The sequence below is a fragment of the Ursus arctos genome, unplaced genomic scaffold (assembly GCF_023065955.2).
Source record: "Ursus arctos isolate Adak ecotype North America unplaced genomic scaffold, UrsArc2.0 scaffold_2, whole genome shotgun sequence".
Classification (NCBI taxonomy): domain Eukaryota; kingdom Metazoa; phylum Chordata; class Mammalia; order Carnivora; family Ursidae; genus Ursus; species Ursus arctos.
In genome coordinates this window covers 70,557,694-70,629,782 of record NW_026622874.1, presented here as the reverse complement: position 1 = coordinate 70,629,782, position 72,089 = coordinate 70,557,694, and positions in this window count along the sequence as shown.

The following is a 72,089-nucleotide window of genomic DNA, read 5'->3' as shown; positions in this document are numbered from 1 at the left end:
GTTCCAGTCACAAAACCTTGAGGTCTAGACTCCAACACCCCCATTCCTATAGTTACTTATTCAATTTTGTAGGCCAACACAAAAATCTCCCCAACTCCATTATACAATATATTCTATGATCATTTGGGTTTTGTTTTGTTTTTTTAGCTCCATTTTGTTAGAAGTGGTATGAATTGTGTTTCCATTACTTGCAATCAAAATATTCTAATAATACAGATACCAAAAATATGAGTATGGACATGGACCTCTAAGAAAGCTAAAATTTTTAAGCAAAAGAAGAGTTAGCAAGGAGATAGGTCAAGGTGAATATTTTTGTTTAAATAAGCATTTCAGTGGGCTTGAGAGAGCTTAAAATTTTGATATGAAAACAAGCAAGAGATGCCCTACATCCCAAGAGATCCTGTTGAAAGAAGGACATGCCCATGGAAAGGCATCATGGTGTAGTGGCTTTGGCATCAGTAAATGATGGTTCAAATGGCAGTTCCACTGCTGAGTAGCTCTAAGTACTTGGTCAGGTCACTTCAGCTCTCTGAGCTTCTATTTACTCCTCCATGAAATAGTTCTGATTCTGATACTTCTCAGAGTTGTTAGGAGAGCCATCAACAGTGTACATAAGGCAGACAGAAAGTTACTAATAAATAGTGAATATTAAGTGTGTGTGCAGGGCAATAAAGAGATCCAACTAAAAAGCTGATAGGTGTTAGGCTGAAGACTGTGGTATCCCTAGAGGTAGAAAGTATGCTTTCATTGTCTTGGGTCTGCTGTCAGCTGGCCCAGGGTCTGGACTCTTTGAAGTGCTTAATAAAAGTCAATGAACAGATAAATGAAAAATGAAATCACTGATGCATGTACATAGCCTTAGAGGGATCTTATCCATAAAAAGCCATTATCAATGTCCTCAAGGAAAATGTATCTGGCAAGGTATTTAGTGCCAGATTGCATTAAAAGAATCCTCATGACAGCTGTCAAAAAAAAAAAAAATTTTTTTTTGCAAGAGTGAAAACCTACAAGATAGTACAAAAAAGAAAAAAAGTAAAGCAATCATTTCTGTATATATTCATGAACCCAAAAAAAGTTCATCATTCATTCAATAATTCATTTATTTGTGACTTTATTCATATACATTAGCTCCTTCTCTGATTCAGCAATGTCACATGCCCCAGGGACCCAAAAATGAAGACGCAGTTGCCGCCAAAAAACCCTCAAACAAGGGTATGAGGAAGATATATGAATGATTACCTCTGATCAAATGTAATAAACATCATACTGTCAGAGATAGTAAAGGTTTCAGAACTCCTAAAAACACAGCACTCACTTTACCAGAGGAGATAGGGATGTGCCAAGACAGACTGGGAAGAAATGCAGTCCCTGAAGGAGGAAACAGCATAACAAAGTTATGAAGATACCGGCCATCTTGCGGGGAGAGAGTGGATTCTCTGATCTCCTTAGAACAAAGACTGCATGAGCTGAGTGCAAGCACCGAACTTGAAGGCTGGGTTAACCAGATACCTGTAGGCCTTAAATACCAAACTAAAACATAAAGATTTCATTTTGCAGAAAATGACAGACCACCAACATTTTTTGATAGAGGGAGGGACATAACCAAATAAGAATTTTGTAAAACAACTTTGAATGTAGAGAGGGTAGATCAGGAAGGATGGTGAGGTAACAGATTTTTTTATATTAAAAACTCAAAAATTTTCTAAGGATTTTAAGTGCAGATGACTAGATATATGGAAACACTGCTAAGTGTATGATAGAAGGTTGTCAGGCCTCCCAAAGAGCAAGTACAAGAAAACCTAACTCAAACTGCATTGGCAGGGTGGGGAGTGAAGGCATTTACTGGCTTATACAACTGAAACATCCAGTTATATAGAGACAAGCTCAAACACAGGTGTTTGTACAGTGTCGCCCAGGCTTGATCTCCCTCCGTCTCTTGGATCTGCTTTCCTCTGTATTGTCTCTTATCTTCAGCAATATCTTCCCCTATTCCAAGCTCCCAGGCTCACAACTCCTAACCAGGTGAATCAAGGTGCAATTTCCCCCAGCAATTTCTAAATCGAGTTTCACAGGCCTGCTCTGGACCAGCTACTCATCCTTGAGTCATTCACTGATGTCAGTATTGGGGAATTCCTTGACTGGTCAGGCCTGGGTTATGTGCAACTTTTTAATCAAGTGGGTCCACCCACCCAACCCCACAAGGAAAGGAAGGGACAGGCTACTACCTGCTGAAGAAGAGAAGACTGCTGAGCAGCAGACACATAGACACCTTGCTTGGGAGATGGGAAAGGGAGAAAGGTGGGGTGGGAAAGCAAACGCGGTTGTAAACCATAAGCTTAAACAGCAGCCCCCTTATGTAAATGCACCTACAGCCAGTGTTATTGGAAGAACCTTCAAATATGTTTTCCCAGACCTCTAAGAGCACTTGGAATTTTAAGAATCAAAATACTTTTATTGCTCCCAAATCAACTAAAGTCCCCTGAAAGTGTAAAGAACTAAATCTCCTCAAAGATGTGAAGATGTGCAGTGGAAATGAAAGGACAAACAGAACACTTCTAATTCACTTGATATTTTCAAATGGAAGAGCTTCCTCACAGGAAAATAGATATATATTTAATATATATTTATATGTAAATATATAAATTTCTCCAAGCACAGCTACTAATAAGAGTGTCATAAGACCCTTACATAAGTAGGAATATCCAACTTTACCCTCTGCTGACACCAACAGTAACTTTTACAATTCAGACACCCCTTTTGATCGAAAAAAAAAAAAATGAACTTGGATTTTTCTCTGGGGAGAAAACAAAACAAAAACATTTTCCCCAGCATTTCAAGATATACACATTCTTTGAAGTGTATACAATTGTATTATGACTGATAGTTTTAACATCAGTCAAAAACTCAAACTGCAGAACAGTGATTAAAGACGATTGAAGTCAAGATGAAAAGGAGACCTGGGTTCAGAGGAAGAGTCATGTGTTTATTATCTGTGTGACTTCTGGCAAATTGCTTAACCTCTCTGTTCCTCAGTTTCATAGTTTATAAAACAGATATAATACTAATATTTAAATGAGAATTAGATAACATAATACATGTAAAGTGGAAAAGTATGCACCTGTGTGTGTGTACACTTGGAAACTTAGAATACATACCTGGAATCCAAGTATTTTGGCTTTTAAAATCCCAAATAATTCCAACTCTATGTTCAAATATGTGTATATGTATTTGTGTGTGTGTTCAAAAAGCTATAGCTTCCCAAACTGGACATAATCTAAATGCCCTACAAGGGAATGGTTACATAAATGAGAGACTCAGACAATAAAATACCACACAAATGTTAAGCAGAATGCAACAGACCTATACAGACTGATACAGGAAGATCTTCGTGATATATGATTATATACTAAAAACAAGCTACCACATAAGGGGTTACGAATAAATTTTGTATATTTATATATATATGTATATATATATATAAATCATATATAAATATGGTATAAGTCATATATGATTTATGTACTTACAAGTATTACAATATTGATAATTATACAAGCATATAATATAGGTACATAATTAATATACAAATAGAAATGCTTACATAAGGACTTAAACATGAATAGAAATTTATGGAAGATACATAAAAAAACAAAAATGATTGCCTCTGGGAGGTGAATTGGCTGCCTATAATTAGACCTCAAATTTTATTCTATGTCTGAAATTATTTTTTTCACCCCACGCAAAATATTAGTGCTTTTTTTTTTCAAAAATTGACTTTCACTAACCTTTTCCAATCCATCTACTATTGTTTACCCTATCTGTGAAAACGCCCAGCAGAATTTCCATTCCTAATAGTGTCCATGTGTGTACGGACCATTGGGCTTTTTTCAGATCACCATATTTACATGCACGGGCCACTTTGTCGAAAATGATGCTAGCTGATTAAGAGAGTTTGTGAAAAAGTACCCACTGTGATTGAAACACTCATTTAATACATTTTAAGTGCCTGAAATGCTCAGCTTCCTTGATTGGTGTTGATTGTTTGCATTTGATTTATTTCCTCAGTATCAGTGTTCATTAAATTACCTAATGTAATGGCCACCCTAGCTGCAGCCTATCTAATTCCCTGTCTTTGGGAGCATTCTAATTCCCCCGGCTGCTCTCTTAGGAAGCAAGGAGTATAGGTTTCACCATCGAAAAGCTCTGTATGGCTCACAGAAGTTACTTACAAGGAAAATTATCTTTCAAAAGGATCCACAACAGTCATGTCTGATTTTATTTTTTTTTTTTTGCTATTTATAGCTTCTGTTCTTGGCAGCTGTCTTATTATTTTTGACAATTTATTAACTACCACGGGCACACTTGTGAAGTGATGTTCAATGCTCACCACGGTATGTTTGATCTTCCACGTTTTAAAAGTCTGCCACCCATGTGGACAGCAAGACTTGTGCCAGCATTATTCCAGCAGTCCATAGGCTAAATCCACTTTTAAAAAAACAGACATGGCTTCATTAGATATCCTAATAGTACCCAGTCTGAATGGAGATTTCCTTATTTTGCTTGTTTCCTTTTATCTGTCTCAGTGGAGGTGGGGTACTGGGATCTCTCTTCATTAATTGTTTGTATTCAAAGGCTATTGAGATTTGCTTTTGTTTCCCCAGAGGACAAACAGAATAGTATGAAAGGTGTCATGTGCACATTTACATCAATAAACCTCACTGTGGAATGGGAAGTATCGATCAGAGGAGGTAGTCAGAAGGAGCATTTATTGTACTGGAGGGAAAAGCACCAGAGTGAGTTGGAAGCAAAAGAATGTGTGAAGTCACTGAGTACAAAGACCACATAGAGGTCACTGGGATCCTACAGTACAAAAGTAAAATGAGAAAGGAGAAAATGCATATTGTTTGCATGTTTCTGACTGTGAAACTCAGGTTAATCAAGAAAGAGCTGGAGTTTGACCAATTGAATAAAAAGGCCCAAATGAGATTGAGTTGTATGTACCCTGGACCCTGATGCTCTGGGAATGTGAAACTCCTCCCTACTGCAATGGCATTTTTTTTTTAAAGGAAAAAAAATCATAACAAATAAAGTCAATAGCAATTAAGGGCTGCTTCAGGGGGTCTAGCTAAGTTTACCTTGGGGGAAGGTCTAGGGTGAAGTTTTAATAGAAGTTTGTATCCCCAAAGTATGAGATCATGGGAAGTTTGAAAGGTGTGCCAAAGGGTGGGTTTGAGCCTACATGTTTAAGTGAGGGTCTAGAGTGAGGAGGCAAGAAGAGGGAAATTCATTCCAATGTCCTGCATGAAGTGACTTGGAGCTCAGACGGTTCTCCCTACCCCTGGTACCGGCTGGAGCCCAACCAGAGGTGGGAGCCAATGATTCTTTTTTTTTTTTTTCTTTTTTTAGTTTTTACTTAAATTCCCGTTTACATACAGTGTCATTCAACACTGGTGCTCATCACAACAAGCATGCTCCTTAATCCCCATCACCTATTTAACCCATCCCTCACCTTGTCTCTTGGTTTGTCTCCATTTTTTTTCTTTTGTTCATTTGTTTTGTTTCCTGAATTCCACATATGAGTGAAATCATACAGTATTTGTCTTTCTCTGGCTGACTTTTTTTCTGCTTAGCAAAATAGTCTCTAGCTCCATCCACATCATTGCAAATGGCAAGATTCCTTTCTTTTTTATGGCTGAGTAATATTCCTGTGTGTGTGTGATAGCCTAATGACATAGTTTAACTACAAGTAGAAAAATGTTTATCATTCAAATTCACAGAAAGAAAAATTTGTAAGAGTCAGGAGGAAGAGAAGAGTTGTTTATCCTTAACAGGTGAACTCCATAAATCTTTCTGTTATGTGACAGGTATTCACTGTAAATCTTTCACTTACGTGACAGGCATTTACTGAGTGTGTACGCTCCCAAAGGTACTGTGCTAGGCACTGTGGGATCCACAGAAATTACCCTAATACAGACCTCAAGAAGGATCTTAAGTTTACTAGGGTAGATTGAAAATGAAAGCAAAATACAAGGTGAACATTATTTAGTAACCTAGGGGGTTATTCATTCATTCACCCTATTAACTCATTCATTCCAATCCACAAATAAATAATGGGGGTTGAAAGTAGTATACCCTCATATGGCTGAGTGTGGATAGAGGGTGGAGTTTAAGATAAGCTTGATTCAGGGGTGCCTGGGTGGTTTAGTCAGTTGAACATCCAACCCTTGATTTTGTCTTCAGTTGTGATTTCAGGGTTGTGGGATCAAGCCCCTCATGGAGCCTGCTTGAGATTCTCTCTCTCCGTCTGTGCCCCCCCCCCATGATCTCTCTCTTAAAAAAAATAAAAATTAAACTTAAAAAAAAAAGATAAGCTTTATTTACATCAAGGGTTCTCACCCCCAATTACATATTAGAATCACCCACCTGAAGAGCTTTTGAAAAATAAGGCTGAGCATAAAACTCCTGGGACTCTGATTTAATTGGTGCAGAGTGGGGCCAAGTTTTGACAGTTTTTAAAACTCTCCGCACTTGATTCTAATTTGAAGTCAGGGATGAGAACCTCTAATATATACTTAGAAACACTTGATGTGAGTCTTGAAAGCTATGGATAAAAATTGGAAATATGGAGAAATCAAAACAAAGCTCAGTAAAATCTTTTCTTTTATCTTCTGGCGCTTTTCACCATGCCGGGAGGCATCCTGTGAGGTGAGTCACCATTTAAATTCTCCAACATCAGAAAGAAAGGCAATTAACAGTAGTGAAATGTGCTGTTAGGTACTTGTAATATAATGTGGGTTCCTGGATTAACAGCAAGCCAGAAGACAGAGTTTCAAAAGGGATAAATTTAGTTTCCAAGAAAGTTTAAACCTTCATTATAAGACTCTTTGCCATACATATACTACAACTGAAGTTTGGTACAGACCTAATGCCATCACTGTGAGGGCAATATTTTGATGCTTTCTAAGTGTCAGGCACTTTACAGGTATTTCTAATTCCCAACAACCCTATAAAGCAAGTATTTTCATTCTGGGTTTACAACTGATGAAAATGGGCTCAGTGGTCTGCCCCAGGTTACCTAACTAATACTGTAAATAGATGGATCAGGCCTGGCCAAATAAGGACTCAGCATTGCCATGATCTTTCTCACCAACATCTTTCATGGGGGGTAAGTAAGGTGCACTACCATCTCCTAACACCAAAATTTCATGCATTTCGCGTCTCAAAACAACACCCTTCTGTGTTCACAAGATAACAAAGAATCTATAGGAAGATGTGCTTAGCAAAATCTATAGGAAGATGTGCTTATAATAAAAACACCCTTGTCATTAAGATTTTAATGACTGCCATAGTTATGGGTCAAATAGAAAGAAAGTAAATACAAAGCATGGGTTAGACATTTCATGTTGTTGAGGAATTCTCTGGATAAGTCGCTCATTTTGCATTTATAATGCTGGGCCCCCTGCATTTGTTTAGAGATAAAACAATGCTTTGGATGCCACCATCTACTCAGTCACATGGGTTAAAACCAGATTATTCTCTGTATCATTTAGGAAATAGAAACTACCAATCCCACAAATCCATCCCATTTCTCTGGTCCTCCTCTTGATGCCTTTACCCAGATCCCCACTGTCTCTAATCCATTCACTCCAAAGTATTTCTGCATGTTACTATTTATAAGACAATGTACTAAGTGAGAAGGATATGTGACCAGCCAATAAAAATTACACTCACCCTCATGAAACTTAATTTTGCAGGAAAGACAGATGACAATCAAAGATTCATATAAATAAACATAAATTTACAACTGAGATGAATTCTAGAAAGGAAAGAGACCTGGTAAGATGATCGGTAGCAGACAGGAGGGTAGCTGAGCTTCCCCAAGAAGTGGCACGAGCAGGAATGGGGGGCAGTAATTAGCAATTAACCAGGCTAAGTTTATGGTGAAGGCAGTGGGGAGACGAAAGGGTTTAGAAAAGTTCTGTGAGAGCAAACAACATGTAGTGGGTGAGAACAGAGAAAAGAGACAGAAATGAAGGTCAAGGTGGTGGCGAGGTCGGTGCCCATTAAATCTTGCAAGACTGTGCTAGCTACAGTAAGGAATTGTGTCTCCTGCTTGAGAGCAATGCGAACACCTGATCCCTGAGGGGTCTCATATGGGTTGACATGATCGGATTACTCTGGTAGCAATATGGAAGACTCGGGACAATTGGGAGCAGGCATTCATCAGGCACTTACCCTGTCTGCACAAGAGGAGAGGGTGGTTTGGCCCAGGGCGGTGCCAACCATGGAAGTGAGGGAAGTCACCAGAAAGAAGGTTTTATCTCAGAATTTCTTTTGTCTTCCCTCTGGCTTTGGCCTTCACCTATTTACCCTCTAAGCTGTGACTAAAAGGGCCTTTCTTAAACGCCACTAATGTCAGGTGAACTCATTAAGAAATCCAAACTCAGTCATGATACATGACATACTTTGTCACCTAGCATGCATTTCATCTTTCTCTGTCTCCCTCTCTCTCCCGCCTCAGTAAACTATGTGTTGTTCCCTGGTAGGTCTCTATCAGTGTCCCGCATATGCTAAGTAGGCTTCATAGAATTCAATGGGAGTGCCAGGCACCCCTTGGGTTTGTGCAGCATGATTACCCTGACCATATTGAGATTTTCCAAAGCCTGATTCCCAGAAAGGGCATTGATACTGTCCTCAACTCAGAAGAGGTGTGGGTGTCAAATATGCAGGAGTCCTGTCCCATAATTAGCACTGCTAACATCTAACAGGTTGATTCCAGATATTCTGGGGAAGCAACTCTGACCAAGACCCGAAGGTCACTGCATTAATGAACTGTTTTAGAAAAGGAGAGAACAGGCTTGAGGGAAACACAGAAACACACAGACACACAGTAAAACATGACCCTCCAAAGTGTTTTAAGTTAAGGATTCTGATCTCTCTCCTTTGTTCTAGTTTCTAAAGCTAAGACTATAGGTATGGACACCTGTATAACAAGAGAGCTAATCTCAAAGGTAAGATAGAGATGCTTTGAAAGTGGTTACTTAAGAGGCAAGGTGGGGAGAAAACGATCATACAGGCCAGAATTTTATGAAGATGAAATCCAGTTATAAAATCGCCAAAGAGCTATCACATTGGGGAAAAAATGCTGAAACATTCTACTCCCATTCAGTCCCATTATTCAAAAGAACATGCATTTTATAACCCAGGGAAGCCCTCCATTCAGCTGAGAATTAGCCCTTGTCCCCGAGCCCTAATTCCATAAATAGACTTTAAGCATTCTGCATAGTGACACGGTACAGAGATGGGGTCCCTCCTGGCGTGACGTTCCATCCGGCCGCGACTCACACCACATTCTCCTCTCCTTAGGAAGCAAACCGCTTCTCTGATGTTTCCCCACTGTGTCCAATTATGCTGCTGCCCTTGCAAAATGAGCACTTAAGCATTCAGTACATTTTTAAGGAAATGGATCGGCATGATTATTCTGGGAAACACAAAGCTCATGGAGGAATAGGGCAAACTATGAATTTCAGGAAATACTGGTCTTTGTATATTAATCACACTAATAATATTACAAATGAGAGAAGTACAAATCCACTTCCCTCTCATGCACAATTTGCTGTGTTTGAACCCTTTGATGCAAGTGTGCAGAGTACTGTTTTGATGTATTTAGCCCCCTCCTTGATTGTTTTCAATTACTGCTACATTTTTAAATATCAGAACAAAATAACTGGAAAGCTATAAAATTTTCCCAATTAGCTAAAAGCCATAGAAAACGTCGTGATGGAAAATGGAAGGTTCATCAGGAAATGACAACTATACCACATACACAAAACTACTTCCTCATTCCATGGCAGACATCCCTAATCAATTACAGAATTCTTGCCCACAGAGATCATAAAGGGCCTCAAACTCCTCTTCCCACAGAGCACTAACCCACCAGTCAGAATTGACATCACTGTGACCTAGGCGGGCTCACTCTTTTTACAAATGGGGCAACTAAATTCTGGTAGGCAGAATGCCCTTGCCAAGGACACATAGTGAATTAGGGTCAAAGCCAAGATGAGAAGACAAATCTTACTCCCCATCTGCTGCTCTTACACTCCACCTACAATGAGCACCCCTCCTTATCTTTACAGAGCAGCAGCTGGGTAGAACTGCTTCCATGATTATGAGATTCTTTAGGTAACATTTAAAGAAATGAGAAGAGCTACAGGGGAGTCTCATCGCTGAGTATGAACATGGAAACCTGCACCGTAACTTTCATATTTGCACATTTACCTTAGGCTTGCACTAAATACAATATTTGCTGTTTGCAGACACACACACACACACCCCTCCATCCCCACATCTGCCCCCCCCTTTTTGTATGGCAGTATTCTTCTCAACATTCAGATGTCAGCTTCATTATCACCTTTCCAAAATCTCTCTCCAGGCCAACTTATCTAAATAGACCCTCCTCTAATTAGTTTCTATCTTAATACTCTATTTCATGCCTAACATGTACCACAAGTGGTAATTGGTATAAGTATTTACTGGCTCAGAACTTCTTTTCCAAGATTACATGCCCCCAAATGTCAGAGGACCACATCTGCTTATTCTCTACCAACATCCAGCCCTGCTTGGATAGAGGTCAGCACACAATCAAGTCAGTGAATGAATTTTAAACACCACACTTTCTAAGAGTATCTTGCCTTCATGTTTTTATTCCACCTCTTTGTTCTCTGCACATCCACATCTAGGGATGTCCTTGGGTGTCACCTGCCAAAGGTCACAGCTCAGGTGTGCAGTTCTTTCCTTAAGGTGTCACATGAGACATCTGCTCAGTCAAGCAAATAAAGGTTTCCTTGGATTGTTATGAGCGGAGAAATTAAGCTTCTGACCTCAGCTCTGTCATTAGGCCCGCCTGTGCTTCCTCCCACTTCCTCCAGCCAGCTCCTTCCAGTCCAAATTGTTGACCCACAGAATCGTGAGCTGAGTTAATGGCTGTTTTAAGTCTCTAGGTTTTGGGGAAACTTGATGTAGCAGATGCTAACTGATACACTACTAAGTTAAGTGCAAAAGTTCAAGAATCGTGGCCAAAGCTACAATTCTGAGCCTCCATCCAAATGACAGTGCAATCAGAGGCACATTCCTTTAGGCCCCAATTCCTTCTTATGAAAAATGGAAATAATGAGGGTACTTTCTTGACAATGTTGTGATTATTAAATGCATTAATATGCATAAAGTACCAGGTACATGGTGAGTGTTCAATAGATATTAGTGGTTATTGTTATTTTTAAAGAGTTAAAAAGACTCATTCCAATCACTAATTTTTTGAATTCTATCCCTTCTATGCTCCCAGCATCCTGTTTTTGCAAAGGGAAAAGCTGTGTGCACACTACCATAAAGTCTTTTACAAAGAAGACAGGGTAAAACATATTCATTATTATCAACAATTTCCTCTTATTATTTTCATAAGTGTAATCTTGATTTAAAAGGAAATTTATAGTCGAGTACACACTGGATAAAGGGGAATTTTTTGTTGTGCTGAATTACAAAAGGAGAATCAGGTCTTTCATTTTTCTTTAAAATAAGGGATTTGGATCACATTCATAAGAACAAATAATACTCCAAAATGTGCAATACACTACATGCCATGTTCAAACCAAACATAAGCTTCCACTCTTAATTTTAAACACTGTCAAGTTCAAAATATATATATTCTATTTTTAAAACCATTCACTTTTCAATAGTGGAAGGATGGTTTCCATCAGCAGAATTACAAATAAAGAAAATCTTTTTTTTTTCTTTTTTCCTAAAGTCTTGAAAATCTGGAAGGAAACCAATATTTACATTTGGGTTTGTATTTTGCATTAAATTCGTATACATACTGAATTTCTTCTGGCTCCTCTACAGAAAGTACTATTAGCTCATGCTCCCTTTCCTACATGCATAAAAAGCAAATAACAACTTATCTCTTTTTATGAGCTGCTCATAAAGCAAAATCCATTCTTGTGTGTGTGACTTAACCCTTACACGCATCAGTATGAGCTGTTCCCACTCTTGTCTCAAAACACACGGAGCAAAAGGTAGGGTAGAAACAGTAAGACAATACACACGGGGAAGACAAGTAAAGTCCTTGTAGGCTAAATGCCAGGAGAGGTGGAGTCTCTGTCTCGTGTGCATAATAAGTATTTGGGAATCATAGCAGAGCACAGAGACCATCCAAAGTCGTATCTTTTCCTTGGAGAAAGAGCTTAGCTTTTGATTTTTGTTCTTTTTTAATAGCTAAGGCAACTCTGTGAGCTTTACAAATGGCCTTTCAGGCTGTAGAATGACACTGTGGTCTCTAGGGGTAAAAGGTAAGGAGATGTCATTTATCTTAACTACCTCTCAGAGCTTGATGCTCAGCACAACACGGCCTGTCAATACGATGGGCCAAGGAGGCAGCCGTTCTGCATGTCACAGCCACCCACTGCCCTCAGAGAACTTTGGAGCACAGGATGTATACATCATTTAAAATAAATGCCAATCACTCATTTCCTTTTTTCTCTTTTATTAAATAGACAGTCCAAAAGGTTTGTATGTGTGAGAACTAAGTCAGCTGAGAATTGCTATCACTGGTAACCACATAGCCATTTTGTCTCACAAAACAGAAGTTTGGAGGTGAGCACTAAGGGACCAATGCAGCCACTCTAGAACTGATTCGTCAATATTCCTGCTTCCCTACCCAAAAAGGCCTCCTGGTTCATGGTCATAAGATAGCTGCTCCTCTTTCTGACTAGAACACCCCTTCCAGGCTAGAAGAAACATGAAGGGGGAAGAGCAAATAGCAAAAAGGCAGGTGTAAACTGAGCAGCAGTTTCCTGGAATCCCTGCTCTGCAGATGTTATTTCTATGTCACTGGTTCCATGGCCACTGCCAGTTCCAGGAAATCCTGGGAAATCAAAGTCTGTGGCTTGTTGTTTTGTTCTAAATGAAAACATTATCATACCTAACAAAAAGAGAAATATGGAGAATGGGCATGGGCTAGAAACAGTGGTTCTCAAAGTACGGTACTTGAGAACTTTTTAAAAATTCTAATTTTGGGGCCCCATTCACACTCACTGAGTCAAAAATTCTGTGAGCATGTTTTAAGAGAGCCTCCAAGGAATTCTGACTGACACTCAAGTTTGAAGAGAGCTCACGTCAAAAACTGCGTGTGTCTGCAGCAGACAGGTACGTAAGACAGTAATGACATTATTGCTATTTTATCTGTTAAAAATCTCAGAAGGAATATGCTACCATCCCCATTTTAAAGATAAAAAAAGGGAGGGTCAAGGTCCATAGCTGCCAAGTGAACAGAAACTGGCAACTTTCAACTTACACACAAAAGAAAATGCTCTTTGAGACCAATGCTGTCAGTGAGTGATTCTCTGGGTTTTTATACTATCTGTATTGATGAAAGACCCAATTCCTAGGACATGTTTCAGAGATTCTCTGCTCTTAAATTCTAGTAACACTTCAGCATGTGGCCTTGGGCAATGCATGACTCTTCTGAACCTCAGTTTCACTGTCTGTTTAGTGGGAACTTCTCTGCAGCTTGACTCTACATTACTGAAAATCCTTTTGAAATACTAATTTACAAGAAGTTTGTGCTCTTTGGAAAGAAGGAGTTACAGGAATTTAGGTCATATTTTTAATATTCTTAGAGTAATAATAACCAATGATTTTAAGAAATCTAGAAAAAAGATTCTCCTAAGGTCCCAAATGGTTAATTACTCCATTCCATTCCAAAACACACACACACACACACACACACACACACACACACACACAGCCTAAATGTTTCAGTTAAGTCCACAAACCCCTTTACACTAAATCACAAAAATAACGTTTTTTAAAAAACGTGGTACACTGGATTCACACGTCGGCAATGCCTCCTGGGCTAATAGGAACTTTTGCTTTCTGACATTATCCATTTTGTTAAAGCTGGTTATGATTCCCCACACATTACTTGAAAACCAATTTCATTCAAGACAAAAGAGTGTGAGCAGGGTATTACATTTTATGCCTAAATTATGCAAATTTGGTGGAGTTATATTGTATTGTGAGCAATTCCCTTTCTTCCAGTTTTCATTGTAGCATGAGTTAAAGTAAATTTCACTATCCTCATTTGCAAAAGGTGAATACTTTCTATTTTAAACCCTGGAGGAAAGGATTGACTTTTAATGAGTAGTTATCTAATATAAAAATCTCTTACATATATTACTGACATCATCCCAAAGTATTAAATGTACATTCCAGATAGGGTTGATCTTGATTCAATTAATCCTTGGAGAAAGGGCTTCGAATCCAAGCTCTCTGTCTATGTTCCAATGTTCCAAAGACAAACCAGGAGGTGAGACAGAGGATGTGGAAACATTTTTTAGAAGATATCCAAGTTGTATCCAACACTTTGCTGTTGGACATCAAACTCTGCAGCTTTTGATGCTAGCTTTCAGAACAAGGACACTTTATATATCCTATATATAGTATATACTATATATATAACACACTTTCCTGGTTCAGCAGTAGGCAATGAGTTTGTAGCTATTAGCTCTTCGTTTTGAAACATCACCTTCAAACTCTTCCACTGTTCTCTTCTTCTCACGTAGCGCATCACTTCCCAGAAGGGAAGAGGCATGTAGAAGAGACTAGGGACAAGCCAACATTCCACTCATGGGAGACTCTTGATCACTTCTGACCACCTTGCCAATGCTGCTTTCATCTTCATGTACATTTGCTTAGACGGATCTCCACATCTCTTTCTAGAATAAATGGTGTGCATGAAGCAGCAATAAGTGACCTAGCAGGTGAATCAGTTAATAATTCCTTGGGGTGCAAGCAATACCAACTGCAGTGGCTTTTTAAAATAGGGCTTTATTTTCTTACTTAGTAAGTTTAGCACCCCACCATTCCAAGTACGGTCTCTGAACTCGGGCATCAGCACTGCCTGAGACTTTATTAGAAACACGAATTCTTGCATCCCACCTCAGACCTACTGAACCAGAATCTCGGGGATGGGGGCCCAGCAATTTGTGTTTTTTAAAAAACCCTTCAGGTGATTTTTATGGGTGCTAAAGTTAGAGATCCAGAAGAAAGTAGGTGCTGTGGCAGAGCTGATATATCTTGGTTCTTCTCATGATCAGATGTGGTTGCCACAGCTCCAGGCATCACTCGTATGCTCCAGGCAGGGAGAAAAGGGCAAAAGAATAGGCTTGTCTAATCCCTTTTATCATGTTTTTGTCTCAAGGAAGATTCAAGAACATTTAGGATAGAAAAATAATGAAAATCAGGGGCGCCTGGGTGGCACCGCGGTTAAGCGTCTGCCTTCAGCTCAGGGCGTGATCCCGGCGTTCTGGGATCGAGCCCCACATCAGGCTCCTCTGCTGGGAGCCTGCTTCTTCCTCTCCCACTCCCCCTGCTTGTGTTCCCTCTCTCGCTGGCTGTCTCTGTCAAATAAATAAATAAATAAAATCTTTAAAAAAAAAAAAAAAAAAGAAAAATAATGAAAATCAGCAGTTTTGCCACACCAGGGCACCAAGATCTTGGAAGTGTTATTTTATAGCAGTCACGCTGGTATTTTAAAAAATAAATATCTCCCTACTCTAAAACATTCATTCCCATGACGGTAAACATTTGGTTTGCTATTTGGAAACACGTCTTGCTAGATATAAATATGTCTTACATCAGTCCTTGCCTTTTACCATATGCCCTTTGCCTTTTAAATTTGATACCACGTGCATAAATTAGTTATTAGAGAGTGAAAAGAAGGAATATAAAGAAGGATCACAACTTCCCTTATTATAGGGAATAAGGAAAGTAAATCAATTCCCTTGTACTGATTTAATTTAAGATCATATTAGTGAATAATAGAAATTTTTTGGATGATGCATTGGAACACTGACTGATACTGAGGTTATACAATATAATCTCTGAAAACACATATGTGTTGTTTTGTTTAATGCCTACTAGAACTTTTAGTCATGGCTAAGTGTTATCTGGGCAGCTGAACTGTTATAACACAAGGCAGATCTCTATTAGGAAAATGTCCCCAGAGATTAAGTATATAAAAATAACCAACCTCACTGGTAATCAGAGAAATTCAAATTAAACAGCAGTGATATAGTCCCTATTAGCAAAATGTTAAAGTAATTACAATACCCAAGACTGGTGGGGATGTAGAGAAACTAGCATTTATATCCACTGCTGGTGGCTATATAAATTGATATGACCCTTTTGAAAAGCAAGTTGGAAATATATATCAAGAGCCATATAAAATCTTGCCTTTTCCCTGATGCTGTAATTCCATTTCTGGGAGTCTGGCCTAAAGAAATAACCTTAAATAGGGAAAATGAAGCCCATTGGAACATTATTTAGAATAGAAAAGGTAAAATTTAATTCTCCCTAATAGAAAGACAAATATTTTACAGTCTTACACACATACACTCTCTCAATGAAGTATTTAATAGCTATTTAAAATTGTGGTTATAGAAATTAGATTACTAGATACCTATGGGACGATGTTTCATTTCTTTTAAAAATCAAATGTTCATGTTTATTATAATCAAAGCTACATAAATTAAAGAATACATGGCAATGAATATACCACAAACTTAATGCTGATTGTGTTATGATGAATGCTTTCATTTTCTTCATAATTTTCCATTACAGAATTAGTAATAGTGTTATCTTACTTTTTTAAGGAAAAATGCATTTATAATAAAAACACACTGCAAACATTTTGAATCTCTTGGAAGAAATAGCTCTTTAAACATAGTTTATGACTAAAATAAAACAGTCTTTTCAGAATTTTGATTGCATTTTGGTGAACCAAAAGATCTCACTGATTGAAAGGGATAATATTAACATGAATTACAAATTATCAAAGAATCACAAGTCAATATAATCTACCTGACTGAGGGACTCTAGGAGAAAAACCAGCTAAGTCCTCTGTGTCTACTCTCCCTCCGGCATAAGTAGAGTCTTCTAACCCAGCAGATCTCTGTTAACTGATTCTTGAAAAACAAAGAAACAAGACTAATATCTATGTTGGGAGCTGTGGTGGGAAGAGGTAAAACTCCATTTCTCAGAATGATTCTTTTAGTCACATAAAGACAAGAGATGAAAGTGCTCATCAACTTGCACCAAATAATTAGTACTTCAAGAAAGTAAAATAAATGTATGTATTGTGTGTGTGTGTGTATATATAGAGACATATAGAGACAGATGATACATAAACACATTTATATGTATACATGTAGAACCACAGATAGCTGACAGATACATTTATAGATAGATAGATAGATAGATAGATAGATAGATAGATAGATTAACACATACATACAAATATTTACCACTTATTATATGTTCAGGTTTTGTGCTAAGAATTTCCACCCACTATCTCAACTGATTCTTTACAAGGATTAATTTATCCCCATTTTATAAAGAAATAGAGAGGTTAAGTAAATTGTCCAAAATCACTCTATGATTTAATTCCCATTTAAAGAGAGCATCACTCAATCAACAGAACAAAAAGCCCAGCCTTGACCAATGCATATTTTGTAAAGAAAAAGCAACAAAGGCTGGTGCTGGTCGTACCAAAATCATTAACTACAAATTGTGGCTTTTGCTTTTAATTTAACATTTGATTTTTTAGTGCCCTGTCTCAGTGACTCAGTATCACAGCACAAATGTTTATCTGTTCCACAGATGTGGTCCCTCAGTTATCAAATAGCTGTGTAGCATGCCTCAACTTTGACATACATGTAACTGACCTTTTGCCTTCATTTTGAAAATTACAATTAATATCCCATTCATATTTGCACTTATGGAGAAAAAGCATAATTAGTATTTTTTTTCTTTTTGCTTCAACTGGTTCCATTTGTGATTTACTAATAAGCTTAATGGAGATTCTGGCTTTGGTATTAACAGATGAACCATCGGAAGAAGGATCTTGGAAACCCGTGGAAGTGTCAAGGGATGATATTATTTAATTCTATTGACACAAATTATCCATTTGTGTCACAATACCCTGCATGTTGAGAACCAGATGTAACAAAAGTAGATTTTCCTCTTACTAAACACAAACCAAGACAGTTACCTAATTCTATTCATATACTTACCTCAGTGAATGACTCTAGAATTCACCTGGCATGCTGAAGAGGAAGAGATGGGTATTTTTAAATATTCTATTGAAAATGCTTGTGGGTTCAACAAAGAAACTGATAAAAATAATATATACTGGACCCAAACTAATAGCATTCAAGGGAAGGACACATTCTTTCAAAAATTCCTTTTGGCAATGACTATGTAGCTTTTCATTCATACATGCATCCATTCAACATATTGGTCAGGTGCCTATGTAATACTGAAGCACAGAGAGGAGAAAGATAGTTCATGCCCTCAAAGAGACAAGCAGGTTACTCAGATATTGCTAACATGCAGTGTGAAGTGCCATGACAGGGATATGCCCAGAGCCCACACATGCGTGGCCAGCTTGTGGCAAGAAAAGGATGGAAAGGACAGTCAAATTACAAATCAATTCCTTCCTCTTCCCATTATTTCCCTGGCATTTCCCTCATAAAGGCTAATCCTAGGAGTGTCCTATTAATATTGAAATATTTTATTATCACATTTTCTCAGTTCTAAGAAAGCACAGAGACTGTATGAAACATCAACTTTATAAAAGCTTCCCCCACTTCAAAAAAGTTAAAATGTGGAAAATGCTTGCACATTCAAATAAAGGAAATATGATAGTAGTGTTCAGACCGCTTTGGCAACATTTCTGTTCTCCAATATACCTCTAAAAGTGGGACATTCAATAAAATAACACTTGTTTCTAGATTCAGACAAATTCTATTAAAAAAAAAAAGAATACCCCAAATGAATAGACAGAACGCTACCCTCATACACAGAGGTGAACATGACTGAAGCAAAGAGACGTTTTTAGCCAACCCATTAATCCAGCAAAGCTTTGTGTGAAGATGTGGATATATCAGAACAGGTTACCTCAAGAGGGCTTTCTTTTGAACTTGAACTGCCAAAATTCCAAGCAGACACCAAAGGGCTTCAGTTTAAGTGGGCAAAAGGTGAATAGTCAGAAGGAAAGTAGAAAGAACAGAAGACCAGACTGGTTATCAAAGAAGAGCTTCCAAAGGGAGGGGGGGAAAAAGTGAAACAGGGAAGTTTTCAGAAGGTCAATATTCAAGTAAAGCTGCATTTAAAAATATAAATCATTCAGAAGCATAGATGTAGGAGAAAGAAAGAATTTGCTTTTCAGATTTCAAGCATACTAGGTAAAAAAGATAAAGAGGCACAAACAAAAGTTGGATCAGAGACTCCAACCAGAAATGGTATCTGTCTATGCTAGAATAAGAGAAAATAAAATTCCAGTCACCATTTAATGTGTCAGGTATTTGGCTTCTGCTCACTCCAGAGTTTGAAACTGTAGCTCATCAACATCTCCAGCAGAGGCTAATCAGGAGAAAAGAGTAAGCCAAATAAAGCAAGTAGGTCTCTTGACTGCTGCAGCAGCTCAGATAAAGAGATGGTGCAAATAACGTTGGAGAACACTGGAACTATCAAACAGAATCTATTCTTTCAATCAGTATGATCGCTTGTGCCTACTTCTCTCCAGGGAACCATACAGGAGATCCAAATATATGAACCATGTCATCTCTGCCTTCTAGATGCTTAAAATATTTATGCTTTTAAATCTGAGAATTATCTCTACATTTATTCTGCTATGATCATCTTATGGATCCCATCAATGGGTATCACAGCAAGGAGATTCATCTTGAGGTATAAACATAGTCAACTAACTGCCTGGAATAGCTGTGTAGCCCTTTCTACATGCAAGAAAGCACACCAGGTTGAATGAGGCAGAATACCTGCTTTTTTTTTTTTTTTTTTTTTTTTAAGATTTTATTCATTTATTTGAGAGAGAGACAGCACGAGCCGGGGGCGGGGGAGGCGCAGAGCAGAGGGAGGAAGAGTAAAGAGAGAAGAAGACTCCATGCTGAGCAGGGAGCCACTGCAGGGCTCCATTCCAGGACTCCCGGATCATGACCTGAGCCGAACGCAGATGCTGAACCAAATGAGCCACCCAGGCGCCCTGGAATACTTGCTTTCAAAAGAGCTTGTGTGCACCTGGGGAATGAGATGTACCCACACGATCATCATAAGGATCAACAGTCCTAAGGAGGAAAGGACAAAAGTGTGCTAAAAAAAAAAAATCTAGAGGAGGGGGAAAAAAATTCCCTTCCAGCCTAAGGACGAGAACAAGACTTCATGGAGGAGAAGCATCTTTAAACAAAGAAAGAAATGGAATGTTTTCAACTGCTATGTTTATAACTGCTAGCCTCAAACTTTTTTTTTAAGATTTTATTTATTTATTTGACAAAGAGAGAGAGCACAAGCACAGGGAGCAGCAGGCAGATGGAGAGGGAGAGAAGCAGGCTCCCCGCTGAGCAGAGCATCCAATGTGGGGCTCGATCCCAAGACACTGGGATCATGACCTAAGCCAAAGGCAGATGCTTAACCTACTGAGCCACCCAGGCACCCCTAACTGCTAGCCTCAAAAGAGAGGTATCATGTGTGGGAGTTAGGGGAAAGTGCATGGTCAAGTAAATAAATGTAGGAAAGGGGGCGCCTGGGTGGCACAGCGGTTAAGTGTCTGCCTTCGGCTCAGGGCGTGATCCTGGCATTGTGGGATCGAGCCCCACATCAGGCTCCTCCACTATGAGCCTGCTTCTTCCTCTCCCACTCCCCCTGCTTGTGTTCCCTCTCTCACTGGCTGTCTCTACCTCTGTTGAATAAGTAAATAAAATCTTTAAAAATAAATAAATAAATAAATAAATAAATAAATAAATAAAGGAAAGGATGCACTCTTATCACTACCATTTAATCTCAATCATCTATCATTCTATCTCTCATCCTTGTAGATTCCTAACACACATTGGCATATAAAAGTTCCTGAGGAATCGCCCCGTGATGGGGGTGGTGGCTAAGGGAAAGAAAAACATGAGAGAGACAGACAGACAGAGAACAGGACACAAATGTCTCAGTGATGAGGAGGAGTTTGGCCCGTTTGACGAACTAAAAACTACCATGTTACTGGAGTACAAGGAGCAAGTATGGCAGTGGATGGTGGAGCAGTTTGAGAAATGAATGGGACATCTGCTTAGAGCAAGGCTTCTCAACCAGGGATGATTTTGCTTCCCAGGGGCATTTGACAATATCTAGAGACATTTTGGTTGTCACAATCAGAAGAATAGGTGCTATTGGCATCTAGTGGAAAGAAAGCAGAGATACTGCTAAGTATCCTATAATACACAGGACAGCCTCCCCCAATCTCCCCCCAACCTGACAAAGAATTATCCAGACCAATTTACCAATAATGCTGAGGCTGAGAAATTCTGGCTAAGTGAGAGTTGGAGTATGGTGTATGAGCCTCAGCATAAGAAAGTTTAGCTCAGTTGACAAAAGGGTAGGGACAGATCAAAGTTAATGAGATTAACACCCAGACTTGGAAGGACCTCCCATGGTTCTGGTCCTCTCTATGAAGCACAGAAATACTTAAACCATCTGATAGCTCTTCCTTCATCAAGTTGAAATAAGCATAGTCCAATGGCTTCAAGATTCATATATGGTTTATATATGTGTTGTAAGCAGTTGACTTTGTGCAACTTAGTGACAACTTAGAAGTACACAGAGCACAGGCTGGCACCATCATCATCCGGGGTGTTAGAATGTCAAAGCAGCAAGAGTCTACCATGGGAGTTCAAAAGCAGCTGATGAGGCTGCCTAGGAGGTATTCCACAATGCAGTGTTCCCAGAACAGGGCTAAGGGAAGCTTCAGAGATCTCATTTACCCACTGAAGTCACCTATATAATACAGGCAAAACATGAGAGCACTTTACAGGGCCACCTAGAAAGAAGTAATTTGAGGTTCAGGAAAGGGCTGATTAAGCTACCTCCCAAAAAAGATACGATACGTAATAAAAGAGAAAAATCAATATACAAAGTTATAGTATCTAAATGCAAATACATAGTGATAAATAGAAATTACAGTCAGTGACAGGACTTACATTTTGAGGATTTTAAGATGAGGTACATTTTGGCTCATAAGAGGTGACCAAATATTTTAAGGGCTGCAAGGTCACAACTCAGGGATGTCTTCAGTTGACCACAGCAGTGAATATAAAATTAGCATATTTCACTCTTAACAGGCAAGGCCTTTCAGGTCTGCTTCATTATGTAAAATGACTATTCTAAGTAAGTGGCTCTTTAATTCCCCCATTAATAACAGATATATTTCTTTACTATTAGCCTCTTTTTCTTACCCTTTTTTTCAGAGTGAATATATAGTACATGTTTCTTTGGGGAAAAAAAATGTTTTAAAATGTGTCTTCTATGTGGAAATCCTCAATTATAAAAACCTAATAGATTACTCCATTATCATATCAGTGAATATTTACTTTATTCATAAAACTTATTCACATACACACATCTATATTTCTATGTAAGTTTAAATACAGAATAGTGTATATCTTACACATTTTTAGAATGTATGAAATGTTTTATATTCTAGAAGATAGGAAATCTGTACCTAGAAAGGAAATCTGCACCTGTGTCAGTGTGTTTCTGAGAGAGGGAGATCGGTCTATTGCTAAAATCACTGTTGTTCAAGTTTCCTGTTACTTGCAGCTGAAATCATTTCTAACAAATACAGAAGCTCAACCATTGCTAGGATTGAGGCACCAGCAAAAAAGAGGCCCTCGATTCCATGGAAACAGAACAGGGCAAGTTCCCCAAGTGTGCCATTAACCCACGTTCCCTGGAGTGAGAGTCTAGGATCTTCCTTGATCTATAATACAAGCAATTTGTCGAGGTGCCATATATGTCTTTTTCAGTGTCAAAACCAAAGGGATGATCTTCGGTTCACTTGGTTTGGTCTTTTCTATAATAGCAAATTTCTCAAATGTGGAGTTGGAATACATGGTATCTTGAAAGAAACAAAAAAAAGGGCCCTGTGTTATTCCTGAGAGAAGGTCAGAGAGTTCCACTGACCCAGTCCCGTGAGAGCTGTTGCATAATGACAGGGTTCAGGACCCACTGACCCAAAGTAAGGTCCCTTGGCATGCTGAATATTTTCAGCCGGGGGAATTTGAGAAATGGCATGTGCTAGAAAGACTCTCTGACCCTCCCCTGAAGCAGGTCATCAAACTCTCCCATACTTGGAGGAAAGGAGCATCCGTATCTCTGAGGACAGAGGGGCACAGACAGGAATCTGAGCGAACAAGTCTTGCTAAGTTTCCCCCAGTTTACTGTACTTGGCTGACTCCCTTTGTCTTATCATGTCTTCCCATGACTTTTCACTCTTCATCAAACCTAGCATAATAACATTCAGGTTAACCATTTCTCCAGGACTTTATTTCCTTATGAGGGTTCCCACGTCACCTAAAACTTGTATTAAACAAATCTGTATGCTTTTCTCTTGTCAGGCTGTCTATTGTTTTTTTTTTTTTTTTTTTTTTTTTTTTTTTAGGTTCTCGCCAGATATAAAATTTATTCATAGCCTTGATGAAGTTTATCAGTCTGGAATAATTTTTATCATAAGTGATAGTACTTAATATGATGGCTGACATTCCATTTTTACCAGGTTTCCAGGAGAACTGAGCTAGAAAATTAACCCAAGGTCAAATTTGTCAATAGAGAAATATTCATCAAGAAAAAGCAAAGTAGCAATATTACCATTGGGCAGAAGAGAATTTAGGGCAAAAAGCATCAAACAGAACAGTGAGGTTCATGCACCTTTTCTCTCTGTACACTCACCATTCATTCCTTTAATGATCTCATCAGTCCCATGATCCATTAAGCTGTCAACTCCCATATTTATGCCTTCAGCCAAGACCTTTCTCCTAAATTCTAGGCTCATACATCCAACCACCTACTGAACATTTCCACTTAGATGTCTAATAGACATCTCAAAATCAACATGTCCAAAACTCCAAAACTGGATTTATAATCTCTTCCCTAAAATTTGCTCCGTTCCAAAAACTTCCCTACCTTAGTTGATGGTAGTTGATGGTCAGTTTCTCAGACCATAAACCTTTGAATCACCCCCAGTCCCTTTCTTTTTCTCCCTCTATAATTCTCTGCCAAGAAATCCTGTTTAATCTAACTTTATGATATACCCAGAATGCATTTTTGTCACACACACCCCCAACTGTCACCTCCCTGAGTTGAGCCACTGTGGTTTCTTTCCAGGATTACTGTAATAACCCACTGCTGGTCTCCCTGTTTCTACCATTGACCTCCTCAACTCGATTCTCAACACAACAGCCAGACTGAACTTTTAAAAATGTCAGTCAGATCATGTCACTCTTTTGTTCAACACCTATTTCACTCAGAGTAAAAGCCAAAGTCCTTATAATATCCTATGAGGCCCTACTCATAACACTTTCTTTTTTTTTTTTTTTTTTTTTTTTTTTATTTATTTTTTTTTTTTTTAATGATTTTTTATTATATTATGTTAGTCACCGTACAGTACATCCCCGGTTTCCGATGTAAAGTTCGATGATTCATTAGTTCTGTATAACACCCAGTGCACCATGCAATACGTGCCCTCCTTACTACCCATCACCGGTCTATCCCATCCCCCACCCCCCTCCCCTCTGAAGTCCTCAGTTTGTTTCTCATAGTCCATAGTCTCTCATGTTTCATTCCCCCTTCTGATTATCCCCCCTTTCTTTATCCCTTTCTTCCCCTACTGATCATCCTAGTTCTTATGTTCCATAGATGAGAGAAATCATATGATAGTTGTCTTTCTCTGCTTGACTTATTTCACTTAGCATTATCTCCTCCAGTGCTGTCCATGTTGTCAGGCTGTCTATTGTTATAGGAGTCCCAGCTGAGAACTTAGAAGGGTAGAAGAAAGAGATATTTTTCCTCCCTTGCAATACTTAACTTGAGGAATATCCAGTTGAAAAGTCTGTGCCTACATCTTTAAGAATCCAGGATTATTATGAGACCTTTGTAAAGTTTTTAACTTTGTAGTGTTTCTATCCAGAAAAAGGAAATAAAACCCTTTAAATAATACGATTTTTTTTTTTAAAACCCGAAAGGGACAGAAATACAAGGTCTTGCCACCATCAACAGCAGGTGGACTGGCCCTCCTGGGCAGAGTCTAATAGGAACCTGTATGGACCAAGAAAGAAGCAGGCAATAAAACTATTAAGATACTGAGTGCAGACGTTCATACCTCACGTCTATGGACTGCCTTTGCCCTAGTAGGAAGAAGAGCTCAAACAGTCTCAGGCTAGAAGGACCTAACCCTGCCTCTAGGCAAGAGAATAACTAACTACCTATGGCTTGATCCTCCCTTACAATCTCGGTTTCCTTGATAGTTGGGAAGATCTCTGGGGAAAAACTGGGTTGAAACTTAGGGCAGGAGGAAGGTAGAGAACTCAGTATGGGTGGATGCATCCCATACACCCATATAATCAGGGTTTTCAAAGCTTTAATAATGTCTGGCTGTACCAACAAATCGCTTGCTTTGCCTTCCCTCTCATATCAGAAAGATTACATATGCTAGATGAGATGGCATTAGGGTCCACTCAAACTAAGAAAACAGGCCAAGTGACTTGCATTCTGATTTTCTGGTTAAGTTTCTCTACGGGTAAGCCAGGGTTCTGTTGATGCAACAGAAGTCCATAGAGCCCACGGGAACGTAATGCACACCCCAAGTGCTGACTATGGGAGGACAGCTCGTCAATGGCACAAAATGTGGCCCATCTTCATAGGTACTCTGAACTTTTTATTAAGATGCTTTCACAGTCTCTGGGAGCTTTACACCAACCAAACTCTCTATGAGAAGGGGAATTGCTCAGCTCGTAATGCAGATGCTAAGACTTGCCCTATCTCCAGTTTATCCTGCTCTGTGAATGAAGAAACACTTTCTAAGCTGCCTGTACCCCTTCTCAAAAACTTTGGAAATGTTTACAATTTCATACTACAAACTTCTGCAAAATTCCCCTTCAAGGTCATAAGATACATGGGAAAAAAAAAATCTAAATGCCCAAAAGGCCCAGCTGGGTCATAAAAAGGAGGAAAGTGTCTAAATTATACCAGCATATAAACGGCCTGGTGATAAACTAAGCCTTAGTGTAGGGCAGAAAACACTATAGGGACTGGTGGGGACTGACGAAAAAAGAATAGAACAGGCCTCAACTAAAGAAGGCAGTTTTGCCAGAGATTCCAATTTTTCAAGAAAAACCAGAAATACAGACTGTGAAAAGTCTGTGTTCTGTGAAAAGTCTTCGTTCTGTGAAAAGTCCTGATTCTTTAAAACAGTAGCAATTAACCTAAATTTTTAAAAGTGCAGGCAAAGAAAGTATGCCCATCATGGACGACTGTGTGAATACTTCCTCATGACACAGTCATAGTTGTTGACTGATTTATACCGGGCATTTTATGAGATAAAGGGGAGAAAACTGTGTCTGTAAGGGGTCCCTAATCCCAGGATGGGGACAGAGAAGTGGAGGTCTCAGTGGATTTCACCTTCCACCAAATGTCTAGTCAAGTATCAAACACACTGTAGGAGTACAAAATATGTTTGTTAAGTAAATAAATAAACGAAGACACCATTTATGTTCACCTCCACCCCAGAAGTAGCATTCTTTTTAACAATCGTAATCTTTTCTTTCAAAGGAACAGAAACTACTTTTCACACACACACACACAAAAATTAAGCAGAGCACAAGTATAAAAAAGAAAAAAGATTTTAAATATTCCATATCTCATCATCTAGAAATATACATTAGTACTAGTGATTAGAATTTTTTTAAAGTGATTAATTTTATAAAAACAGGATTATACTCTGTATTGTTATAGAAAATAGAAGTCTATATAATAATTACTATATATCATGCTGTATTTTATTACATATTTAGTTTCTATGAGTAGAAACTAAAGGAACTATTACATTTCAGATAAGTATACATAAATATCATAATACATGTTTACAGCAATATCATATAAAAATATATGAATAATATATATTATGTAATATATAAAAATATGTATTTATCCCAAGAGAGATTAAGGACTATGCTATCCCTCTAAAGTTAAGAAAAAAATTATGACGTATCAAGCTAAAAATTCAGACTGAGTTCTAAAAACTTCATCTCCACTGTCATCTTTCTATGATCTACACATCAGATGGGAGGGGCAATATTATTCAATGAAGCAACTAATTACATAAGTATATGGCAATCTACTTCTTAGGGTGATGTACTGCACTGGCCCCAGACGAACACTTTTAGAAAGTAATTTCTCCTTGAATCACCTCTTCTTCTTTAACCCTCTCTTAACGACCTCCCCCCGAAACTGAAAACACACACACACACACCCCAAAAAAACATAAAAAACAAAACAAAATCCTTGATTTTCATCATTCCAGGTAACATCTTCCTGTCAAACGGATTGCCTTCTCTCCCTAATCTTGTCATTTAGCTTCTGAATTATGCGGAGATAAATGAATGCAGCAACCTTTTGGCTGCTAGATAATTTTATCAGCCTCATTTATGGCTTTCTATAGATTGCATTAACTGCCATTTCTTGGGAGATATAAGAAAAAGTGTGCCTTCTGCAGAATGCTCCACTGAACAGCGTGAGCCTTGGAAGCCACTAACAGCATCTGAAGACTGAAGGAAAAGGTGAGGATACTAAATAGTTCATCAGCGGCAGGGTTTGTTTTGATGGGCAACCCAAGCCAGAAGCCTGGCTGGCAGGTGTGTGTTGAGCCGTAGCTAAAATCTGTCCTGGGAAAACTTCCAAGCAACTCCAAACAGAACTTGAGGCAGGAGCTCATTACTGTTTTGTTTTATTTTTTTCTAACCAAACGCACTCACTTAGAAAAAGCAGTTCTCTGATGACATTTCAGTTAAGCATTTTAAGAATTTCAGGAATTAAGTACATTATAATGTGTTCAGCGATAGCTCGTATACAAAAACAAACACACACAAAAGTTCCTATGCTTAAAAAGTTCACATTGTCCTTGAAGGGAATACCAGGGGAGGGGAGAGGAAATTTCTCGGTGTAAAATATAAAATGGCAAAGGATTAGATGAATGAGAGTTGCCTACTAAAATCACCGTCAGCGTAAAAGAAAGGCAGAGGGATGGTGGTGGTCACATGAGTGTGTATGTTGGTCAAAACTCATGGAAATGCACTCCCCAAACAAGTGCCTACTATGGAATGTAAACTGTATCTGAAATTTTTTCTTTTTGTCTTTTACAGAAAAAGGAAGAGAAAGCTGAGGCGTGGTGGCTTCCTGCCATCAATGTTGTCCTGAACTTACTTAAGACATCGCCACGGGGGGGGGGGGGGGCGCCTGGGTGGCACAGCCGTTAAGCGTCTGCCTTCGGCTAAGGGCGTGATCCTGGCGTTATGGGATCGAGCCCCACATCAGGCTCTTCCACTATGAGCCTGCTTCTTCCTCTCCCACTCCCCCTGCTTGTGTTCCCTCTCTCGCTGGCTGTCTCTATCTCTGTCAAATAAATAAATAAAATCTTTAAAAAAAAAAAAAAAAAGACATCGCCACGGGGGAGAGCTAGGTGATGAGCGCAGGGGAAACAGTCTGGATTAATTTTGCAGCTTCTTGTGAGTCTATATTTCAAAATCAAAAGTTGAAAAACGTATTGCAGCTAAAACTGGGGGTACGTTTAATAATGCATTCAGCATAAATATTGAGCATCGAAGACTGCCAGCTCCTGGAGCAGCAAGTAAAACAGATCATACCTCTACCCCATGAAGCCTGTGATCTAGTGAGGAAAGCAGACAAAAAAAAAAAAAAAAGTATGGATACAAGAAGGTAAATTAGTTGTGTATTGTAGCAAGAATCAAGAAAGAAGCAATTAAGCTGAGATGGAGAGTAACTGGGACAGAGAAGAAAGTAATAAGAAAGGACCCTTTGAGGAGACGTTTCACCAGGTTCCTCAAGGATGAGAAGGAACTGGGTTGGCAAAGACTTAAGGAAAGAGCGCTTCTGGCAGCAGGAAGGAGCTTGGCTTGCTTCTGGGACTGAAAGGAAGCCAGAAAAAGGAGTACAGAGAGCCAGACAGAAGAGGTGGAAGTGACTTAGTAAGGAATGGTGGGGCAAAGCAGATTTGACCCGTGCTTTAAAAGAGAAATACCAACTTTTTTTCAATTTCTCAATACTTCCAAGTGTCACCTTTAGTTTTCAAATTAAAGAAAACTGGCCACTTCTATTTTCTGCTGTCCAGATTATCCCAGACTATACTCTCAAGACATGTGAGAGAGAAGCCTGTTACTCTCAGGTGAATTGGTTATCGGAGCCAAGTAATCTGTTTATTCCACGTAGGTTTGCCACGTTGTCAGAGACTAGTATGATCTCTTAGGCACTTCTTCAAAGAGAAATGCAGAGTATTTGTTAATACCGATCCCTGTCTTCCTAAACAAACCGAAACTGGTACGCAGAAAAAACTTAGAAATAACATAACCAGAGCACACTTTTACACAAAGAAGAAGAAAAAAAAAGGAGAGAGAAAGTGCCTATCAACAATGTGTGGTGTCAAAAGAAGCAATATGATTGAAATATGGAAAGTCGCTGCCTTTACCGTCAATGCCAAATCAGAACGGTATACCAAGGGTACCTGGTACTGTTTAATTCAGAGAAACCATAAATCTGGAGCCCGCAAAAACATCTGACAACAGTTAAAGATGTTTTGTAAATGTGCATACATATTTATAAACATGGCAGCAGAAGCAGATGAACGGAATAAGTGTGCTTCCCCTAAAGTCATCTGAAAGTCAAAAAATGCCATTAATTACTTTGTCACGACAACCTTGTTCAATTCCATCTCAGGTGACTTATCAGCTTTGATACAGAACCGAAATTTTAATACCAAATTGCAACCAGCTACAGAGGCAGCATACCTTAAAACACAGACCTTCCCTTTCTTCTAGGCAACATTAAGCTAATCTGCCCTGACAGAAGAGGACTCTTCGGAACTAGCTAGCAAGTCTCCCAAATATGAAGCAGTAACCCAAATGTCAATTACTTTTCCAGTGGTAGACAAATTGCTAGCACACTAATGCAATTTAAGCTCAATAATTAGATAACAGGACTACAGAGAGGGCCTGGTGACAGAGCTTCTGAGATAATAGAATCTAGTGTCCTACTTCTTAAATATTAACATCATTCTGTCTCAGTCAATCGGTTTATGGTAATTTAAAAAAGGGCAAAGCAAATTCCTTTTATTGCTAATAATATTGTGCTACTGCAGAGTTAGCTTTGAAGGTTAACAATCCATGGGGTCAAAACTTAATCATGTGTTATCGTGCATTTATGCATTTTCTTTCATCTCTTTCTTTTGGAATGCCCTCTTTGTGGAAGGTTAAGGGTTTATGAGAAACACACGTGTGCGCATCAACACCCACACATGCATACACACAATGAACTGACAATAGGCATCCATTGTCAAATGAGGCCATCCAACTCAATTAACAATATAAAGAAATCAACCCATTAATATCACATACATTGTAAAACATCTCAACTAGATCATCTTTTCTTCCCCCCATAAATGGCTCATACTCTAAAGACCTTGTAGACATGCCCACAAATTATTTTCTAACGTCATATGCTCCCCCCTTCACTGTAATACACATAATTTTATGCTGATATTCAAATACCTCCAAAGAATATTAGTTCCAGCTTCAATAAAACAGTGATTTGGTCTGTTTTGGGCAGTTGGGTAGATTTTGTTGTTTTTATTGTTATTCAATAGATTTTTTTTTTCAAGTGCCTAATGGGTTGTAAAGCTTCTAGGATCTTCTAGAATAAACTAAAACAAATGTGAATTCCCCAAGACATTTGCTCCCTAGTGTTTTCAGTAATATATCTGAATGGGTAGTCGGAGGGGCCAACACTGATCTGGTCACAACACTGACTTACAAAAATGACTTAATTTAAAACCAAATTCTGTATCGCCATTTTCCCAACTGTATCACGGGAGAAACTAAAGCTTTAAAAACTTTCTTTGAGCAGAATTTTGTATAAAATAAGGTAACAAGTAACTAGATGAAAAAATAAAATCATGCATATTATTTCAGTCAGTTGCCTGTCTGCCATTCATGACAATAAAAGAAATAACAAAGCTGATATCACACTGGAGTTGACTTTTCTGTGTATGTGTATTCACAGGTCAGCTACAGGCTGGTAACACAACAGGTAAAAGAAACTGACCCAGGGGTGCCTGGGTGGCTCAGTCGTTAAGCATCTGCCTTCGGCTCAGGGCGTGATCCCAGAGTCCTGGGATCGAGCCCCACATCAGGCTCCTCCACTGGGAGCCTGCTTCTTCCTCTCCCACTCCCCCTGCCTGTGTTTCCTCTCTCACTGGCTGTCTCTCTCTCTGTCAAATAAATAAATAAAATCTAAAAAAAAAAAAAAAAAAAGAAACAAACAAACAAACAAACTGACCCAATAGGAATTCTGCATGCATTTACTTAAGAAAGCCCTGGAGTTACATTCTGACATATTTGTGAAACTGCCTTTCTCTTACATTCTTGAATAAAGTCCTTTTTCTCTCTAACTCAGTGTCCTCCGTTATAACACAAGGAGGATGGATCAAATAACCTCAAAATTCCTTTAAGGCTGACACAAAGATCACAGGTCCCCATCGATGACAACAAATAATCAAATCACAAGGCAAATCTGTCACTGACCTAATATTCCTAGACAATTTTTGCTTGTTGGAATAAAATGATCTCAGGGATACATAAGATAAGAGAGATCCTCCTATAGAAGTTAGGCTGTGAGTAAATATGTAAAGGGAAAATATCCAATGAAATCAAACATATCCTTTGTTAGGAGGAGGCAAACTTGGAAACATTTTAATGATCGGACACAACCATGTTTTTCCTCCCAACTCAGAACATATTATTTTTTTGCTCAGTTGAGTACAAGACGTGTGGTTGGCTTGCATTTAAGGTCATGGAGAATCATATATATTCTTGGTCACATGCAATACTCTTTGAGATATTCATGGTGGGAACTGAATAACTGAGAGGACCCCCAATATTTACCTCCCATGTCATGCTCACTCTGAGGCATAGTCAGTTCTACCACCATGCTTGTTTTGAAAACACAAACACATTCCAATGAATAGATACAGCAGGGAACAATTTGAGCATAATGTGGATTTCACATTTACTCATGCTTGATTTCATCTGTGAAAAACACTAGGTTAACACAGAAAACTCCACCCAGTTGAAAATGAGCTGCACAGAAATACACAAGCAGACACACAAACATGTACGTCAAACACCTACCTTCCACCTAGCTCACAACATGTGTTATGAGTCAGGCTCACCCGTATCTGGTGCCACAACTTTCTATCTGGTTTCAGACACCTCTCCCTTTCTATCACTTCACAATAACTCGTAAAATGCAACCCTTCCAGTGCCCACTTCCACAAGAAAACTTCTCATCTTCTGCAAGTTAAAGTGCCAGTTCACTATAGCATTTATGCATTTTACTCATTTAACACATGTAAAACTGTGCTGTTTAATTTTTTTTAAGATTTATTGATTTATTTGAGAGAGCGCATGCAAGTGTGGGGGTGGGGCAGAGGGCGAGAGAGAGAGAGAGAATCTCAAGCAGACTCTGCACCCAGGACCGATCCTAATGTGGGGCTCGATTCTCACAACCCTGAGGTAATGACCTGAGCTGAAATCAAGAGTCGTATGCTTAACCAACTGAGCCACCCAGACACCCCTATGCTACCACTTTAATAAAGTTCCTACCTGTTGTTGTTTTTTTAATGTGCCACTGATGAAGTTGCCTGTGATCCTGTTTTCCCCTAAGCCCTGTGGTTTTTACTGCATGACTTTGCACAGAGTGGTGATTTTTAGGAACAGAGAGGACATATTATAGCAAAACTGATGGCACATGCTCTTGCTAAGAGAAAGGGCAGGTGGAGTCACCATATCACTTGGTTTCTCTCTCTCTCTCCCCCTCATATCAGGTAACTCTACTATATTTCAGATTCTTAAAATTGCACTCTCTGGGGGCATACAATGAAAAGGGCTGAGCAGAGGAATGGAAAAAGACCTTCCAACTGCTTGACATTAGGGAGGAATCTGCCAGTTTTAGAGGAAGCAGCTCTGATATAAATACACTGTATTCATCTTTCTAGAAGTGTTAGGTAGGCTCATGCTCTTCTGTCTTTCAAAATCAAGGTGTTCCCTGAGATAACAGAAACAATTTGGCTTCCCTTCAAATGGTGTCCTCCCAGAAGCTCATTGTTAGCACCCTCTGAACATCTTCATTTGTATTTTGTAAATGGTGCCATCTCTGGGCCTGGCCATCTCTGCTGACCCATGCTGTTTGTCCAAGGTCAAAACCCCTGGATGGTTGGGTGTTGGGGAACATTCCAGCTATAGTATATGGCTGTGCTCAAGAATGTTTGCACAGTCTAGGACATAACTTATGTGTTTTTGTTCTAGCCTTGATAACCTTCTGATAGGTAGCTGTGGTTAAGAGTGTTGGCAGAGCAGTGTATAAATTCGTTGTGTTAGCAAGCATCCCACACAGGAAACAAAATGTACAGTGAGTCCTCAAGTCGCTATTGACATATAGTTTTACTTCTTTGCTAGTTTTCACATATTAAACCCATTCACCCTACATCCCTCCCCTGAAAAGTTTGAAATGCACAGGGCCATGTGAATATGTAGACAACTTAAGTGATGTGCATCAGGTGAGCATTATTTAGTTAATTCAAATTATTACAGAGATTAAAGACCTTTTAGTCCAACGTGCTAGAAAAGCAATAAATCTGAATTAGATCTACCATTTTAGTCACTCAGGATTAGACCTTTTGGTGATGTGATCCATTAACGTGCTTTAAATCTATTGATTCATCCTAGAAAGACACAATTTAAACTCAGAAGTCACAAAATGAACTTTCCATTAAGTTTGGGAGACTATGGTCACAGCTCATTTGACTTTTATGAACTAGAAAATGTGATGTAGACCACAATGGCATTCTATTAGGGGAAATCATGCATTTAACCATGTAGCAAAATACTGTAGTCAATTATGTGAACACACACCTATTTTACACATGGCTGGTTCTCTGACTTTAAATTATTAAGGATGTGCATTTAGCTTGTTTTAAGGAGTATTTACTCCCAAGTAAAAGATCCGTGATAAAACTTTGTTCAAAAAGTAAATGAATATTTTTCATTCATATTAATTTTTTTTTCAATAAGAAACTGGAATTGAGCATAGAAACTTTTGCTGTGTTTATTTCTTTGCCTCAGAAGAGAAAACACGTGATTTATTTGCTTTTTATAAATGAAAAAATATATTTTCTATCAGGGAAGGAAGAAAAACTCAATCAGAAGCAGATTTTGAGATTCATCTGCCAGCCTGGAAAACATAATGATAATGTAAAAAGGAGGTGACAATAGGGAGAAAAAAAAAAACTATTTAGATAAGGTTTAGTTTCTCTTTTCTAGAGTTCATCCTGATGGTGTACTCTATAAACATCATTTTCTCTCAATATAATTTTGTTTATATTAGTATTACACTTAAGCCAGACTATATTAATACCAGACTCATTATTATTCTAGATTTCAGCAAAGGTACACTTTAGTTCCAAATATAATTCAGCCCAGTTCTTCATTGAATCCATCAGCACCAACTTTTAACTGTTAAACTTTCCCTCCAAGTTCCTAATCATAAAACTCTGACTACCCAAAAGTCCAAAGTGTTAGATATCACCGAATCCAAACCCTTCATTTGCATAAGACAAGTTAAGTTCCACAGTGGTTAATGGACATGCTCAAGGTCACACTGCTCCACAAAGACAACCCACCCCAAAAGCATTCTCTGTCCACTAGGTCAACCTCTTTAAAGGAGTTGCCCCCTTTATTTTAAAATAAGATCTCCCTTAAAATTAATACATAAAGGCATAGACAAAACATATAATACCCTGAACATGTTTGAAAGTTTGTTCCTATCTACGTTTTCTTCCCTTAAATCTATCCCGTCATCAAGTCTTGCTGATTCTTTCTTCTATTTATCTACCCAAATTAGCTTTTTTTTTCCTTCTGCAAAGTCACACTCTTGTCTTGGTTCTCACCCTTGAATGTCTGAAGCACAATGAAAATCAGTGCTGTAACATCTAGTCCCATAGATCCTCCTGCATCAATCAGGTTGATCCTGCTTCTCTACTGATATTATCTGGTTTTATCTTTGCAGGAAATAGAGAGGTTGGGTCAAGTTCAAGAAATAATACAGAAGTTAATTGATAAGAATTGATCATGAATTTTGCTTAGGTGGAGCAGAGATGATAAAGAGTGTAACTCAGTGCTGGCTTGCAGTCTCCAGCATGGGTAAGCTGAACGCATGTGAGATTTGGCAAGATGGTGGAACCAGTGCAGATTGGGGTAGGTATGCAACAGGGTGGGTGTTGATCTCACTTTCAGACGTAATGAATGAAAGGTGTCCATGGGATATTCATGGCCGGGGGACAACTAGAGATGTGTATGGAGAAATATGAGTCTTAAGCTCAGAAAAAATATTTGGAGTTAGAAATGATATTTTTTGGGGAAAAATAAATTTTTAGAGAGCCATCAAGATATATTTGGGTATTAAAAACATAGATTGAGGGGTGTCTGGGTGGCTCAGTCAGTTAAGCGTCTAACTCTTGATTTCAGCTCAACTCATAATTTCAGGGTTGTGAGACGAAGCACCCCGTGTTAGACTCCATACTGAGTGGTGGCGCTTGCTTAAGTTTCTCTCCCTCTTCCCCACCCTCTCCCCCTCTCTGTCTCTCCCTCTCTAAAAATAAACAAACAAACAAACAAACAAAAACAAAAAGCCATAGATTGAAAGGTATCACCTAGAGAGAGTATAGAGTAAAAAAAAAGAGAGAGAGAGAGAGAGAGAGAGAGAGAGAGACTATGAGTAGTGTCCACATATTTTAACATATATACATATAACTAACACTGTTTCAGAAGCTCCCAACATAAAGGTCTATATTTGTCTTTAAATCACTGGGCAGGTATATATTTTTAACTAACAGATTTAACTTACAGCTGGGGAGAGTAAATATACTTTTTTTCCTCCTTCTCTCCACTCCAGTATATACAGTGCTAAAGAAAGCACATGGTGGATGCTTTAAAAAATGTTGTTGAACAGTGTTAAACATCATTTCAGCTTTTGGAATCCAGTGTAGGTGGTAAACAGAGATGACCTCAATGCAGAAAATGCAATAAAAGACAGGACAGGGTAGGAAATCAATGTCTCCATTTGTAAAGAGAGAGAAAAAAGGATGAACCAGACATTATTAGCATGATATATAAGCACTGCATAGTCCCATTTATATCACTTGTATTAAGGATAAATTGCCTGAATAAATTCTATTATTCTAAGAAATAGCACAAATAACAAGCTGACAGCATCAGGAAAAAAATGAAAATAATAATGTTGATATTGCTAGAATTGTATGTTATTTCTCTATTTCCAGTTTCATGGATCTAGTTAGGCAATAATTCAAATTTGGGGGTAGGTTCAGTTTTTAAAGTCACATTCATGGATCTAAAATAAAATATTTCAGAATGGAAAGCTAATTACTTGTTATTAATAACAGCGTGGACTTATTGTATTCTGTATTCCATGCTACATGCTAAATGCTTTATATAAATTATTTGAGTCACACACACACACACACACACACACAAAACTGAAGGATAGGTATTATCGTGCTGATTTTATAGATTATGGAAATGAGGCCACATTAGGTCATTTATTCAAAATAACACAGCTAGTAACTTAGAAGAGGCAAAAATCTAACATGTGGCTTCCTCTAGTGCAGTGGAATGAAATATGTGCTTTGGAATCCTGGGTGCAAATTCCTGATCTTTTCCTTACACAGCTACATTACCTTACATGGCTTAGTCAATTCCTCTGAGAGTCAGCTTCCTCATCTGAAGATGACCATGATGCCTACTTCATAAAGCTGTTTGGGTGTTAAGTGAGAATATATGCAAAGCATTTGATACAATGCCAGGGCCAAGTAAGTGCTCAACAAATGGTGGCTGGTGGCTATGAGAAAACAGATGGAACAGGAGACAGGTCAGAACCTTGGAGAGCAACTTTCCTTAGGTAAGCACAAAAAGGAGGCATTGAAAAGGCAAAAACAAAACCCACCTAGCCAAAAGAGGTGGGAAGCACACCAGGGAATCAATGGAGGATAGAGCTTTGAGAAGAAAGAAACAATTCGCATTGTCAAACCAGCTAGGATAAAAAAGAAAACATTTCAAACTGCCCAAAGGCAGGGGCTGTTTTAGTGTAAGAGTCAGTAACAACCAGAGAGTGGTTAAGGGTTGAATACAATTCAAAATGTTTTAACACTTACTCTGTTAAAGTCACTGCTCAATGTTTCACCTGCCTCAGCATGTTTATTTCTTCATTTTCTTGAGGTAGCCCCTGTTACTACTCTTGCTTTGCAAATGATGGATTAAGTGACTTGTTCCGGGTCACTAAGCCGGTAAATAGTGATGCCTGTCTTCCCTCCTGATCTTCTGTAGCCCCTTTTCCTAGTGTCCATTTCCTATTATCCTTGTCACTGATTTTTTTTTTTTAAGAGTATGAACACTGGGCTGTGTCAAAATTCTTAACTCCTAGGAAGAGATCATCTGATTGGCCAACCCCACTCATGCCTCCCTCAGTCAAATCAGCTGTTGCCAGTGAGAGGATCTTCAATCTATTGGGACACCTACTGAAGCCTTGGATGAGGTTTCTCTAAGAAAAGATAAGAAGATGGGGTGGACAAACTTCCTCACCAATAGGTGAGGACACTAATGAGTTAGCATTGAAATCATTAAAACCAGGAGAGAATTAGAGATGAATCTTAAGAAGGTAAATAAAAAATGGCTTTAATTATACATTTCCTCATAGAACAAAGATAAACACTCCAAATATTTCAGACCATCAGATAAATGGAACGTTTCCTGGCTACCAGTTCCAATGCACCAAGTTAAGACCTTTAATTCAATTTAAGTAGAAAATATTGTTTAAAGATCGCCAGTCTCTTATGGGATATTAGTTTTAGTCCTGCATCTTATGAGATAGAATTCAATGAAAATGCTTTTATTAACAATGATCAAAGCTTTTAATGCATCAGCCCCTGTGCTAAACAATTCCTATGTATAATCTAAGTTAATCATTCCAGCAACCTTATGAGAAAGATATTATCATTCCCAATTTATATATTACAAAATAGACAGAGTCTAGAGCACATATCCAGAGTTACCCAGTTAGTACATGATAGAGTCAAGATATGAATTTGGTTCTCTATCACCATGTCTCTGTGTTTTGGGTACCAGAGAGTTTCTACCATCAATTATAAGAAAGTATTTAATTACAGCCCTCATTAAACATACCAGTTAATGGATAGGTAAAAATGTGTGTGAATATGCATAAGAAAGAGAAAGAGAGAGAGAAGGAAAGAGAGAAAAGAAGGGAGAGAAGAAGGAAGAAATGAGAGGAGGAAGAGCTGAAATAAAGACAAGAAAGAGAGATGAAACTAGAACTAAGAATGATATTACTCATCTCACTGGCTGTTACTCCAGAGAACAAAATGCCAAGCCCATCCCCAGCCCACCATGACATAGTAAGTGCACACCATCCCATAGTTAACAGAGTAGAATGTTTTCCCAACACCCAAAGACTGGTCCTGAGAAGTGTTCTGGGAAAATCTCACTGTATTACTAGCACTGATATCCTGTAACCTATACTGCATTGGGGAAGGGAACATAGAGGCTGAGTGATTGCTATGGGGGAGGGAATAGGATGCAATGTGGAATTCTTCAGTGCTAAAAAACAAGCCCAGAAGTAATCTAAATGGCATCATCCCATGCCTCTTCTTCAACTCCCTGGATGCTGTTTAATGCCATTCTGTCTTAAAAATCATTTACAGAATTCCAAGTCTGAGACTAATTTCTTTGTTATTATGTCAGCTTAGTGGTGGCTTAATTACAAAAGATGATTCTTCTCTCCTCAAATCATGATCTTTCTGTTAGGAGGTTATATTGATCTAGTGGAAAATTCTCAGAACCAAGAGTCAGGATATCTGCATTCCAGGAAAAGCTCTGTCATGAATTTCCATAAGAATTTTAGTAAGACATGAAAACTATCTGGCATGAGTTTCCACTTTGTTAAACAAAAACATCTTTAAAAACTCTAAAGCACTGTAAAAGGCATCAGAAATTGCATTTTGAACCTTGCAAAATATTACAGATGATTCTTGTTCTCTTACCCATATTTCTAGCGACTATGTCTTTTTCTATACAATATTAGGGTTTTTTTCCTATCCAATAAAGTATGTATTACACCCAGGTACATTCATAACTTTAAAAATATATGGTAATCATAAAGTGGGACATGGTTAATATCTTCTACCATGATATACTTCCTGGGATGCAGGGCTATGTGCCACCCCTAAATTCTCAAGAGTGACTCAAAGTCCAAATCTGGCCTCACTTGCCAGTGAAATATAAATGCCATCCCTTCTCCTCCTCCAGTAACAATTTCCACTGTAATAGAAAACTTGAAACAGTAGGTTATCATAATTACAGGCACCATGGTAGCAAGAGGACAACATTAACAGCCAATTAGCAAGATATTTTCAGGTAAGGCTCCACTTGAAAATCCTGCCTTAGAACTAATATCCAAGTTCACCAATGGAGGTGACTCCAGTTTAACTCATGCTTTTATCAGATGAGAAAACATAGGCACATTATTCAATCCAACCAAGCTGTCTGTTTAGAAGATGGTTCAGGACTGATTAATGACAGAAAGCAAAGAGGAACTGCTCAGACCTTGGCTGTCAAGGTCAAATGCACAAGCCGACAGAACTAGGAGAGCCAGAGATGTTGCCTGATCTGGATTTAGGCTGCTGGCTCAAGTTCTGGCTGGAGCCACTAGTGTGTTGTCATTCCCTCTGGCTTCCAGTCATACCACACACAAGATGGAGAGGCATATGGCGCCTTCTCCCAACTCAGTGTACATGTGGGCTCTAATTTAAGCTTTAAACCTTTTAGAATCCTTGCCAACAAGATAAAATATATAAGCCATGATATTCTGAGCACCATATTTTGTGCAATATGCCTTATGGCACATGGCTGAATAATTTTGAGGGTAGGACCAACACAATCTAAGTCAAGGCACATCTTTGGTAGACAGACAGGTGTGTGTTCCCCAAAAGCAAAATGTTAGGTACACAATAACCCAATGGGGTAGGTCCCTTTATTATCCTAACTTTTTGAAAGAAGCAAAAAAGGCTTAGAAAATTAAACCATTTGCTCCAGGTCTCATGGTCAGGTGTATGGAGCCTGTCAGGACTCCAGGACATGCAAACCTAATGCTACAGTAAACTGTTGATCCCATATACTGTAGAGTATCTACGTTACAGGTATTATATGGTACAGTATATACACTGAACAGTACTCTTCAGTGTTCATTTGGGTATACTAACTTTGTGAACTCAAGGTCACAAAACTGAGACATCGAAGAAAAATAGATTCATTCAAAGACTGTCCGTGCATTCATTTACTCAAACACACACTCAACATCTACAGAATTTGAAGCACAGGAGTATTCATCGAGGATTTCACAAACACATATTTTGGGCCTGGGGTGTAAAGAAAAAACCAGATCTATGCACTAGACTTGCTGTTATGATTTTCACTCCCTCCTTTGAGTATGAGCAAAAAAATAATAAAAGTACACACACACACACAAACACATACATATATAGCAACTCACAAAATATTTCTCTCTTTCATTTCACAGGAAAAAAAGGAGTGTGGTATATATATCAGTTTATTGGTGGAATGTATGAACTCTAGGAGTGAGATTTTCTTAACAACCACCAGAGAGACAAAATCCTGGGGAACAGGGAAACGAAGCCTCCAATAAATGCAACACGCTGGGGCGCCTGGCTGGTTCAGCTGGTAGAGCATGGGACTCTTGATTTCAGGGTTGTTAGTTAGAGCTCCACGTTGGGTGTACAGATTACTTTTTAAAAATTAAAAATTCTTCCCCAAAAATGCAACACATCATCCTTTGTGGCCCATGTCCATTGGTACCAGGTCATGGCTTACAATGTCCCCAACAACTGGAGCAAGGAGGACAATCCCATCCCTAAGCATTTGAGCACCCTGATACCTATGCCACCTCCCAAGTCTGCAGCAAGCGTGGTGGGTGCAGGTAGATTGAGGAGTCCTGGGTGTAAGGTCAGAAGAACCACCAGAACCACCACATGCCTTTCTGCTTGATTTATCCCTCTCCCTTGGGGCCCAAACACACCCTTCTGCTGGTGAGGAGATCACGTATGGTTTGGTAGTGGTTGAGTGAATTGACTGTGCTAACTGTACTTTCTCTGTGGGCAATTCAAAAATAAACAATGGAGGGAGATTAGAGAGCATTCAGAGCTCTCTAAGGCAAGGATTCCTCCAAGTATGGTCTTGTCACAGGGGCATCAGAACACAGGAAGAAGATGATTATTAAATGCTCACGTTCCTAAGCTGCACAGCAGACTCTTGGGCCAGAACAAGGTGAGGAAGGGGCCTGCAATTTAGCACATGCAAAAAGTGGTTTGTTTGCACATGAACATAGGATCATACCTAGCTAATGGATGAGCATAATGCCTCTGAAAAAGCTAAGTCACAATTACTCTGAGCAACCAAAGAGTTCTCTGTAACTGATGGAGTGGGCAACACTGCATGAACAACTGAGAAGTTTATTTTGAGTTGGCAGAATTAGGCACTTGTGAACTAGCACATGAGACACTTCTCAATGCATGGTTTCCTGATGCAGATGAGAAAGCCCCATTTCCAGTCTCTTTGTAGGTGCTGTGTATCCACCTGTGCTATCAGCTTCAATCTGAACAGTTGTTATAGTTGGTTTTATAACATTTGCTATGAAAGCATTCATTATAATACCCATCTGACAGCTGCGGGTAAACAAAACAATTGTATGACAACAGATGGAAAATGGAACCATTCCGTGGTACAGAATGTCACAGGTAGTTTTAGGAGGTCATCAAAAACCACACAGAACATGGAAGACTCTTAGTATGTGTGCCAAGGTCCATGGTGGGTTAAATAAATATGTTGAAATGTTTCAGGATTGGCTAGCTTTGTTTTGCATTGTGCTTGGAGTTTCATTTGATTTTGGTTCACCAAATATCCTCTCAATCTCTTTTATTCCAGATCTCTTAGTAAAAGAAAATCAAATTGCTCTCCTGGCCCAATAATATTTTGGCAATATGAAATTTATATATTTAGCAAAAAAAAAAAAAGTGAATTGTGTTGTGCTTAAAGTCTCAGAATTAGGAAAGTCTGCATACTGATTTGCATTTATGGATAAGAACAATGCAGGCACACCATCATATGACCCTCATATATACTTTTCCACCACTTCATGCAGGATAGTCTCCTTACTTCCAAGATTTCTTTGTTCACAGCTTTATAGTTTTTAATTTAGTTACTGACGTTGATAGCACTCTGGTAGCCGGGAAACAAGGAGTTAGCAGAAAATATATGCAGGGACAGAATATATTGATCTTTGTTTTCCTCACAGCTGAAGGTTTTTGGGATCATACACCTCTTTTCTTTGTCTGAAACAGACAATAACATCAGGGAAGGAATTGCCAGCAAGGTTTATAAAGACTGTATTTTGTGTTTAGCCATCTTTTTTTGTTAAAACAAAATCAATAGTGGCAGATACATTTCTTCTCAAACCTTTGTTTCTTGGTCTTAGGAAGGAAAAACTTTTTTTCTCATGGTAGAAAATTAGACAAATAGAGGGAAGCATAAAAAATAAATCGCCCACAGCCTGCATCCTTGAGATAACCACTGTTAATGTTTCGGTGTATTTTATTCCAGATGTGTGTTTGTGAGTATGTGTGAGATACAAGTACAAATATATCTATATATTATAAGCACATGTGTTGGAAGATTCTTTATGGCATAATGAGAATAGATCAAATTCAACACACACACACACACACACACACACACACACACACACCCCTCTTAATACTAGTAACATTCTAAGAAGTACCAGTTCCCGAGAGGGAAGCTGACTTCCATGCGCCCGCCAAACATTTGTTAATGTTATCTAGACTTCCCCTCTCCATCCTCCCTCCACTGTTGCCCACTTTGCCATCATACCCACAGCAGTCACCAAGCAAGGTATATTTTACTTCCTAAATACGAATTAAACCCATCTTTTTCTCAGTTCCCACTGGCACCACCTGTGCCCTGATCTCTACCCTGGATTCATATAAACATCTTCTAATTGGTACATTTGGTTCCCATTTGGTCTCCTCCAACCTGTTTTCCACAATGCAGCAGAGGGATCTTAAAATGCATGTGGGATCAAGTTATCCCTTTGTTGACAATTATTCCCAAAGTTCCCACCATTTAGATGGTGGAGGAGATGCTGGGCGGTGTGACTGCTGCCTTTCGCTTCTCCGCCTACACCCCTTTCATACCCGTATGGGCCCTTGTCCAGTGTCTCTGCTTGCTCACACGTGGGCCTCTGCTCAAGCCAGCACCTTAGCCCACTCCACTGTTCTACTCTTCCTTCCTCCTCATACTGCCTGAACCAACTCTTCTCTCCACTAAAATTCCTACTCTCATCCTGACTTACTTTCTCAGGAAGGCAGAATGCTTTTCTTGACCTCCTATAGGTTGTCCCATGGCATCCTATGTTTTCCCCATCCAGGCACTCAGGGCAAAGCATGAGAATGGCTTTTTATTGTCACTCTATCATAAAGGGGTTTCTCTGGTGTACCACTGCATCCCCTCTAACTGGTCCACAAAAACTGATGCTCAAAACCATGCCAGATGGATATTGAGTCAATATAGCTCCCTTGTGTTACCTAATAAATGAGAAACTAGAGCTGCAAAAACATTCAATGACTAGCTTGGATTGTGAATCATTTCAGTATTAAAGACGAGATTTCCCCAACTCAGGGCCTGCTGCACACCAGCGCTGCCCTCACATTCATTGGGGTACTGTGCTGTAACCTAAGATCAAGCACTCAGAAAACTGACCTATTCCCCCATCTCCCTTTCACTCCTCATCGGCACCAACAGCGCCATGTTCATTGCCCTGCTTCTCTAGACCAGGTCAGCAACACCGCCAGACACAGCCATTACTATGTCAGCTTCCATCATGCTTTCTGACTTCAGTCTCTCCTGTCACTGATTCATAACCCATCCAAATGTAGCCTATGACATGGTCCACAATAAGCCTCATCTCTCCAAGCTCCAATTCTACTCCTGGACCTCACAATCCTCTACTCATTCCCTCCACCACAATCTTCTCCATTCTCAGTATCTCCTTGTATAGTCTTCTCTTTAATCAAGTAAGTATCTTTACGCCCCCTATGGACAACGGCTTTGTTCTTGCATCCATGCCTCTGCACGTAACAGCCCCTGCCTCTAGATTTCTGACAATTCATACCCTCTCCTTCTTCAAACTCAGTTCAAATTCCCTTGGCCAATAAATTATCGCCTAAAATCATACTCTAATCCCAAGCTACCACTCAATGTATTTTTGAATGAATTAATCTGGAAAAGAGTAGATTTTAGGCCTGCCATGACGAACTGATGAACGATTAAAAGCATTTTACCACATTTGGTTTCTAAGGCATTATTCTGCCCTGTCTCTAAGATCTCAGCCAAAATGAGTGCATACAAAGACACAATCATGTCAGAACAAATATTTTTCAAGTCCCCTGGGAGATCCTCTTCCTTCTACCACAAGGAACAAATATCCAAGGAAGACAGAGAAATACTAATGCCAGAGCAAGACAAGATCGACTTCAAGTCACAGCTATTTAGGCCAGAAAGAAGATGTGGGTCTGCCTGTCCATAGCTCTGAGGAAGATAACAGATCCTGTCACCCTTCTCTGAAAGGCACGTGTCTTCCCTACTGTTTAGGATGTCAAGGAAGGAAGACCCAAACCTCCTCCTGCCCCCTATACTCATGTTCACCAACCACACCAGTATCATATGTTTTTAAAAGATTAAATGATTTCTATGAAATTACAATGCTTTAACATAAAGCAGAGCATCAAGTCGACAGTCTGTCTACAAGTTTTATCTCATATAAAAAAGTAGCACAATTTAAACCCATACATTTATCGGAGGCCAGATACCGTATTCTATTTAGATAATTATGAGGAAATTGTAACATGTTCAGTACAAACTGTCCATCAAGCCGATCTTCTTCCATGCCCCTGTTTGCAAACACTATGCTGTTTGGTGGCAAACCAGGATGTGGAAAGAGGCAGGCTGCAGATAGTAAAGCAAGGCTCTGGTTTGAGTTCTGCTATTGAATACTCAAGTGGCCTTAACCTCTCTGAACTTCAGTTTCTTCATTGTAAAATGGAGATAATCAGCTTATTGTCAGTATTGAACGCCTTGTGACAGGATAAGATCACCCAGAAGGTAGGCAGGAGGGAAGCCTCATTGGAATGAATTCAAGAGAGAATAGAAGGAGAAAAAAATGATAGCAAATATAGACATGTTTTATTTTGGAGTTTTGTGCAAAGGAGATCAGAGAAACAGGGTGGCAGATGGAGGGGAAGTGGAGTCACAGGAGATGTATTTTTTTTTTAATGTTGCATATATTATGACATGTGCACATGGTGATGGGTGTGATCTTGTCCTGTCTAAAGGCATCAAATACCATCTATAAGATGGAGAGTCCTAAATCTGTATCTCCATGCCAAACCTCTTCCTGGTTCTCCAGACTCAAAGAACCAATTGTTTCCTTGACATCCCTCCTTGGAAATCCAATCAGGGTCTCATGCTGAGTATGTCCAAACGTGAACTCCCAATTCCTCCCCCTTCTTAAACTCACTCTCTCTCCTTCCCACTTCCCCTCTGTGAAAATCTGCTCCTCTTGCAATACATCGTGGAAATAGTGTTTCCATTTCCAAATTGTCAGGATAAAATACCTGTAGAAGCCACTGACTCCTCTCTCTTTTGCACAACCTAAACATGCTGTATCTTATTTTGAAATACATGCAAACTCTAGCCATTTTTCACGCCTGCATTGCTACCAACCTGGTCGTCTCTCACCTGAATGAATATAATAATGCTCCCTACCCCCTGCCCTGGACTCCCTGCTTCTACCTTGCTCCACACATATTCTCCACTCAATAGATTGAGTATTCCTTTAAAATGTGCATCAGGTCATGCTGTGCCTCTGCTCAGCATCCTCCAATGGCTTCCTGCTTTGCTCAAAGAAAAATCCTAGTTTCATACCATGACTTCAAATCTCTACATGGGCTATCCCCCCACTAACTCTCTGATGTCATATAGTACTATTCTTGTGTCTCTCATTGCACCTACTCCAGTCATACCAACCTCTTTGCTGTGAACACAACAAGCAATATTCAGCCAAATGTCTATCACATCCTATTCTCTTTGCCTTCTTTTGTTTTTCCTCATGGCAATGATATTGTATGTCATTTGTTTATATGTAAATCTGTGTTCCCCATACTTTCCCCATCCCTAGTACACCATAAGTTTCTTGAGGAAAAGAACTTTGTTTTTGTTTTTCATGATATATCTTTCGTTTCTAAAAGACTGCCAAGAATTTAGTGAGTGCTCAACAATATTAGTCAGTGAATTAATATATATAATCTGACACTTCTGGGTTTCCTTTCTTCCTCCACCCCTCACTAATAAATTAGTATGAACACATTTCAATGAAGTATTATATTACATGTATAATAAAACTATATTTAGAGGTTCACTCAAATCTTTTTTAGAATTCATTGTATTTTTCACAAGCTAAATATTTTCATTATAAAAGAATTATATAAAAATAGGGCTTCACTATATGCACATGTTTCAGTAAGCAACATAAAAGAAATAAGTTAAAGGCTATGCTATTTAACTATGAGCTTTCCTAAATGTCCATAGGTGGTCAGAATATCCAACCTAATTAGCCTTTATTACAGTAAACATTATTTTAAAGTAATAGTTAAATCACACTGAGGTATATAGGTTTAAATGAGTTGAAACAACTTATATATTTGGTAATAGAAGGAATGGCTGAGTAAATACTAGATCCAGTCAGTACAATGCTATGCAGCAATCAAAATAATTAGAAAAAGGCAGACTTATGAAGAATGTTTACATGTTGAAAAAAAGAATAAAAAATAAATACATATTACCATTTGAACATATAACATACATCCATAAAGAAACATGCATATAGTAAAAATAATCAGAAGTGGTTGATGGAATTATAAGTAGGCCTTTCTACTTTTTCTAAAATTATTTTGCTATATCTTAATCTATGTCAATTAAAAATGATGGTTTGTAAAAGTAGAAGGGTAAAGTTGAGGAAAACAAAACCAACACTGGATTAGAAGTCAATAAATACTATTTCCAGTCTCTAATCTTCCAATAACTTACTTAAAAGAACACATCTTGGGCAAGTTATTTACCCTCTCTGTGTCCCAGTTCTTTTCCCCAGAATAAGGATGCTAATTGTAATGGGACATCCAAAAAGCTCAAGTAGGAAAGCAACACTCCCTATTCCTCAAATATTTTCATAGTCTTCCTCAGCACGTGGGAAGACCGATTTTCGCAGGCTCCCCTGCATCCCAGCAAGACCATGTGACAGCTCTAGCCAATACAGTGTGATCAGGGAGGGCATAAAATATTTCCAGGAAACATTCCACATAATTCCCAAGTTCTCTCTCCCTATCCATGAGGCTTGAATCAAAAGCATTCTGAGATAATTGAGTCACAGCTAGAAGAAGCCTACACCCAGGGAAAAACCCAATTCTCATCAGACCACAATGAGAGCAAGGCATAAATCTTAATTACGTGACACCTCAAGATTTTTCTGGGTTGATTACATACAGCTAGTGTGGCCTATTGTCCTTAATCCTTCTAGGCTGCTATAACAAAAACACCATGAACTATGTAGCTTATAAACAACAGAAATTTATTTCTCACAGTTCTGGAGACTAACTAGTCCAAGATCAGATTGGACGTGGTGTCTGGTGAGAACCTGCTTCCTGACTGATGGCCTTCTTCTCACTATGACCTCACATGGTAGAAGGAGTAGAAGGAGACTTCTCAGATCTGTTTTCTAAGAACACTAATCCCATTCATGAGAGCTCCACCCTCATGACATAAGCACTACCCAAAGGCCCCATCTCCTAACCAGTATATGGGGAAAACTTTAAGGAAAATCCCAAATGGTCCCAAATGAGACCTCTAACATCAACACGTGGGGATTTGTCTTTCTCACAGGAATAGATATAGTCACAAACTACAATTACTATTTTTAAACAAGATTTTCCAATATGCTGTGCCCTTTGCTGGATTACAGGATGCAAATGCACATTAAAATGGGCAGAACTACCAGCTATGGCTCAGTGAGGAAGCCAGCAAATCCTTTTTCCAAAAAAAGTAACTATAAGCTTTATAGTTATAGACAAAATTGACCGAAACCACCACAAAACAATAGTTCAACACTCTAAACAGTAACCAAAGACATCCAACAATCTGCTAAGTATTTACCCGAAAAACTACTGGGCTTCAGCCAGTAACAATGGGAATCTTTGGTGTTCTAGATGGGGCTGCTCCCACCCCCAGTTAGCATGAAGTCTTTGCCTGGTTAGGGCAGCCTGTGAGTACTAGCAGCCTTACTGCCACGGTCAAAAAGGGCTCACTTGATTTGAAATGGAGAATAGTGACTAAATCCAGCAGCATCATTGGGGAAAGCCAATAACATAAATGGGCTTAGGCTGTGGTTGGGGCAAGCATATTCCAAATTGAGACCGTGTACAGTTCACTGAAGACTGGAGAAGGCCCACGCTATCCAGATATTCCTGATTGATCTTGAGGCAGTGTGCCGATCAAGTGGCAATGTAAAAGGGCCCAGCAGAATGTAAATACTTAGGAAGACTTGAAAATGACCTGACCACTAGATACACTTCCCTACACAGACCCATCAACAGAGAACAGTAGCCTTCTTATTGCTCAAGGTGCTAAAGCACAGTCTTGGTTCAGTTTTTGGCTGGCTGTTAAACTACAGAGACAATGGAGAAAGCCCTTGGAAACCAAGGTTTTAAAACAAAAGCGGAACAACAGCAACAACAAAAACAAGAAATGAACAAAGACATCAGTGGCCACATACCATGAGGGAAACAGATTTAACAGCTTTAGTCCAGACAAGTTTATAAACAAAGAAACAAACAACAAAATCAGCCACAATTACTATCCGGGGAACGCCAGGGTTGCTACATTGATATCTAAATATCTACTTTCCATGAAAAAAATTAGAAGATATGTAAAAATACCTTTTTTATTTATTTTTTATTAAAAATAAAAAAAAGATACTCAAGGAAAAGGCAGTCAACAGAATCAATCTGTGAGTATCATCATATGTTGGATTTAGCAGAAAAAGACTTCAAAACATTACTATTTTTTAAAAAGATTTATTTATTTATTTGAGAGAGAGACAGTGAGCAAGAGAGCAGGCTCATGAGCTGGGGGAGAGGCAAAGGGAGAGGGAGTGAGAGAGCTCAAGAGACTCCATGCTGAGCACAAAGCCCGTCACAAGGTTCAATATCAGGACCTGAGATCACAACCTGAGCCAAGAGCCAGAGGCTCAACTGACTGAGCAACCTAGGCAGCCCTCAAAACATTATGATAAGTATGGTCAAAGAACTAAAGGAAAAAATCACATTAAGAATCAAAGTATCTAAATGATGAATTCAAAACAGAAAGTAAGAATAAAATAAAAGGTGTTATAGGAATACTGTGGACAATTGCATGTTACTGTTTTCTTTTTTTAAAGAAAATTAGATAACAAGGATAAAACAGAACAATTCCTAGAAAGACACAAACTATAAAAATCAAGAAATAGAAAATCTGAGCAGACCTATACCAAGTTCAGAAATTGAATTAGTGAGCAAAAAACTTACCACAAAAACAAAACAAAACAATACCCAGGTCCAGATGGCTTTGCTGGTGAATTGTACCAAAATTGCAAAGAATTAACAACCCTTATAAAACTCTTCCAAAAGAATGGAAGAGTACCTAATACATCCCAACTCATTTAGTGAGGTCACTATTACCCTGACTGGACAAAGATCTCACAAGACAAATATAATATCCATTATAATTATAGATGCAATAAATTCTCAGGAAGACACTAGCAAACCAAATCAGGCAACACATAAAAAGAATTTTCAACCATGACATATGAAAATCTGTCAATGTAATATGTGACAATAATAGAAGGAAAGACAACACAACATGAGCATCTCAATAGATGCAACAAAGAATTTGACAAAAACCAAGATCCTTTCATGGTTAGGAAAACTGAACAGTCTAGGAAGAGAAGGGAAGTACCTCACCGGTATAAAGGGCATCTCTAGAAAAGATGCAGCTGGTATCATATAAAATGGTTAAACGCAACTCTGCAGCTCTCTAATTCCTGACCACAGAAACTATGAACAATAATAAATGGCTCTGTTTTTGACACATTAAGTTTGGGGTTAATTTGCTTCATAGCCATACATATTTAAAAATAATAACAATAACAACAATAATCATATGAGAAGGGGGGAAGAGGAGGAGAAAGAGAAGTAGCAGCATTAGTGATAATAGTTGTGGTGGTGGAGGAAGTTGTTGTGGTTGTGGTTGCCATGCAGACTGTGGGACTGATATGTTAGTAGGTAGCACACCACAGCCTCTAAGCCTCCAAGGCAAGGCTCCAGACTGTGAGATGAGGTGGGTGCTGGAGCTCAGCCCCTAAAAGATGGCCCACCTCCAAGGCATCGGAGGATTCCAAAATGGAGTCTCCAGCACTTACACTTCTCCTAAGGTCAGAACCGGTCCTTCGTAAGATGAACGCTACCTGAAAAGATCAAATGGCCCCCAGCTGTGGGCAAAAGTGACATGGAAGAAGGAATTGGGATCCAGCCTCCCAGAAAGTAAAGTAGAAGTGCCACTAAAGGGGCGCCTGGGTGGCACAGCGGTTAAGCGTCTGCCTTCGGCTCAGGGCGTGATCCCGGCGTTATGGGATCGAGCCCCACGTCAGGCTCCTCTGCTATGAGCCTGCTTCTTCCTCTTCCACTCCCCTGCTTGTGTTCCCTCTCTCGCTGGCTGTCTCTATCTCTCTCTAATAAATAAATAAAAAATCTTTAAAAAAAAAAAAAAAAAAAAAGTCGGGGCGCCTGGGTAGCGCAGTCGTTAAAGCGTCTGCCTTCGGCTCAGGGCGTGATCCCGGCGTACCAGAATCGAGTCCCACATCAGGTTCCTCCGTTGTGAGCCTGCTTCTTCCTCTCCCACTCCCCCTGCTGTGTTCCCTCTCTCGCTGGCTGTCTCTCTGTCACATAAATAAATAAAATCTTTAAAAAAAAAAAAAAAAAAGTGCCACTAAAAGCAATACCTGTTCTCAAGAAAATGCCTGCATCATAATCAGAGAGTCAGGGAACCTCAGTCCTGAACAGGTAAAGGAGGAAGCAACCCCCATGTAGTCCCCCACTTCTCCTCTAATACAACCATAAGTTGTCCAACAGTTGCTTTAAAGGTACCCTTCTGTATTTGGGTTCCTAGATTTCTATCTACTTCCACCCTCCTTGTAGTAAGACAGCTATTCTTCCAGTGCTGCTGTTACCATATATCATGATGTTTGACCTGAGTCCAACCCATCTCCAGATGGCTTCTTGGCACAGTATATCCACATTCCTTCAGTCCTTCCAAATACAGAAAACTGATGTTCTGAGTGAAATATTTTGACCCCTAATTTGGTGTAGGCTTTACCTTCTTCATTTGAAGATGCTCAACTGTGAGAACTGAGGACTCCTTAATGACAGAAAATGCCAATCAAGATCTACTTTACCTTCATTCACAAGTGGAAAAAGACAAGTCATTGCTAAAGAGATCAATTAAGGTTAGATTTGGGAATTACATAATTAATCACAGATAGTTTAATCCAGCCATAGCAACTAACGTAAGTATATAAATAAGAGTCTTAAGGGACTACATGAGAAGGAAGATTAGATGTCCCCTAGTATCCTCCTGACTCAAAGATTCTAGACTCAAATCAAACTTCGTGGCCAATACAAGGGCACCTGAAATAAACATATTCCTTCTTGTATACTGCTTTTAAAATATGCTTTTTATTTGCAGCCAGCCATCGATGATGGGAATTTGAAACATATTTGGAAAATACTTAAATACTTAATTTCCTGGATCCATAGATATGGGGAACAAAAGGTAAATAAGAAAAAATGACCTCTGTAATTAGGGGCAAGGTCACAGGTGGGTGCCCAGATTTCCAAGACCATAACGAAATATTTCTAATACTCTTTTTTGTTTGTTTGTTAGGAAACAATCATCATATATAAGGGAAAAAGAAGATCCTAGAACATGAGTGTCTCATAACAAAGTCAATTCAAAGTTATTAATTTTAAAATCGTAAAGTATCCAAAATGTTAAATGGCTCCACCTTCAGGGTAAATGTGAAAAAGCTCTATTTTTTTTGAGCCCTGAAAATGAGGAGCGATTTCAAGTCCTTCCTGAATTAGATGGATATAGCTGTCTGATATCCCCATGGCTCTAGCGATTGGAGTTACACAATCAATTCTGCCTGCGAGCAGTGTCCACAATGAGTCTGAAAGTGTCCTTAACCGATTATGTGCTTGGATGTACTCATTCGTAATTCAAACTCTCATGATATTCAAAACACCAGTGAGTAAAGTAATGCTTTCCCTCCAAGGGCATCTGTCAAGTTCTTTTACAAATGTTCTCTCGAGCATCTTTATATCTTACTGGGATGGCAGTAAGGGAAGCAGGTAATGTTTTCCTCCTTTCCCAGAAGGAGAAATAGGATAGGAATCTACTTCCCTACACTATTTTATAGGATAGCTATCAACCTTGAAAACAATATATACATATATTCATTATGGAACGATATGAAAATTATTAAACCCTTATTCACGCAATATTATAAGAAGATAAAAACATACAGACCATATCTTCTGTCCCCCACATCACAAACCAATAGTCCAACGTGAAGGAGACCCAATTAAGGTGAGAACTGGAAATTACATAAGTAAACTGATAAGGACCACAGACCACAATAGGAGTAGGAAGTTGGGTAGAGCACAAGGGGAGAAGGAACCAGGACCGGGCAGGAAAATAAAAAGTTATGTAATTTTAGATGGTATGTGAGTGGAATAGTGGAAAAGAGCAGGGAACACAGCTGATTTTAGAAAAAAATAAGGAATGAGACTCGTTAGTCTACTTCTATAATTAACAAAGGAACCAACGCTGGATAAAAATACAATACAATAATGAAAAATATTGTACTTCTCCATTTTTATTATGACTGTCTTATTATTTCCAGCCACTAAAATAAACCAATGGGTATAGACAAAAGTTGACATATCTCCACTTGGAATAGTTATCATCATATATTCAATGCAAACAACAACAGCATTGGTGCAACACTTAAAAAAATCAGTTGGTTGCCTGTTCTCACAGAGATCACAGCCTAAATCAATGCTTGTTGGGGGCAGCTTAGGCTGAAAATGGGCTTTCCCATTACATGTGCCCTTAACACTGTTTTCTATTTATTAAGAAAGTAAATGTATGTTTATCTGGTTTTAGCTTGTAACCATTGCAATATCTCGGTCAGATTTAAAAAGAAATTAAAGGACCTAAGAATCTCTTTTACCAAATAACAATAATAATGATTACAATAATTGTCATTACAACAAACATTTATGGAGCTCTTACCATGTGTTAGAAACGATGCTTTCAGTTCGCTAACATATCATTTAATCCCTGCAAAGACTCTCTGACGTTATACACCATTATGACCCCCTTTTACAAATGGGGAATGGAGGCACAGAGAATTGAACTAAGATGCTAAGAGTCACCTGCTAATATGGAGCCAGGACTTAGAACCAGGCTCGGACTACAGAAGTAAGCCCCTCCCCCACTAAACCAGCAGTTCTCCACCCTGGCTGTTCATTAGACCCACGTAGGAAGGCTGTGGAAAAAAACCCACCAATACTTGGGACCCTCTCCCCAACCTGTTAAATCTGAATTCCTGGGGGTGGAGTTTTCTTTCCCCAATTATCCCATGTAATTCTAACGTGCAATCTAGGCTGTGAGCCTCCACATTACGTTATCCTCTGCCCCTGTTATCTAACTGTGAAAATTCCTGATGGTCTCCATGTGTTCTTTTCTTGTCACCACAAGAGTACTTCCAAAAGCCTCGTTACTCAGTGTGCAGCCCGCAGGCCAGCAGCAGCAGCAGCCCCAGAGAACTAACTAAAAACGCAGAATCATAGATAGGCCTCACCCCAGACCTACTGAATCAGAATCTGTATTTTAATCAGATCCCCATATGCACATTAAATGTGAGTACTACGCCAAAGTGTGCCCTAGAGAGGAAACACTGGTTTCTAGAGGTATTAATAGGTGTTATGAACGACAAAAGTACAGCAATAACCACCACCTTCACCACCAGCCTCCCACCCCCCCACCAACATGCACACACACAAACCAACCCTCAGCAAGGGTTCTGTGCTCACACACATTTGGGACAAAGTGGATTAAACAAAGTCAAATTACTTTCTCTACTCCAGGCTCCAGCAGAACCTATAATGTTAAAATACTAATGTGTATCATAAATCTCCAAGAGGAGAAGTTTCCCAAATATTTACGACTGTGGTACCCTGTAACTCAGAACTCCTATTAACATCTTTTGCAGACAATGTGTTCCTAGGGACATATTATGGAAAATATTTATTCAGAGGAGATTATCTTTTTTTCTTACCTCAATGGCTACCCTGCACACTTTCCATAGTTAGGTACTATTTTCTTATTCCTATGAATACTGGTAGTAGTCATGGAATTATACTAACCTTTATCAAGCATTTACTTTATATAACATAGTTCTGAGCGCTCACATGGTGTTAACTCATTTAATCTTTATAACCACCCTATTAGATAGATATGGTTTGTATTGCCACTTTATGATGAAGGCAACTGAGGAACAGAAAAGTTAAATTGCTTGTCCAAGGTCACACAGCTCGTAAATGCTGGATACAAGATTTTAACCCTGGCCATCTGGCTTAGAGCCTTCCTTTTAATCACTAGACTACTGGAAAATGGATTGATTACCACCCAGCTACTCTCAAAGACATCCTTAGATTGGCCCACAGAGGCTCTGAGCTTGGCTCATCAGTCTCAACTTTTAACCAAAAGGATGCAAAGAAAGATACAAAACCTTAGGTCACACACTCAAGCACACTCACTTACCAGGAAACCTAGGTGGTGACATTCCAAATAATTTCTTAAAGAAAATGAAGTGTCAGAGCATACGTCCAGCGCCAGTATTCCTATGGCTGATAGTAAGTTTTATATTCTTAACACATGGCACAGTTTGCTTTCTGATGGGACACACCAGTGGGGACTATGAGATATTAATCTTTTATTCCCTCTGCCACTCAGTCTCAAACAACAAATCAGCAAATCCAAAGAATCAAGGCAAAGCATCAAGATGATACCATCTCATGGATGCTCAAACTAAGCCAGAACATTCCAGAAGCTTTTCATGATGTTCTCAATTTCAGGTTGATGGACTCAAATGAATTAAAAAAAAAAAAAAAAAAAGACAGGATCTTGGGAGTCCACAGCTGTAAGTCAAGAACCTGCATTGTTTTTAAAGCTCCCCTAGGTTTGGGGATCACTGTGAATCATTCAGTGGAAGGTTAATGACTCAAAATGAAACAGAACTTTCCTCAGGCATATAATTAGTAAAAACAAACAAACAAGACAGGCTCAGATATGAAAGCTAAAATGGGTCTACTCTATACAACTAAAATAACTGTCTCTTTCTTCTCCAGGAGGAACACTAAATATGAGCAGCCACGGAGAAAGCATCCAGAAAGAATATTCACTGGTGAGCAGGAAAACAGTGCTCTTTGTGTTTGTTGTTGTCATTTTTAATTTCCCCTTGAGGGCTGGAGTGTGCCTTTATTTTATTTTTTACAGATTTTATTTATTTTGACAAAGAGAGAGACAGCCAGCAAGAAAGGGAACACAAGCAAAGGGAATGGGAGAAGAAGAAGCAGGCTTCCAGCAGAGAAGCCCAATGTGGGGCTCGATCCCAGGACTCTAGGATCACACCCTGAGCCTAAGGCAGACGCTTAGTGACTGAGCCACCCAGGCGCCCCTGGAGTGCGCCTTTAAAAAAAATGCACAACACTAACCAAGGTCTCTTTCGTGTACTGGGTATCTGCCATGCACTTTAAAGACATTTGATCTTTAAATACTCACAATTCATTCCTTTGACAAATATTTGAGAGTTTACTTTGTGTCAGGCACTATTCTAAGTATTGGCAATTATGATAGGCAGAAAATGTGCCCCCCAACAATGTGCACATTATAACCTCCAGAATCTGTGAATACGTTACCTTACTTTAAACTTGTTGTTTTTTTAAGATTTTATTTATTCATCTAAGAGAGAGAGAGAGAGAAAGCAAAAGCAAGCACAAGCAGGGAGGAGGGGCAGAGTGAGAGGGAGAAGCAGGCTCCTCAGCGAGCAAGGAGCCAGATGTGGGGTGACATTACCTTACTTATTAAAAAGGGACTCCACAGCTGTGGTTAAGGTAAGAACTTTGCAATGGGAAGAGCAGCCTAGATTATCCAGGTAGAAACAATGTAATCACATGGGTTCTTAAAAACAGAGAACTCTTTCCAGCTGTGGTCAGCCAGAGACTGATTAGTGAAGAAAGGCATGGAGATATGTTATATCTCTGACTTTGAAGATGGAGGAGGGAGTCACAAGCCAAGGAATGTGGGTGGCCTCCAGAAGCTGGAAAAGTCAAGAAACAGATTCTCCCCTAGGGCCTATGGAAGGGAGAACAGCCCTGCAGACACCTAGTGTTTGCTCACTGAGACCCATGTTGGACTTCTGATCTATAGAACTATAAGAGATAAGTTCATGTTGTCTTAGCCACCAGGTCTGTGGTAATTTGATACAACAGCAATGAAAGGTAAAGATAACATTAAAAAAAATAATAATAACCTGCTCTTATGGAGCTTACATTCTAGTGAAGTACCCTATCAATATTATTATCCTGATTTTATTTATTTGAGAGAGAGAGAGTGCATGCACACAAGCAGGGGCAGGGGCAGAGGGAGAGGGAGAAGCAGACCTCCGTTGAGCAGGGAGCCCAATGCAGGACTTGATCACAGGACCCCAGGATCACGACCTGAGCCAAAGGCAGGCGCTTAACTGACTGAGCCACCCAGGTGCCCCCTGGTTTTATTTGTTTTAAGATTTATTTATTTGAGAGACAGAGAGAGTGCACAAGTGGGAGGGGCAGAGAGAAAGGGAGACAGAAACTCAAGCAGACTCCCACTGAGCACGGAGCCCAGTGCGGGTTCCATCTCATGACCCTGACGTCATGATGTACTGAAACCAAGAGTCGAAAGCTCAACTGACTGTGCCACCCAGGCGCCACTATTATCCTGATTTTAAAAAACAATGGACAGGGGGCGCCTGGGTGGCTCAGTCGGTTAAGCGTTTGCCTTTGGCTCAGGTCATGATCTCAGGGTCCTAGAATCGAGCCCTGCGTCAGGCTCCCTGCTCAACGGAGAGCCTGCTTCTCCCTCTTCCTCCCTGCTTCCCTGTGTCCTCCCTCCATCTCAAATAAATAAAATCTTAAAAAAAAAAAAAAAAAAGAACAAACAGGCTTAGGAGGTTTGACTAAGTTTACGCAGTTAATAACAAGGGCCTCCTTACCAGAGAAAACAAAGTTGGGTGACCCCAGGTGCTGCCACAAGAGCTTTTTGGTTTTTTGGTAGACATGAAAGATGTGATATTGTGGTTCTGCACTCCAGACACCTGAGTTTCCTCACATGGCTGGAACGGGATATGGAGCAGGGGTTGGACCTCAGAATTCATCTTCCTTTGTTTCCCTTACTCATCCCTGCTTCTCCTTCCTTCCTATGAAAGCGATGGAGAAAACAAGAACGTTGCATCTCCCTGTTGTGCATGGGTCACTCTCCCTGTATGTGGCTACAAAGGTCCTCTCTGCTCATGGGCTCTAAAGCCTTGTCTTCAAACTAGTTTATCCACAACACAGTGTGACGCCCTTTACCAACAATGAAGTTGCTCAAATTATCCACGCCCCTTGCTTCTTAGTCATTTTTACTTTTTGTCCTAAAACACATGCAGCTCCTCTACTATTCCAAAGATCTCTTTTTGAGAATTTCCATTGCTATTTATGCTCTAGGCTAGGCTGATACTTTCTAAACCTCAAGGCATCTGTTTTACCCTTGCTCCTAAGCTGCAAGCTTTATGTTTTATGGCAGACATTTCTAGAAGCACTCCAAATTTAACTGGTGGTCAAAGAAGTCAGTTAACAAAATAACCCACCCAAAAGTTTTTTTCTAACTCTGACCTACTGAGCTACTGCCTTGCCAAACCACACTTCTAGATTTGGCATAAGGTTATAATTGGGGCAGTTCTCTAAATAAAGTCTTGAATCACTATGGAAGCAAAGAATTAGAATCAACCTAAATGCCCAACAATAGGAGATGCTTTAAATATATTGTGGTGCAGCTGGACTATGAAGCATTGGACTGGATATTACAGATTGATGTATTAAGACGGAAAGTGTCCACAATATGTGTAATCACAACAGTTATAAAAGAGAATATACAGAGTCGTCCTCTTTCTTTACCCTATTGTAAAGAGAGAGAGTGCCTCAATAGTTCTACATCACAGTTAACAGCACCACAGTGCTAGTACCAGGGCATTTGCTTTACTTTTTAAAAATTTTCCTTTGACATGCATAGTGTAGTCAACAAATGTTCCTTTCATACTTACTATGCACAGGAGTGCATGCCCTTGTAATTCCTTGGTGACTTTATTAAGCCTTCATTCAGCAGCTTCTTACTGTAAATTTATTGCATGCTGAGCACTGGTATAGGCACTGGAGCAACGGCAAGAAGAAGAGCAGACATGCCTTGGTTCTCTTGGGGCTTATACTAGGAAGGGAGTTGGGGGAAAGACAATAAAGAAGCAAATGGCAACCACAGGATTTTAGCACCAGGCTCAAGATCTCTCTCATCATCTCATGGGCTTCCACTGAACAATGATATCCTTCCTGACACCCTGGTTTCATGGGTTCTAGCAGCCTCATACTCCATCTCAGCCACCTGCAGACATAAGCCCTTCAAACTCTCATCTGTAAGACTTCAAACTCTGAAATCCTCTCTCTCTACCTTCTCATCTTTCACCACAATGATACTAAGGCATGTAGGCCTTAGTGGTCCATTCATGCAGTCTTCCGCATTTGTCAAGTTCAACCCTTGCATTCAAATTCCATCCATCACCCTATATATCCTATAGCTAAGGATCAGCCTCAATTGCCACATTTTCCTACGGCCATGGCCCAGGACCAATGGTTTCTTTGGCATTGCTAATCTGCCTAGAGTTATCCCTTGTCTCCATTTTCCTCCAAATCAGAATGTAGCTTAATAAAATGATGTACGTGGTTTATACGAGGTCACTTATGACCTCAGCCGACCTTCTCCACTGCTCTCAGTCCATACTGCAGCATTCTGCAGGGCTCCCAGCCTCTTCTATTAATCCGGACCTTCACCCCAGTCTTGACTCCCTAGTGTCATAGATGCCCAGCCATCTTTCCTATACTAAAAACATCAAGATCATCTGACCCCAGAGAGAATCTGGCAGGGGAGGGAGTTGAAAAATTGAGTGAAAAAGCCAGTGAAGATTCAGCACGCTGAGCGAAGTGAGACAGGATTCTCCTATTAAACACCTCTCCAAACACTATTTAATAAATTCTGCAAAGAAAGGATTCCTCTTTCCCCCAGGAATGACAGAGAAAGAGAGAAACAACTTACAGAGTTGCAGGTATCAGAAGGACAAAAAGGTATCAGCAGATTTTAGTTCCAAGAAGATGTAAGTATTGATTATTATGTGACGGGTCCTCTGACGGGCAATTTTTACCCAGGAATCTGTAATGATCAAAATTCATCTTCGAAGTTGTATTATTATACACTTGTTACAGATAATGAAACTAGGCTTAAATTAATTGCACATAACCAGTATGTATGGGAGCCAGACTTTTGAACTCAAGCCTGTCTGAGCAGAAGACATGGCCTCTTTCCTTAGCTGTTATTAACTAAAGTTAATACTTCAGTTGGGTGGAGAAAAAAAATCAAAAAATTGGGAAGAATTTTGGGGGAGGGAGAAGTCTACGGAAGAGGGAGAAAAGAAAACAAACCCAAACGGGTCCTGAAACCTTCTGCATCATGCAATGAATTTTCTTCCCCTTCTCATGTGAACAGATTAAACTAATAGATTATGAGCATTATTCTTAAGCAACTTATATCAGGGTTGATGGGAGCCTGTTCTTGAAAGATAAGCTGCATATCAGCACTGAGGGAAAATGAATTAAAATGCAAATCTGAGTGTGCCCCCATTGTTAGGCTATCTTTAATAGATATGTCTTCCTGAATACATCACAGGCAAAACTGTCAGTTTGCATCCCAAATAAAGCAAATCCAAGCTCTAATGGCATTTCACTAAGGCTAGAGTTTATAATTGGATTTTGCCATGGGTGGAGTTTGTAGTTGACCTTCACCTATACCATAATCTTAGCCTCGTGCAGGGTGGGGGGAGGACAACTTGCCCTCCTTGACCCCTTTCTAGATCAGTGGTTTGATTGAGCACCCAAAGTCTCAGCTGCAAGGCATGGGGTATCCCTACATCTTCTCCCCAATCCCAAAGGAAGCTATGCCCAGTCCAAGGCCCCAAGGATTATGCCCAGGATTGATGAGACCCACCTTCAGGCAGAATGCTGACAACAGTTCGATCAAGAGCCAAAGACTGCTTAGACACCGCACTTAAAAGATTTTCACCTGCCCTTTTGTCTGTTTTAACAGGCTCTGTCTTTTGATACCTCAAAATTCCCATCTCATTAGGATCAAGAGTCAGTGCTGCCTCTGCTAGAGAAGATACACATGTAAAAGTTTGTCAGATCCCAAAACAAAAGGCAAGACAACATTTAAGTACTAAACAAAAAAGAACATCCAAAGAGATGTCAGAAGGCTGTAATAATATTGGGAATAACAATAGGGCCAACAACAGCTACCACTCACACTTAAAAAAAAATTAAAAAGCCAAATGGGAAGTACAGATGAGTGCTATAGACTTTAAATAAGATGGAAGTAGAAGTCAGCTGGTAGAAAAGGTCCATAGAGGAAAAATATAGTTTGAGCTACACCTGGCACCTGGAAGGGCACAATCTAGAAAGCTAAGAAACGTCATCAAAAAACAGCTTTAAGCAAACAGGCCGAGACAACAAGAACACATACTAGGGACAATAACTGTTAGGGGCATTTACTCTGGCTTTTTCTATCCAACACCCCTTTTGCCCTTCTTTTAGATACAGAATCCCACTAGTCTTTAGCAAACAGGCTCCCCTCTATCACACAACCCTAGCTCCTAAAACAGACAGTTGAGCATGTGACTGTTCAGAGTAGCCTATCCCCACCCAAAGTGGTAATTGGTCTACGATCAGGCATAGGATACAGGCAGAAAGGTGCCTCCCTTATTCAGAGACTGATAGGACACCAAGCGTGACGTGTCTTCTTTTCCTGAAAACAAAGACACTGATGAAGTTGGAAATCAGGTGTTTCAGGGTCATCCTGGTCACCACATGAAAAAGACCTATGTGAGAATGAAACCAAAATAGAAAAATGAGTGAGGAAATCAGAGATGAGTGATGGAAAGAGGGAAAGGCAGAGACAGAGAGACCCTGATGACATTATTTGAGTCCCTGAATCTGATCACCTAAAGCTAGATGCACTGATGGACCTTTCTGGTGGGTGAGCCAATCCAGATTCCCTATGTTATTTGTTTGAATTAGGTCCCTGTTATTTGGATTCTTAGAGAGTCCTGAAGTACACAGTCAAGTTCGGGAGAGGAAGGGCCATGAGGCAGAGGTGGCTCCGGAAGTAGGTAGTTGCCATGTATCAAGGTCAGATACTTCACTTAATTGACAACTAAGATGTTTCCTACTTTGAAAACCTGAAGCCACTGGAAGACAAGAGTTGCATTTATTTTTTTAAACCAATATGAATAGGAAGACAAAAGAGTACACCCTAAAAACTGCAGCCCTTTGCAAGAATAGTTTCCACTCTACCATGTGGGGGTGGGTACTCATGTCATAAAAGAAACACTACCACCCCCTTCCCATCAAATCAAGTTGGTAGTGGCGGTGTCCCAGCAATTTCAGTGTGTGAGTTTGACATCCGTCTTTTTCTCACGCATTGTCCTACTTTACCACTGGTCTCTCCTTTTCCCTACACCTTAAAAAATCTCATTTACCTTCCACAGCTGAGTGATCAGACAGCTCAGAGTTCTTGTAAATAACCCTTAGCAACTGCTGAGTCCTGACGGGGCTAAACAAAAAGGAAGAGAACGTTTCTCTGTAACCATAAAACATTTCATTTCCTCATGCATGTTATGCGCTTATATGTTCACCTGCATATTTATCAGAATTTAAAAGAAGCAGGCAGAGCTGTTGTTCCAGCCACTCCACTATGGCTTTTTAGGGAAGTAGAAAATCTCTAGTCTAGCTGGGAAAATTCTAACTAGTTGAAATTAATATCCACCAGAGGGCAGACTTGTTATCGTCACTGGGTTCAGAATTCTCAAATTTGAATTCTTCATGAGGGAGACTTCTGCAAATAGCTGCTTCCTAAGTACCACTTCCTTTTTGGTTTCTGCTATCTTCGTATAATAAACCCGTTATTATAACACACACCACATGGAGAACAGGACTGCATGACTATTTCTGTTAGGCAGCAGTAAAGGTGGTTCAGAAGATTAATATTTTCTACCAATAAATAAGTAAACATGAAAACAATAATCATGAGCTATCATTTATTGAGCACTTACTATATCTCAAGCCCTTAATTCAGCCCTTTACATTCATTACCTTATTTTATCTTCAGATTGTAGTAGCCACCCCCTTATCCACAGGGGATATGTTCAAAGACCCCCAGTGGAGGCCTGAAAGTATGGATGATACTGAATCCTATATATACTGGTTTTCTCTATACATATGTACCTACGATAAAGTTGAATTCATGAATTAGGCCCAAGCAGAGATTAACAATAATAACTAATTAAAATAGAATAATTCTAACAATATACTCTAATAAAAGTTTTGTGCCTATGGTCTCTCTCACAAAATATCTTCTCATATTATGCTCACCCTGCTTCCTGTGATGATGTGAGACGACTATGTGATGAGATGAAGTGAAGTGAATGACGAAGGCATTGGGACAGTGTTAGGTTACTACCGACTCTCTGACCAGAAGTCAGGAGGAGGATCATCTGCTTCTAGACTGTAGTTGACCAGCTAACTGAAACTGTAGATACTGTGACAACTACAACCTTATCAGGTGGGCACTAACATTACTATCATCACAATATAAAAACTGAAGAAACTAGGCTTACCATTTCATTGATCCATCTAAGATCACAGCTAATCTGTGAGTGACAATCCTGTGGCTGTAACCCAAATAATCAGAAGTCCAATTCTTAGAATTACAGTAAAAATAATGTATGTTATTAAGTATACATATAAATCATACTATTAACTCTTTACATATTTAGAACTATTTGGCTAATTGCATTTTTTCCCCAAAACTTTACTTAAGATCTTTTAGTAAAAAACATTCAACTTAAGGGATGCCTGGGTGGCTCAGTCAGTTAAGCATCTGACTCTTGATCTCAGCTCAGGTCATGATCTCAGGGTCATGAGATCAAGTCTACATCAGGCTCCACACTCAGTGGGGAGTCTGCTTGAGGATTCTCTCTCCTCTCTCTCTGCCTCTCCCCCCATACTCGTTCTCACACTCTCTCTCAAAATAAATAAATAATAAATCTTTTAAAGAATGATTCAACTTTACAAAACTGATTTTTAGATGGTATTTAGCTTTATATGAAAGTATTTCAAACACATTGACACTCTTGTGATGAGCTCCATTGAGTGTTTATATGCAATTAAAACATTTTAATAGGAAAATACAAAAAGGAATTTTTGTGAAAAATGTCACTTCTACCTAACGTATAAATTTTAGAAATGTAATATCCCCAGAGTAAAAGGAGATGCAGAAAACAATCCTACCACCTGAAGAGATAATTTTAAAACTTTAATTTATAATTATTTGTAGTATTACTGGCTTATGATATGAAGGAAATCTAGTAATTGGCATTAACAATAATTCAAAGATACATAAGTACAAGAATCTGCCAGGTTTTGAATACATAGATATAATATCACAATAAACAATTCTCTCTGGAGCTTATAGTCTTTGGATGATCATTAATATTATAAAATCTTTAGTCACAGAATTTAGAACACAACAAAGCAGGCAATGTTTGACAGGCAGAAATTATACTTCTCACTTCCTTCCCTAAACTGGCACTTCTTTTATACTTGTTCCCCCTTCCCTATATGTATTGCATTTAATTAGGGTTTAGGTAAAAATACTCAAATAGGCACCCATCAACTCATAACATTGCGGATTTAGGTTAAAATGTCAGATGGACCTGGCATTTTTACATACCAGTTGTTGTTTACTTTATTTGAAACTATGTTCTACTGAAACATTCTCAAAGAAAACAATAATAACCAATAAAGGCTATCCAATCTCGCAACGAAGACATCGAGATACTTCTCAAGCTTAAGAGAACACCCAATGTTGACATGAAGACCTCATTGTCAGTGAGAATTAACGTAGCAACTCAACTAAGAGGAAAAAAGAAACCCTCTTTGATTTATCTTATTTTCAAGCCCTGCAACCCTTTCAGTTCTAAGGCATTTGGTACAACCGAGGGTTGCAACAACATTGAACTTACCCTTCTGTTTATGCTTATTCCGTCATGCATAATAAAACGCCAAATGAAATTTAACATACTACCAAAAGCTGTTTAGTTTAGAACATTTCTCAAAAAAATGTAACTGCCTTGACATGGTAGATGGTCTTATCACTCCCCCAAAGCAATTTTCAAAAAGTGAATTGGTCTTCTTGTCAACAGAGTCCCCCTATCATGTTCCCACCCTCTCATCACTGCCAGAAATTCTCATTTTATGCAGCATGTCTCCCAATCGAGGGATCCACTTGCATGGTAACCTTACCTTCAGTCCTGTGTCCAAAGAGTAATTCCTAATTAATCTTCCCTGGGCCTCACTCTGTGCTGAGTTACTGTTTACACTCAAAAGTGCATTGTAAGCCCATTCTCCTCAATTTGTGTTCCCAAACATCCCATATTGTACAACCTTATAAACATTATTTGGCTGCTGCATTTCCCCCTGAGTCTGTCTTTCTTTGGAAACATTAGTACCACTGCTCTTGGAAAAGGAAAAGAAATCCTCCTGGAACCCTTGTCTATTGTGTAGCCTATCGCTTGGAGTGAATCATGTGTCCCTGCCCTGCATTTCCTTCCTGGTGCAGAAAGGAATTAGCACTTTTTTTAAAGATTTTATTTATTTGAGAAAGAGCGTGAGAGAGAGCATGAGCAGGGGGTAGGAGCAGAAGGATAGGGAGAAGCAGACTCCCCACTAATCAGGGAGCCAGAGGCCAGATCCAGGGCTCCATCCCAGGGCCCTGGGATTGTGACCTGAGCAGAAAGCAGATGCTTAACCAACTGAGCCACCCAGGCGCCCCAAGGAATTAGCACTTCTTAAAGGTGCACCAGGCACTTAAACATTAAGCTATGAGCACACCCAGGTACTTCCTGTCTAAAATACAAATTCTATTCTTTGGAAATCTTCATTGTTTGATTCTGACACTCATAATGAAGGAGTTTTCTTTTGTGTAATGCTTTCGTGGCTAATGCTGGTTAATAGCTAAGAAAAAAAGTGAGCCTTTCAAAGAGGAACACAATTAGATGGTTGTGAAGGACTGACAGTGCTTTGCAGCTCTCCCAGTTTCTGAAAGCTTATTTGGCTAGAAAGCAAGTACTCTGACACCTAATTTGGTTCAACCTACTCAAAGTTTGTTCCCAGTGATTAGGGGGGCTGGCTAGATGATTCACAAAGGAAAAATATCTGTTGGTAATAGTAACACGAAGGCTGGCAATTTCACTGTGGACTGAGACTAAAGCCAGAAACTTGGTGTCTCCAAATGTAAGCCCGGCACACATAGAAGACAATGACTTTTCCTGAGCATGATGGAAGCAATCAGCTCCAACTCTTTCAGAGGCACCCTACTGCCCTAAATGATTTTGAGTATTTTTCATCTGAAAGCCGCTGTGGAGTGAAGCAGATGACATTCAATTCCCTTGCAGACATATTTTTGATGAGTGTTTATATTTTGACTTGGATGTTAACTTCTACGAGGTTTTCTCTGCAGTATACAACCCCTTCTCAACTTGTGTGGGATAGTTCATTAATCAACTTCCCAGGCGAACTCAGTCGATAGTAAGAGGACTGATTGACAGAGTGATCACTTACTCATTTTTTTAAAATTACTTATTAAAGGGGCACATAGGTGGCTCAGTCGGTTAAGCATCTACCTTCAGCTCAGGTCATGATCCAGAGTCATAGGATTGAGCCCCGCATTGGGCTCCCTGCTCAGCAGGGAACCTGCTTCTCCTTTTCCCTCTGCCCCTCCACCCCCACTTGTGTTCTTCTTCTCTCTCTCTCTCAAATACATAAATAAAATCTTTTTAAAAATTTTCTTATTAAGGACTGATCAAGAGGCAGGGATACAGAATAGTTAGACAAAGCTCTACTCTTACACAGCTGACGTTCCAGGTGTCAGTGGGAAGGAGGAGGGAGAAAGCACAAATAAACAAGGAGTAAATGTTCTAGTAATAATAACACAATATCACTGGGAAGCAGGATGTGCACACTGTCCCATACACTGTCAGGGAAAGTCTCTCTAGGGACGTGACACTTGGGATTGATCTTCAGAAGGTCAGATGCATAGTATCTCATGAGGGACCCGCATGACCAAAGTCCTAAGATAGGAACAAGCTTGGTTTATAAAGTAGTAGGAAATGAGATCTGAGTAGCATCAGGAAGCAGGTTATGGAGAGCTTTGCAGAATAGGCTAAGGACTTTGCATGTTGTTCTAACCGTATTGTAAAGCCGATGGGGCAAGATGTGGTTTGATGCACGCATTTAGAGCATTGCTCTGGCTGGATATGGGAGAATATAAGTAGGAGTTCAGCTGTGAGGCTCTACTAGGAATGATCCAAGGATGGTGTGTTTGTCCTAAGAGGGTGACTATGGAGAAGCAGAGAAGTGGGTGGACTTGAGATTTGGAGGGAGAGCTTACAGACCTGCTCAGGTAGGAATAGGTGTGGCAGATGAAAGGAAGTCCAGAATCAAGGTTGACACCTACATTTTCGGCACAATTGAGGCATGAGCATTTTCAGCAAGAGTAAGATCAATCCCAAGGTTATTCTATTGACCTGTGGTGGAGAAGAGCTTTAAGCAAGTCTCAGGTTCTGTTATTAAGCACCAGACCACTACTACCCACAGTTATTATGGCACCTTAAGACCGATGAGAGGAGAGAATAGCACAAACCTGAGAAGATATTGATTCAATGCCTAATATCCTCTTCTTGGCACTTTGAAAGAGCAATTTTCCCTTCTATTGCCACATCATGTCAGGCTTCTATTTGTCTTTTTTGTTTGTGTGGGCAACAGGTGGAACCAAATCACATCCCTGACAAATTTATAAGGAAATATAGGATGCAGCCTTAACAAGGGAGCTCTCTAGAGCTGCTGAAAGTTGAGATTAAGGGCACATTCATTGTACTTAGTTCTTGATATTAACATGACATTTCATCAACTGTATGAGATCCAGGAAAGCCCATGAACACAGTGAAAAAGCAGAAGAGAAGGGGATCCTTTTGTTTATTCAACAAGTACCTACTGGGTACCTGATACATGGCAGATCCTATGCTGGGCATGGGAATAGAGTGGTTTCTGCCTTCGGGAGCCTAGAGTCCAGTGGTAGACACAACAGTCCTCAAAGAATCACCACAGTAAAAGTAAAATTACAACCATTGCAGAAACTGAAAGGAGAGAAGCCTGAGAAAAGCCCCATGAAAGCTTACAGAAATGTGACCTAGGCATAAATGGCTAGATAACCAGCTTTCCATTATTAATAATTACAGAGAACATAATATTTAAATGCAGAATGCTGGACTTTTATTTATGCAACACACACCACCAAATGTTTTCAAGTAAGCAGCACCTCAAGATAGGAAATTTTGTCTGATTTCTTTGTCTTCCACAAAGCCCAACTCATAGGAACTACTTTATAAATATTTGTTTAATGAAACTAACAACTTGGAAGGAAGTTAAAAAAACAAAAAACAAAAAACACTCCATTTGCAAGAACATTAGAGCTGAAATGACAATAAGTTTCACTGAAAGGTAATCATGTATAAGCATTCCTATAAAATTCAAATTTGGGTTTTATATAAAAATCAAATGAGATTCTTTATGACTGAAAATCAAAAGGATGGCTCATAGGCATGTGAAGACTGGTATGAGCCACCATTATTTCTGTCACTATTGACTAACAAGCTGAACCTCACTGAACTTCTGAGACAGAATTAAACAGACTTATTCACAATCATCTGATTGCATTGAGGAACATTACCTGTGATTCACAGTCTCCAGTTCAATCCAACCACTTTCAGCAAAATACTGACTCAGATAGGGCCAGGGTGCCACCCAGATGGTTGTAAGCACTGTATTCTTTCAGACCAGCATTTTGTCTGATGCCCAGTGACTAGGATAGATATTACTGTTGGTTGTCCAGAATCCATCCCATTTTCCTGCTCAGTTTTATTTTAGGGAACCACCTCCTGGTTTCCATGTGGTTTGGATACTGCTTACTGTGTTTTCAACCTCAATCTTCAAAGGTAGTCACATGACCAGGTCTAGACAATCAGGACATCTCATCCTTCATTGACATGGTGATTAGTCTAGGAATTGATATTAAGTTCATCTACTATACTCTAACTTTGGTGCTTTCATATGAGCTATTGAGCTTTCTTTTCACTGGGGTTCACAAACATAATCAACTGTAAGTCTAAAGTTGTTGGCGATCACCTTTATCACCACATAGCAAAATCCACTTGCCAACAAACAGAACACAAGAGAAAGCAGAATTGTGTCAGCCTATAAATTACCTTCCTGACTTACATCAGTTGGAGTTGGGTATCTGGTATTTTCAAATAAGAGTCCACAATGAGAAAGGACAAACCGTACAATGCATATAGTTCTGGCCAAGTAGAATTGCCAGAGTTAGCAAATAAAAATACAAAATGCCTAGCGAAATTTGAATTTCAGATAAACAACAGAAATTACTAATATAAGTATATTCCATGTAATCTTTGGGGCACATTGGTAACGAAGAAAAGTTACTCATTGTCTATCTGAAATTCAAACGTAAGTGGTATTTCATCTGGCAATCATATGGCCAGGGAAGTGAGGGATCTACTTTCCAGATCTAACTTGGCAACACACTTACTGTGAACCTTGGAATTGGATCATCCCCTGTAAGATATGTCTTTCTTTGTACACTTCAAAGGAGACACAAATAAATTATTATTTAAAAATAACTTTAAATAAATCTACTATACAGACTGCCCATTTCAGCAAGAATGTTCAGCTGCAAGAAACAGAAGAGTCCCCAAATGGGTTTATAAATAAATTCATCTGTTATCAAACAGACTGAGATGTAAGGAGCTGGGGCAACTCCAGTTAGACAGGTTCGTAGCAGCAACAGGGCAGTCCTTTCTCATTCCTCCACTCCCCTTAGCACATCCACAGGTTGTATGGCTGGCTTTTCTTACAGGTACTTGATGGACACAACAGCCTCCGCACAATCATGTCAAGAGCCAAAAAACAAACATTCTCTTCTGCATGTCTATTCTACAATCAAGGGAATGTCCCACAGGCATCCCCTGGCAGAAATCCTCCCATCCCTTGGCCAAGAACAAGGTCACATGTCTACCACATCAAACTGCTAGCAAGGAAATGCTCTATAATTGGTTAAAGTTAACCGTGATTCAATTCCTGAGACTAGCAGAGGCTCCTGTGAAACACACAGCTTCCCAATCCTTTAATAAAATCCTGTTCCATTAGCTGGGGTGTTGGTGAGGTTGACTGCTGGGTAGGTTACCTATGGTGTCTGAATACTCCTGCATTAGTTCATGTGTCCCAAGAAGTAACAGATACTTCTTTGGGGACATAACATAACAGGTTGCTGATTTCTAAAGTTATTTTAGCAAAGTAGAATAATAGAATGAGCATGAACTCTAGGTAAAGAAAGAGCTGGGCTTGAATCCTACTTGGGTTACTACTTCTGTGACCTCAGGCAAATCCCTTCATTTTGATCAGTGTTCATCTCCTACTTTATCAAATAGGGAACCGTGTCAGTCTCTTAAGGGTAGTTGGGATGATAAAGTGACACCGTGCAGGTAAAGCACTTATCAGAGTACCTGGCATAGAATGAATTTCAAACGTCAATTGCTAATATCATCTTGAAATGCTCAGCAAGAGCAATAATTAAAAAGTCTCTCAAAGTGAAAAATAAAGTAGATTCTTTCAAACTGGTGAGTCCCAAAGAAAGGTTGGCATTGCTGATTTCCAAATGGATGTCTCCACTCTACACCACCTGTCCTCTTCCAATCAGACTCTAGGAGGACCACTTCACTGGGTCTGAGTCTGGGTCACTGTACACAGAGTTACAGTTGGTCAGAAACACCTGCCCATTATGGTTTGCTTTGAGACCTCTATGTCATTTCATATAGGCCACTGAGCAGCTGGCAGATGGCAATGCCTTCTAGTCACTACCAACGTGGGACATTTCTTAACCACTAACCTGGAGGTTAAAAAGCTCCTTCTCCCACTACAAAGTCCTTGAAGTGGTTTACATGAACAGGGGGAAAATCTACCTTCTGGATCATAAAGCACATGCTGAATGTTCCAAAGTTTCCATTCATTCAGCGGATGGTCCTTCTGGTCTCACTCTATTTCTAAATCACGGCCAGACTGCCGTGATCCTCAACAGTCCAAACTCCAAAACCTTTGACCCTGAATTGTACCACTGTCTTTGTTTTAAAAGGAAATCATCATTCCATGTCTTAGCTTTCCTATAGCTTGTCTCCTGGATGCCCAAGAGGGACACAGGCAGATCTTACTGTGTAAAGCAGCCACTGGGCAAGACTCGCCCCACTCTACTTATTTTCAAATGAATAGGCAACCATTTAACACTAGGGTAGGGCCCATGTTCACATAACTAATGAGAAAGAAATTTACTTTCCATACATTCCAATTCCTAAAACATGATTTGAGTAATATTTCCTTTGCTCAACCCTGTATCACAATTCCTCTTTAACATTTATATCCATTTCCTTCTGATTCCAACATCAACAGCAGATTCCCTCCCAAGGCAATAGACAGCCATGATACCCAAGCACTAACATATTTAGATAGGTTTCTCATCTTCATCATCACTGGCCGCCACCCCCTTCTTCCTACTTTCCATCAGTGACCTCACAGGGAAAAAAAAAAAACATCTATCCATACCATAATAGATTCACTATCTAATTAGTTCAGATACAGTGGTCTACATACTCTTTGGTTGCCCAATAGTTATATTGCTTATTTGGTGTTGTAATACCTTGACCTATAATTATCATCATAGGAATCACTTATATGAGCTTGTTTGTACCATCATCCTTAAAATGACCTTAGGAGGTAAGCATCATTGGCCCCATTTTGAAGATGAGCAAATGGATGCTAAGAGATAAGTAGCTCACAAATGTCACAGGCTTAGCAAGGGTCAGCACAAGACTTCAATCCAGGAGTGTCTCACTTCAGA